Below are 72,089 nucleotides of genomic sequence, written 5' to 3' on the forward strand. Positions count from 1 at the left end.
ACTATCTTACATTTTGCTTTTTAATAAGAATGATCGCTATCTCAAATTGAGTCCCAGCAAATTTTAATAAAGGCCCAAGGTTGAGTGGCATTTTGCATGCTGATTTAGCTGTGATTGCTCGCTTTTGATGAGCACTAGCCTGGCATGTATAGCTCTCCTCAGAGCAGGTTTAAAGACCAGGAGTAAGGAAAAGGATAAAAATAAAAACTTCCAACTAAAATTCGAGGTCTTTTCTTTGTATGATTGATTACTGAATAAATACCAACATGTATCTTTGGATTCAGCCTAAGAGTGAAATTCCCTACAGCGAAACAGCTGTTTTTTAATGGCTTTTAATATACTAACCTGTCAAAATATGTTAACTTTGATGACTGCAATTATTATTTTAAAAGATGTTATCAATCTATTTATCTGTCTTCTCCCCCTGATATTTCTTCTCCAATCAAATGGAGAATCACAAACAAGTCACATTTTTGTTTCCTGATGAGTCAATTGTCAATAAAATAAATACCTCTTGGGGGGAAGCACTCTTCTTTGTTAAAATAGAAGACGTGTTAATTATTATGAACAACAAAACTGGATGTTCAGCCTTTGCCAATGGTTGATGAAACACATCTCCAAGAGGGCAAAGAGTATATGGAAACAGCAATTGTGGATGTTTGGGGGTATTTTCCATATCTTAAATAACAAATCAAATCAGTGGTCACAGTTCTGTGGGATGGTGTTTCTGCCATGTTGTTGGATGGCATTTACCTTCATTGCCATTGATTTTGTTATGAGGCAGATCTACATATGTAATTCCAGGCTGCCACGAAAGCCACCCCAAACAGTTAAGAGGACATTCTACTCAAGCTTGCCTGCCTCCCAAAGAAAGGTTTGATTGACCAACACACAGCAGATTTAAAAAAAAAAAAAAAGGCTAAAGAATGCAAATGGAATTCAGCTCATTAGCTAAAGATCAAATTTCACCAGCTAGGTAGAGATCCTGACCTAGAAAAATGTTGCAGGTAAATCACAGAAATAACTACATCTTGAAAATGCATAAAATGGGTTTCAACAGAATGTTGGAAGGAAGAAAGTCTCTTTCCAACAGGCAAGTACTTCTTGGATATAGCACACTCCCCCCACCCCCTCCAGGAAACTTAGTTTGGTCCTTGTTTTTAAGGGTACAATAGAAAAATGAGCCAATATAATGCTCATTAGAAAACAAAGTAATCCCATGAATTATTATATAATAACTTAGCTCGCCAATATTGCCAAGGAATTTTCTAGATAACGGAAGTCTACCCCTTTATATTATGTTTAACCATGTGCGGTAGAAATGTACTTATAACTTTTTTTATTTTTATACTTTCTTAAAAAAATTCTGTATAATTTAACCATTTTTGTTTCAGTTGCTCATAATGCACATTTTTTGTGATGTAACTATGAAAAGGATATTTGTAAATGAGGATAACATAAATATCATATGTGATTATTTACTTTTCCAGTAGGTATGGATTGAACTTCTATGATGAGCCCAACACATTGCCAAGTCCTGGGATACAGTGATAAATAAGACATAAGTCCTCTAAGGTAGCTTACCATCTACCACAAGAACAAGGAAGAGAGACATTTATCCCATAGGGTGATCTATCCAGTGACAAGGGAATATACTGGGTGTTAGGGAAACCCACTGATTGATGAGAAGAGAATGAGGATAAAGATCAACAGCTAAGTTAAAAGAGAGTGGAGATCGTGGAGTTGAGAAAGCAGAAATATCAATAAATCCTAATAGCGGCAAGTAGCAGGATATTCAAAGCATTTGACAAATATTCATGGGCATTCACTATATGCCAGCGACCTTTCCACATGCTGGAATGCAGTTAGGAAAGAGAGAGCCCGTCCTGGCTTTCACGAATGTTACATTTTAGTAAAGAGAGCCCCAAACAGTATTTTTCAAAAAGCAAACTTAAATCATTATATTGTACATCTGAAACTAATGTAACACTGTACATTAACTATACTTCCGCTAAAAAAAATTTTTAAAGCAAATAAATCTACAATTCCGCATAAAAACGAGTAAATACAACAAAGAAAATTAACTGCAAAGATGGGCTTGAGAGTGGGTTGGAGGGTTATCTCAGATCGGATGACCAGAAAAGATTTAAGGGATTTGATCCTAAGGGAAATTGGTAACAACTCGAGGATTTTTTTTAAAGTGATCAGGTTTCCATTTTAGAAATCCACCACAGCTGCTCTAAGAAGAATAACTTGGAAAAGAACAAGACTGAAATCTGGGAGACCCAGTAGAAAACTGGTGCTTTAATTTAGGAGAGAGAGGAACGTAATCCGCCTTACGGTAATGTATGCTTCTCCACTATGGTAGTGGTGCCATGGAGGGAACTGGACAGTTCCAGAACTATTGAGGGGGTGAGACTGACAGGTTCTTGAATGCAGTACTGTAGGCTGGGCAGGCAAGAGGGGCTGTTGGCTTAAGCAGTCCTTGGAGAGTGCTGTCACTGACATTGGAAATACACAAGTAGACTTGGGGAGATGATTATAGGTTTTCAGTTTTGATCATGCAGATATGAGTATGAGTGTAAGTCTAAATATGAGTGTCAATATAAGTATGATGTGGGACTTCCATGTGGATATGACAGATATGCTGTTGGATATATAGATCAGAAGTTCACTAGAAAGATCTGCCCCTATGCCAGATGGCTGTGAATCTCTTTCCTTCCTCTTGACTTCTCCTTCAAGATCAGCTGTTACCTATGTACACAATTTAGTCTATTTTCATTTCCCCATATACCTTACATATTCCCATATATTGCCTTTTATTTGTGCTCTTTCTTTTTATTACTTCTTCTTTCTTCACTATATTCACCAATCAAAATTCTAACCCCTCAAATAAAGAGTAAAATTTAAGAAACAAAAATATAAAAGAACGAGAATAAAGTAGGGGTATTATAGGGTTTTTCAAAGGGTATGTGTGGTGTGTTGTGGGGGGAATTAACAATAAAAAAGCAAAGAATATGAATACACGATTTAGAAAACAAAGATTTAGGGGCGCCTGGGTGGCTCAGTCGTTGAGCGTCTGCCTTTGGCTCGGGTCATGATCTCAGGGTCCTGGGATCGAGCCCCACACGGGGCTCCCTGCTTGGCAGGAGGCCTGCTTCTCCCTCTCCCACTCCCCCTGCTTGTGTTCCCTCTCTCGCTGTGTCTCTCTGTCAAATAAATAAATAAAATCTTTAAAAAAAAAAAAAGAAAGGAAACAAAGATTTAGTAGTCAGTGAGCATATAAAAGAAAGATCAACTTCACTAAAAACTGAACAAGGGCCAAAAAAACAGTGATGAGAAACTATTTTCACCCATTAGATTCCCCAAAAGTTAAAGGAGTAATTTTTTTAAATACTCTTATGTGGGCAAAGATGAAAAAAAGTAAGTATCTTCATATATTACTTGTAAAAATTGAAATTTATAGCATTTCTGGAGGGGAATTTGGCAACATATCTAGTCAGCCTTAAAGGATTTATACTCTTTCCTAGTAAAATCATTCTGAGAACTTGTCCAAAGGAAAGAATCAGTAATGTATATAAATCTTCATATGGATGTTCATTGCAGCTTAATTTATATTGGAAAAAATAGACTAAATATTCCATTAATGGACAATTAATTTAATTACAATAAATACAAAAGATGGTATCACATAATGCACAAAAGCATTACTTAAAGAATATATAATAACCCTAGAATGCTTGTGAGATCTTTTTACTTTTAACACAATGATATTTATTATGTTAAAAATGAAAATGGAAAAATGATTCAAAAAAAATCAGACAGGTAACCATTTTATATATTATTTTGTATCCTGTTTTTTTCACATACTGTTCTACTATGAATAGGGGCCACAAAGATACTTGGTTAAAATTAATATCTACTTTTGATTTTGTATATGAATAGAAGAAAATTTCTTTAACATACTAAATAGTGAAATATTCGAGGAAATGTCGTTGAATTGACTGTTGCTTAATATTTTTCTGAGAGTTTCAGACAAGTAAATAGGACAAGAAAATAAGACATTTATACATATTGAGGAAAAGATAAAATTACTATTTAGAGATGTATGTTTCCCTACCTAGAATCAACTTGAAAACTATTACACAAAATGAAAGTGCTTAGTAAGGTGAGTAATTAAAAGTATGTGTCACAGGACAAAATTGTGGAGACAATAAAGATCAGTGGTTGCCAGGCAGGGGGGTGAGATGGATGGAAGGGCAAAGCACAGAGGATTTTTAGGACAGTAAAACTGCTCCATATGATATTACAGTGATGACTATATGTCATTATATGTTTATCTAACCTCATTGAATGTACAACACCAAAAGTGAACCCTAAGGTAAACTATGGACTTTGAGTGATTATGATGTATAATGAAGGTTCATCCTTGGTTAAAAAAAGAAAAAAAAAAATATGTACCATTCTGTCAGGTGATATTGATAATGGAGAGGCTGGGGGTGGGGGAGGGGTAGATGGAAACTCTCTGTACTGCCATCCAATTTGTTGTAAACCTAAAACTGCTAAAAAAAAAAAAAATGCTTAAAAAAAACCCAAAGCCACAGCATCAATGTAGGCTATAGACACCAGTTAGAAAATATAAGTGGAAAGAATTTCTCATCCAAAATAGCAACCTGAAGATACAAAATAGTCATAAGTCAATTAATAAAATACCAACCCTCCAAGGGTAAAATGGACCTAGAGAATGAGCATCTGAAATAATAAAAACTGGATAGTTGTTAATGTTGAAAGATCATGAGGAAATTAACAATTCCATACAAAGTGATGGGGCTTATAAAATAATATAACCAGTTTAGAAAGTACTTTTGGCAATATGTTTCAAGTATACATTCTTTACAATAAATATAAATTTTAAAATCAGAAATCACCAAATATCACATGATTTCCCTGTCTTTCATGACATTTCCAAAAGAATGGGTTTTCTGGAAATCTCTCGTCCTTTTTTTTAAAAATTTTTTGCCATTTATATTTAGTCCTATTTCACATTTACATCTGGTCTTTCTGTGAGAACAGTGTTTTATTCAACTTTCTATGTTCTTTGTACACTGTAGGTACCTGTTAAATGTTTCTATAACTGAATTCCAAATTATAGAAAATTTCTATTTAGGAACAATCTGATATTCATAACCAAGAAACCAAAGCATGTTCTAATTGACCCAACATTTTGATTAACATTTTCCAAACAACTATAAACTCAACATTAATTATTCTTTCTAATATTTATGTTTAATAGATTTTAGCAACATAAAAAATACATGACATGACCCAAAAGTTAGCACATACCACACCCAAAAATTGTTGTTATAAAATATATGTGTGTATGTATATTTGTGTATCCATATATCCATCTGTATATATTCATATATGTTTATGTATCTGTATGTATCTATATTGGAATTAGAGTTAGTCCCATAGGTGACATTATATGGAGATGATATACTTTCAGGTGATAACCCAGCAGTTAATAAATAGTCTTGGTAATTAAAAATATTCACCCGCTCATTGTCATTGTTGCATCCGATGATGTTTGATGGGCTTTCAAGAGATTATGTTGCATAACCTCTTCCCTTCAGGCAAATATGATACTATTGGTCTCACTTCGTACATAATAAAACTGAGACCCAGAGTGGACTTGACTTTCCCAGGGTTACCCAATTAGTTGATAGGAGACTGAGAACTGAAATCAAGTTTTTCTAGCTCCAAACCAAATGTTCCCATTAAACCATGAAGAATTTGATGCACTCATTTGCCACATACAAAAAATAAAAATAGACTTCTTGCTGATTTCCTTCTCCAAATTCTGCCATTCAACAAAACATGTACACGTATGTGTGTGCATGTGTGAGTGAGAAATGCCAAAGATAACAATTAGACCAAAAAAGAGCATCATGAATGAGAATGGAAGGGAAATTTCACAAGGAATCCCAAGTTTCAAGTCGGGGTTGCTTGAGAATGATAGTTCTGCCACAATATCCAGGAAACCATGTGGAGAAACTAACAATGTGAAATGACAAGTCAGATGGAAAGAATTCTATAGGAAAAGAAGATAAAGAGGCAATAGGAGGATCCCAAAGATTGACTCTGAGGCCATCCCACCAACTGGGTAGGAGGGAATCGGAAAGTAAGAAGAAAACCTGTGGCTCACACTGTGCCTTGGACATCCCCTCCTCACTGCCTGCCCTCCAAAAAGAGAACAAAGTAAAGTCAGAGTGGAGTCAACCAGATTCTATTTCTCGAGGGTATGAATTGGGACCCATCAGTTGGTGGTGGGAACTGAGGCCCACAGTTATTATGGGAATTTTGTAACCAGCGAACATGAAGGAAAAAATCCTGGAAGGAGCCAGGAGGGAGAGCGGGAGGAGGTGACAACAGCTAAGAGATCCAATTAAATCCATGAGCAAAACAGAGATCATAGATATTTCAGTCCTTCTTGGTTTTCCAGTCAATGTATCTTAACAATATACACAGTCAAAATCAAGGCACATGGACTTGTGTAAAATTTAAGTCCGTCTCTGTTCTTTGAAAACAGAGTCAATATTGACTTGGAAAATAAACTATGAACAGAGAGATAAGTGATGAAACCAAGTGGCAGCAGTTCAAGAGAGAGCCCGAGTGCGGGATCCTAGGCAGTCTGTGTTTTCTTCATTATGTGCTCAGTATTTTCTGATTTGTAGAGTAAGCATGCATTATAATTTGGGGGATCAATCAATTTACTTCCAAGAAAAGAAGTGGTAAAGGGGACATGGAAACAAATGGAATAAACCAGAAATTTAGGTATGAATGTAAGAGAGAGGGATAGAGAAGAAATATGAGGAAGTAGGTACTAGGGACACCGTCGGCAAGAAGGATCTGTGGTGGGAACAGAAGAGGAGGAGTCAGTGGTAACCTGGTAACCAAATAAAGAGAAAAGAGATCCTTGCAAGGGACTAGCTTCCAAAGATGGGGGGAGGGGCTGGGTAAAAAGTGAGGCGCAGGATACAAGTCAGGACTGGCTAAAAAGCAATGAGCAGACACCTCCTCCTGGGGTAAGGTGAGAGGGATGAGGGAGGTAAGAGCTTGGGTATAAAGAAAGACTCGTAAGAATCAGACAAGGGGATAATTGACCTTACAAGGGGCTTTAATTTTATCTATAAGAGGAAGTGTAAATAGTCCGATGAGTTATGCTCTGTGAACACACAGACATACACACATGTGGGGAATGGGGAAATCTCAGATATCAACAGGGAGTACTAGGAGATAAACATCAGAAGATCACCTGGACACTCTCAAAGTCTATTTAAAGTCAATTCTCAATAGGATCCAATCTGCACCTTGCTGTGGCTTGACTCCAGGTCTGACTCATCCATCAGACTGAGTAGATACAGAACCTCCTGCCTCTAATACTTTCAGGGGTCCCTGAAAATGTTTTAATTTTTTTAAGATTAGAGGGGGAAAAATGAACATTTTAGGAAGAAGGGAATAGCCATCTTTATACCAAAGCAGTCATAAAATAAGAGTTTCAGTATTTTTTAATGAAGGAGAAGACCCACAAAGGCAAAGCACCTAGGGCCCAGGAAAGTTATGAGGATGTGTGCTCTCAGGGCAGCAAATGACAAAGCCAATGGTAGAGGTCATCAGGTGATAAAAACAGTGTCTGAGAGGCTAGAGGATGGAGCATTGGGTTTTAGTGAGGGTGTCACGTGTGTGGCTGATGGTATGGATTTTAAGGCAGATGAGCCTAGTCAAGAGAGAAGAATCAAAAGGAGACAAGACTGAGAAGAAGCAAAAGGGAAAGAAGTGGAAGAGAGGAGAAGCAAAGAGGGTGCAGTTGGAGATTGGGAGCACCAGGTGTGAGACTATAGCAACAGAGAAGTGCCTCGTGGTAATAAGGCTGAGGAAGCTGTGCTTGGTAGGGCACACAATTCAGGGGCTGAGGTTCAGCGACAAGGGAAGGGATCTGGGGGGGAGCAGTCAACGTTAGGTACACGGGGAATCCAGAGGGTCTCAGAATTTGGGGCCACCAGGTCAACCATTTCCCAATGAGCCTCTTGCACTGATATTGCACAACTGGGTCCTTGTGCAGTAGCTGGAAGAATACCAAAGTTGGATGGATGGGAAAACTTGGTTCCAGGTTGCTTTCTCACTAGCCAGGTATAAATGGGACAGATAAACTCTGATAAGTGTCATGTCTCCAAATGGTTCTATTAATACTATGTTTGCCTGAAAGCAGTATACTGGACATTTTCAATCCCTTGATGTGTCTCCAAGCTCTTATTTCTGTTGCTCCATAGTTCCATCCTGGGTGCAATACAGATTACATCATAGGAGTGGTTTGCATCATAGATGTGGGTCTGAAGGGTTAAGAGGTAGGCAAAACTTATAAACAGGTAGAAACACACAGGTACAAGAGAAATGGATATTTCCTCCTTTGTTCAAGAGGAGAAACCTTGTTGTTATCATCACATCACTTCTTCCTTCTCAGTAATAACCATGAAAGAATATGCCTCCACTTTTTCCATTTCTTGTCTTTTGAAGTTAATTCCAATCCTAACTGTAAATCAGAAATGGTACAATCTTTTGATATGTTACAGAGCAAAGAAAATTTAAATAGTATCTTCCTTTTTTTTTTTTAAGTGCCTTGTTCAATTGAAACAGAAGCCGCTGTGAATGATGGCTAAGTTAAGAATAAAAAGTAACATCAAAGGAATGTCTGTCATTATGATTTCAAATAGCATGTGCCACTTGGAAAGTTTCGGGTAAAATATGAAAGATGTGGTCGACTAACTGAAATAGAATACAGACATATAGAAAGGGAGATATCCTGTAAATTTCTGAATTATTCTGCCCATAAAATGCCTAAAGGACAATTTTGAAAATGGACAAGCCCATTGGACGTTAAATTCTAGTAAGACTATGTGTGTATGTGTGTGTTAGACTCGGGGCATCGCTGTTCCATTACAAATGCCTCGCGTGCGTTCTTGGCTTCAAAATTAAGTGTTTTTCGATACTGGAAGCACGGAGCTCAAGAAGGGCTCCTGCCTCCGTAGCCTCCAAGCACTACACTGGCATCGAGGTGGGAAGGTGGCTGAAGAGAAGGGAAGCCGGGGGGGCGGAGCCTGTCACAGGCCACGCCCTCATGCTATGCCAGGCGTCTCCAAGGATACTAAGCTGCTGCAGTGGATCTATAAATTCCCAAACATGATGTTAATTTGGAGAACAAGACAAGTCACTCCAGGAAGTAAGATATCTCTAGGAATAGCGGACTTTTACTATATGGTAAACGGGACTGTCTGAGCAACAGCCCTCAATGCCAAAAAGCTCGAAGTGTGCGTATTAGTAGACTTTTAAGGAGAAGAGGGGTCCAGTTTTCTGCCAGCAGAGTGATTTGTTTAATGTCAAAGGCCTTCCAGAGCGCATACAGTGAGATTCCGAACATTGCTGGCTTACGTGGTGAGCCGCGCCTACTTTGTCTCAGGGACCCCCAAAAATCTCAGAGGGAAAAAGGACAGCCACCTTCATCCCTGAGAGGAGGGAGGGAAGTCAGGCCCATCGGCGAACCCACTGGCAAACACAAGCTGGTGTCTGTGACACCTGAGGACCCTTTGTCAGACTAAAAACAGCACTTCGAGAACACCAGCCCCAGCTCCTGGATGATCCTTGACACTGCTGCTCCAAGCCCTGATAAGATGCTATCAGTAGGCCCCTCTAAGTGCTTAAAGGACTTTAAGCAGATCACTGGGGCAATTACCATAAAGAGGGAAAGATATGAGCCTTTATTGATGGGAGATTAATATTGACCAAAAGCTATTGATTTTTCTCTGCATCTTATTTCTGATGGTAAACCTGTTTTGCAGCCACCTGAGTTTGGTTGGTTGGTTGGATTGTCATATTGGAGAGTGAGTGAGAATATTTAGATAGAGTTATTGCAATGAATAGTCCTGCTTTTAAAATGTCTGCCTGGTTGCGTGTGTTTGGTTTTCTCATTGAAGTGCTAGCGAGTATAAGTGGTTATACAGAAAGATTCTTATATTCCATATAAATACCATTTATTAAGTGCCTACTATATTCCAGGCACTGTATTAGCTTTTACACATATCGTATAATTTAACTTTCACGAAATTATACCCAAGGCAAGTATGCTATCCTCACCCTAAAGATGAAGAAACTGACATCCAGAAAAAATTGAGAAACTTGCCCAAGCTTAGAGAATAAGTAACAAAGTAGGGATTGGAATCCAGTATATATCACTATAATTCTATATAATTCTAAAGGTAATCTTACATCTATTCCATTAATTATTTAACAATTATCCATTGCAAAGATATTAAAGAAGTAGAATTCAAGGTATGCAAAGGTTAATTGTATGTAGAGATTGTGAAAAAAAATTTTTAAAGGACAGAATGATGACTCTGAAGTATCTAGCCTGGATCACTAAAAGCACAATAGTGGATCTTTGTGAGAGTCAGGAAAAGAAAGAAAACAAACAAGGGATTAACAGGAGGTGTGAAATGACAAGTTTATTTTGGGACACTTTGTTTTGTTTTTGATTTTTAAAATACATGTTTAGGTCATTAAAGTAATGTAATAAAAGAAAGGAAAATTGAGAGATGTGAGGAAGAATAATAAATCATCCATAATGTCACCTATTCCAACAGAATTATCCCCAATTTTTTTTCTTCCAATTTTTTATTGTGCATCTTTTGCTTTTAATTGTAGTGGAAGTGCAGATTGCAGGATGCTTCTTTCTTCTCGGGATGCACTATTTCAAAGGCATTGCTACATAATCTTCACACTTATCATATTTCATGGATTCCATCTCATCCAGTGGATATACTATATAGCTGACTTCACAGTTTCTTTTATTGTTGCATTTTGCTTACTTGTGGCTTTTTGGTATTTTAAATCACCTTATGTTAAGGAAATGTATGTACTTTTCTTATGGTAAATTGTTCTGAAATAGGATGTTGGGTGGGTCCATTTCTATTTGTTTTTGAAGCTGGTGAATTCAAGTGAAATATTTATTAGACATGTGAATTGTGCATCTACCATTTGTGAGAAAGTCAAGGCCGGAGATACCAGTCTGGGAGGAAAGAAGCAGATAATGGCAGATGGGTGCAGTCACGGGCACCGTGGGAGTTTTCAAACATGATTCCTAATTCTTTGACACTTCTTCTATTGAGAGGTTAGATCTATGTCCACTACCCGTCTGGAAGGACTTGTAAATGCTTTGAAGGAAAGGCTTTAATGGCTAGAGGGAAGATGGGTGGTTCAAATGGCAGGGGGCAGACAATGCTATGTAATATCCAAGGCTAGACCATATAGATTACACAGCTTCTATCTGCTTCTTTTGGCATGCTCACTCATTGGATGTTCCCAGTTGTCATGCTGTGAGAAGCCCTAGCTACATACAGGTGCTCTGGTTGAAGGTCAGATGACACCAAGTCTTCAAGTCATCCTGGCTCGAGACCCAGAATTATAAATGAAGAAGCCTTCGCTTCCCCATCTCCCAAACTCTTCAAATGGTATCCCGTGCTCCTAATAAGAAAACATGGAATGGAAGCAAGCTGTCCTCACCATGCCCTGTTAAAATTCCTGACCCACAGAATAGATGAGCATGATGAAATGATTCAGCCTTCACAACTCCCAGTTTAGAGTAGTTTGGGAGATGGCAAGCACTGGAACAGCATTTGGTATCTAAAAGTGGGTTGTGCTCTAACAAAATCCACAATGTGCGGCCTTGGTTTTGGAGCCTAGTGATGGATAGACAGAAGCCTAATGGGCCCCGTGGAAGTTATCACGGAGGTTTTGAACACATGTGAAGACATAATGAATTCAACAATCAAGACAAGGTGAATTTTAGGAAGAGTGTAGAAGGTATCATCTTGCTTTTGACACCCCAAAATAAATTGAAAGAGTAAAAGAGGTAAACTAAAGAATTAATTACTCTGTTTTTTACTACAGTTTGGAGGAATATAACAGAAAGAAATGAACAGCTAACAAATTAGGAGGGGATACAACAGCTTACCAGCTAACCAAGTGTCCTCAAAATAAGAAATGGCCTCAGGGCAAAGATTAAATCCTAGGTAAGGAAGATATGGTGTCAGGGTGAAGACAATTTCAAACTTACAGAATCCATGAGAAGGTACAAGGGTGTTTGTGTTATCCCACTAAGTTTGGGGTGGTTTTTATGTAGCAAAAGATACCAGAAACATGCACAAATGAGATTGTCAGAATGGAAGCACCTTGGATGAAAAAGGAGAAACAATTTGAAGCCTGAGAAAATGAGAGGAAGCAAGATATTTCATTAGCAGGATGAGAAGAGATATTCCTTAAAGGAAGAGATTGCTCCTCAGTGCTACATGGAATGTAACTTCTTTCACTCAGCATGATTATTTTGAAATTCAGCCATGTTATTTCTTGTATTCCACTGTAGAGGTGTACCACAGGTTGGTTTTCCATCTGCCCTTTGACAGACACTTGAGGTGTTTCCAGATTTTGATTATAAATGATGCTGCTATACATATTCATGTGCAGGCCTTTGTGTGAATCTAAGTTTTCATTTCTCTAACATGAATTCCTAGAAGTGGGACCACTAAGTCATATGGGACATGTGGTTACTTTGTGAGGAAACTCTCAGTTTTCCAGAGAAGCTATACTATTTTCCATTCCTACCAGCAATGTAAGAGAGTTCCAGTTGCTCCATTATCCATCATTCCTTGGTATCATCCGTATTTTTTATGTTAGCAGTTCTAACAGGCATGTAATGGCATCTCATTGTGGTTTTAATTTATATGTTCCTAATGACTACTGATCTTTTCATTTGCTTATTTTCCTACCCTTTATCTTCTTGGTGAAGTCTATTCAAATCTTTTGCTCATTTTTCACCGGGTTGTTTGTTTACTTCCTGTTGCGTTTCAAGAGTTCTTTATTTTTGGATACAAGATCTTGGTAGGTATGTGATTTGCAAGTGTTTTCTCCCAATCTGTAGCTTGTCTTTTCAGTCTCTTCACTGTGTTCTTCAAAGAGCAAAAATGTTTAATTTCGATGAAATCCAACTTACTAATTTTTCCTTTACGGATAGTGTTTGCCAAACTCAGGGTGGGGAGGGCTTATCTACAAGGGCTCAGAATGAGGAAATTCCTTCAGGCTGTTGGATCATTCTGTATCCTGTTTGTAGTAGGGGTTACAAGGATCTATGCACATGTTAAGACACACAGAACTCTACATCAAAAAAATAAGAATGCAAAGTTTTTAAAAATCTGTCACCTCTAACTAATTTATCTGTGGGGAAATGAATGTAAAAGTGACATGAATCAGAGCTTTCCCATGCATACAGTCTTTTTATTAAAGCTATGAAACAATAAAAAAGCAGCCTTTAACCCTGACATGTATCTATAACATGAAAGTGGCCTAAATTTATACTCTGACACTCCTCCATTGTTTAACATAATTTATGTGTTAATTCTACGCTAATTTCAATTGTCCATCACTAGCAAAAGAATCAGTTCTTTCAGGAATTCTGCCCAGTAGAAAAGATGCTGATGTTTCATTTATATACAAGCAGGCTGGTACACAAGAAAAAGGAATCGGGAAGACTGGTTCAATTGCTGATTATATAACAACAAATGAGCTGATGGGAGGGGTCTAAGTGACTCAAAACATTTAGGACCTTTCAAAACTATTCAGGGTATTGACTCCACCTGCAGATAAACAAGATCAAACAATTTGGTCTTTTTTCTCTGCCTTTATAACCAATCAAAGCCTGAAGGTCTCAAAAGTACCTTCTAATTGGTTTCATTGTTTTGTTTATTGTGCTTATCACAGTGCAGTTAACATTTGCGTTTCTAATAGACCACCCTGACATTTCAGTTGGTTTTAAATGACCCTTAATGGTTTCAGCAGAACCAGTGAGTCCATTCAAGGAGTAACCGCTACTTAAAAGAAGGCTACTTTTTTTTTTCCCCCCTGATGGCCTTAGAAAGTATAAATATTGTGGTCTGGGTTCACACGCACATATTAGAAGGTAATGTTCGATCTCATCCTACCATCAGCAATGCAAACGTGACGACTGGGAGCTAACCAGGGTAGACTACTTGCATTTTCCTGTTTCTGCCCTGCATTTTCTCACTTCCATGGCTTTCCTCACGTGATTGCCTCCTCCCCACCACCCTTTCCCATCCATCTCCTTGCCTCCTTGAAGCCATGCTCAATCCCACAGGCTGGAACAGAGCCCCCTCCCCCTCTCCAATGCTCCCACATTGTTGGTTACCACCGGGATGTTAGTCATAAACAAATCCTTCTTCCTATGTAGCTTTTTACATATTGATCTCTATCTCTATTCCACTACAGCTTCTTGTGGGGAAAAAACCATGCTTTATTCAATTTTCTCTCTCTCTCAAAGTGCCTTGAACATTGAGTCCTTTGATAGGTGATTTGCAAATGTTTTCTCCCAATCCATGGTTTCTCTTTCCATTCTACACTGTGTTCTTCAAGGAGCAAACTTTTAAAATTGGATGAAGTCCAACTCACTAATTCTTTTTTTCTTTTAGAAATAATGTTTCTGGTGTCATATTTAAGAACTCTTTGCCAAATCTAGAGATTAAAGTGAGGGTGGAGAGGAATCTACAAAGGGTTATCATGATGGAATATTGAGGGAGTGTTAGAATTGTTCTGTGGAATCCTCTTTGTGGTAGTGGTTACAAGAATCTATGCATGTGTTAAAACTCAGAGAACTGTATAGCAAAATATTTATTTAGCACTTTCTAAAGTGCTAAAAGAATATTTGCTTGATTCATGTGTATCATTAAGGGAACCATTTTTGCTAACTTATCTTGGGAACTTAACTTCCCTAATCAAAAGTCACATTCTCATACCCCACAAGCCAAGGAAGCTAAGTAGTGTCTCCTAATCACTAATCTAGATTAAGCATTTGCCCTATGCAAAAGAGCAAATCTTTTTAGATTATCCCAAATGGCAAGCAGACATATCCCAAATGGCAAGCAGACATGTCCCCAGTGACCTGTGAGCCATAATAAGATAAAGATATTGTCCAGCTTTGGAGGCTCTCCATTTTCGCCCCTATTTGGAGTGATGGGAAAAGGGCCATCTATACTCTCTCTACATAGTGAGCCCTTTCTGGAAGGAAAACAGTGACATGAACACAGGAAGAAGAGCCAGAAAGAGAACTAACATCTCAGTATCTTCCTGCTCCCCTGGGATACTTGTCTCCAAGGTGGTGAGGTACAGGAATATTCTTCAGCTCTGAGCAATCTGCCATGGGCCCCACCATCTTGGGAACTGGTCTGACCTCCCTTGGACAGGCCTGATTATATCATGGCTTCCTGCACAACTTCATAGGATTACACCAGTGGGATGCAATCTCCATCCCACTGAAGATGACCGTTGGCATCCGCAGAGCTGGAAAGCCTGAAGGGCTCTCACACCTCATATATTAACAAGGAGCTTTATTGCTCCTGAACCCAAATCTTGATGGCTTTCCGCCAGAAAACCTTGTCCCTGATTCCTTGGCTCTGTGCCAACAAGGAAGTAGGCCAAGATTTATGAAAGTTGCCCAAAACTTGCCACACCCAAGCTAAGACAATTTTAAAACAGATGAAATTGTCTTGGGGGTACACGGATTCGCCCTATGATTCCATCACCTTTAAAGTCAAAGAGTATTTCTCGGGAAAGAATAAACAAACCCTTCCTCTGTCGCTTTGTGTGGATGGTCATTTGGGAAGACAAGCTGCTCAAAATGTTCTGTTGACTTAGATGTGCGACTGATGTAGGACCTGTACACATTCCTTAAGGTCGCCAGATCCCTGCACAGAACTAAACTTATAGCAATTAAACTAAATTCATTAATTAGTCAGATGAATTAGAGACTCAGTCCTCAACTAATCTAGAAGAGGATTAAAAAAGTCTATGCAGTTGGCACTTAGACTTTACCCCTAATAAATCGCATACCGTTCTTTGTAGCACTGTGGACTCCATCCTTTCCTAAGTGGCGTTCAGCAGTGGTCATATGGTTCTGTAATAATATAGAGCCAATTAGCTTTAGAGACAGCAGTAAATTGGAATTCCAATTGCAAATTCTGTGCCGCTTAGCAAAACACTCCAAGAAAGCACATGGAAACTCAGAATAGATTTAGGTTTCTCTTTGGCAGCCAGTTAACATGGCAGGGACTATCAGACCAATTTCCTTCTTTCCCTCTATCATGATTTTCTGTTTCTGAGAACTGGCAGGGAAAAAAGTACTGTTCAACTGCCAAATTGTTGCTTAAGGACAGTGTCCATGGAAAATAAAATTAAAAATAATTAAGGTCAGGCCCCCTTAGGATAACACTACATTATAAGGAGTTTAAAAAGATAAAAAATATAAACAAGTTAAACTTCCTTTTACAGAAGTTGCTGCTTTTGTTTTCATAAGAGCATCTGAAATAACAAAGTAAGTTATTTAATAATTTAATATCATTTACTTTAGCAACCTACAGTAAAAGAACATCCAGTCAAAATCTAACTGCAACATATAACATCTTCAGAGCTTCTATTACTAAAATAAAATAAAATAAAATAAAATTTAAATGAGAAATCCAGGATAAGCAACAATTGAAGTCAGTTGCTCAAAAAGGGCACAGACTATTAAGAGTCATTCATTCCATCTTTTACTGGATTGGTTGTATGAAGAAAGACGAAGTATAAGAGAGAAAGTATTTACAAGGTCAGATAGCATGAAAGGCAGAAAATGTACATTTTATTTTAGTATGCATTTATTCAAGAACTATATACAAGGTGTTTTTTTAATATGTAGGACCTTTTCAAAGCACAGAGATACAGTGGTGAACAAACACAAAAACCCCCTGCTCTCATGGAACTTACATTCTCACGAGCGACACAGACAACAAAGAGACAAGGATACAGAATGTCAAGTATAATGTCAAGTAATGAAAAGTGTGATGTAGGAAAAAAATAGGGCAAAAGGAGAGAGAGTGATCAGAGGCATTGTGGCAGAAGGGATGATCCAGAAGTAACCCCATCAGGAAGGAGATTTCTGAGCAAAATGAAGCTAGGAGGGAGTTCTATAAGAATAAAAAATTTATACAGAGATTATTCAACAAATCATTCTGGAAAGAAAAGCCTTCATTATTTAGGGGGAAATAGATGTTTCTATGACCTTTTAAAGCAAAATTAATTCCAGATGGCTTAAATTAGTTAAATGTGTAATAAAGACAATTATTTATTTATTTATTTATTTATTTATTTATTTTTAAATTTTTTATTTATTTATTTGACAGAGAGAGAGACAGTGAGAGAGGGAACACAAGCAGGGGGAGTGAGAGAGGGAGAAGCAGGCTTCCTGCTGAGCAGGGAGCCCGATGCGGGGATGCAGGGCTCGATCCCAGGACCCTGGGATCATGACCTGAGCTGAAGGCAGATGCTTAATGACTGAGCCACCCAGGCACCCCAAAGACAATTATTTTTTAAAACAAAGAAATATAGGTAAGTATCTGTGTAATCCTGGGATAGGGGAAGGATGCACTGAACATCTGAGCAAAAGAGAAACCTCTAGAGTAAAAGCTAAATTAGACAAAGATGCAGAATTCCTGCATGCCTGCAAGACCCCTAAACAAAATAAATGAAGAAATGGCAGAATGGTAAAATACTTGAATATATCGATTTAAAATGTCAACACATAAAGAATTTTCAAGTTAGAAACATACTTTCAGATAATAAGAGTATCTGAAATTTTAGATAATATTAAGAAGCAATTCACAAAAGAGATAAAAACTATCAATGAAGACAAAAAATGTTCAGCCTAACTGTGTTAAAGAAATGAAAATTAAAACAGTATGGCTATGCCATCCTTTTCCATTCAAGTCAACAAAGAGTGTTCAGAGGTAATACAGGGCAAAAAAATCGGCACTTCATTCACTGCTGTTGGGAATGGTACAGCCTGGTGGGCAAATCGACCACATGTATGCATGCATCCTAAGGAAATATTCATGTATGCAAACTAGGATTCACAAATGAGAATATTGATGCATTACTTACAGTTTCTTCAAAGTCACCTGGTTCAAGATGGAATATGAGAGGGGATGTGGGGAGAGAGAGCAGGAAAGTCTGTGTGAGATTTTAGTGCCAATCAGAGCAGATAAACTTGTGCTTGTTTAATATGTCAACATTCCAAGTAAGATTTGAATTGCAAAGAGGCTCAGCAGAAACGTTATATACATACATCTTGAACTATATGTATACAAATACATATATAGTGCAAATTTACATACAAATTAGAAATAATCCAAATTGTCAATATTAGGAAGCTGATTAAATAACCACATAACCATACTCTGAAGCTACTTGCAATTATATTGTCCATACTTAATGATTTAGAAAATGTCTATAATTAATTGCAAAAGATTTTTAATTACAAAATAGTACACACAATATAATCCCAATTATATTTAAGAAAAAAATCCGTAACTTATGTAAAGAAGAAGAATAATGTGTTTAGACAAAGACTAAGACTACATCAAGATATGTATCAAAATAATAACAACAGTTTTCACTGGGTAAAAGAATTATGGATGATAAAGTGAACATTTTAAAAAATGAGTAAATTTTAAGTCATGGAGGCCTTTCTATATAATGTTCCTAGAGGCTTAATATTATATTTAATTGATTAGTATAATATATCAATATGTCAATAAATTAAGTGTATTGTAACACTAATTAATTTTATACACTATATATCTTAATTAAAATTATATTATTAAATAATATAGATTAAATTTAAATTATGTGTTCACTAAATATTAATATATAATATACATGATATAACATCACATAAGAAATAAAACCCTTCCTCTTTGAATAGATTCGTGAACGATGGTCCCATTTAGCTCTGATTTTAACTAGATACTTAACTACTGTGCAAACCAGTAACAAAAATATATTTCTCTTGTTCCCTAATTTTCTCTATAGCCAGATGGTACTTCTCCATGTCTGGAATTCATTCTTATACATACTAAAACAAGCCAGAGGACAGAAAGAATAAAGAGGTAATTGAGAAATAGTAAGCATCACCAATATTTGTATAGTGCTTTGGAGTTCTTGACAGTTTCATGGCTATAATCACACTACATTCGATAGCAACTGTGTAATGTAGTTGGGGAGGGCAAATACAGGTCTCATTTTTATAGACAAAAGAATATGGAAGTAAAGAGCTTAAGCACCTGACCCAGGAAACGGTCTTTGATTCTCTGCCTCCCCCACGTAACACACTGAGTTGAAGCATGAGATGTTGGACCAATAATTGCCCAGCTTCTAATTACTAAGCCAAGCCCCAGAAAGGACTATCCTTTAAAATAGATGCCATAGAGGACTCTATTGTTAAATTCAAATGAACTAAAACTGACTTCATTTTGATACTTTTGAAAGCCCTAAAGATAGAAGGAAACACCCTCAGATATTCCAGAATGGGGGATAGGATTGCTGCTTTGAATGAGAAAATGCTTTTATGGCCAAAATTCTCTGGAATCTGCAGAGATGGCCGAAGAAAACACAGAGGCCAAAAGCAGTAACCAATAAATTCCAATCTTCTCCCTCCTTTCTATGTCAATAAAATGTTGGAATATTAAAATATACCCAAAGGTCTATATTCTGTTGCTGCCAATTTAACGTACAGAGATGTAAAATTAGTCTTTTTAGGACAGGCTGGACGACAGGAAAGGTTTACTCCGGAAAATATTCGGAAAAATCTCACTAAAATAAACTCCAGTTTCTCCAACGCCGCCATTAAATGCAAGGAATAGTGATGGCCCCCGTCCCACAGAAATTCTATCAAGTAACCTAACATGGAAAAAATTCATTCAGTTTGACATGTGTATTTCCCACAGTCATCTCAAACTAAAATTGCTCATTGTGATTTGGTTATTCATGATGAGGTTTTACCTAGTAAACTCAATCAAACCATGGGTGTCATCTTAAACTCTTATCTGTCGTTTAACCCCCTCTCTAAACTCAGCAATGTCCCATGTCCATCACCAGATTCTGTCACATTTGATTTGAACTCACAAATGTATACCAAAACCATTCCAGCCTATTCCTGCTCATCTTGTGGTCCCACGACCACGGCCTTCTCTCACCTCTACAATGGCCACCACTTCCTAAATGCCCTCCCTGCTTTCTTGTTGGTATCAATTCATTTCTAAACCCCCACCATCCTACCCATCTCACACCCAATTCCTGGTGCCATGTGCAAAAATTTTTAAATTCTTATTACAGAAGCCACATATATTCCCACTGTGGAAAATCCAAAAATTATACAGGGACATAAAGAAAGGTTTTAAGCCCCCAGTTATACCTCCCAAAGATAACCACTGAGTTTTTAAAATATGTCTTTCAGAGCAACATAATGAAGATGCCTAATAATGGCTGAGGAAGTGACTGAATGTCCTGCAGTGATTCTCTAACTTGGCTCATCTAATTTAGATAAAAATATAAGATTGGGATAGAGACTATTTCTTGCATATTCAGAGGATTTAATGTTATGATAAATTACACTCAGTTTTCTCATCATGTCAATTATGTCTCTATTCTAAATGTGGTCCTACTTGCTTGAAATAAGAATGATATTGCATTTGCTTTGTAGTTTAGGAATAGTTTTAATCTGGTGAGAAGAAGAAATTCAAGAAAATAATTTAATTAAAAGACACTAAAGAGAATAAATTTGAGATTGTGGAAAAGAAAAATTAAATCAAAAACGTATGCTATCATAAAAAATGACCCCCCAAATCTCAGTGGTTTACAACAACAAAGGTTTGCCTCTTACTGATGCTACATGCTTGTCATGGGTCAGTTACAGTTCTGCTCCACGTGATTTCTCTTCAGGAGCCAGACTAATGCAGTAGTCTCTGGAGTATTGATAAATGCTTAAGGAAGGGAAAAGAGAGCATAGTGAATCAAATCTGGCTTTTAGAACTGCTTTCCAATAATGTCTCACATACCATTGACCAGAATACTCATATAGCTAAGTCTGAAATCATTAGAGTGAAAAAGTACAATTCTGGCTAGGGAGAAGAAGCAAATATTTGTGAACATGCAGACTACCCCTCATGTCTAATGCTATTATGATCTAATCTTATGGAAGCTCTAGACAATGCAATAAGACAAGAAAAAATAAATAAGGAGCATAAATTTTAGAGAGCATATACAAGTATCACTGTAAACAGATAATTACTTTCTTAAAAAGCTAAGAGGTGCCTGAGTGGCTCAGTCGTTAAGCATCTGCCTTCAGCTCAGGTCATGATCCCAGGGTCCTGGGTTCGAACCCCAAATCTGGGTCCCTGCTCTGCGGGAAGCCTGTTTCTCCTTCTCCCACTCCCCCTGCTTGTGTTCCGTCTCTCACTGCGTCTCTCTCTGTCAAATAAATAAATAAAATCTTTTTAAAAAAAAAAGCTAAAAAGAACCAACTGAAAAATTATTAGAATTACTAAGAAATTGTATTAGGATGGCTAGCAATAAAATACACAAGAATCAATAGCTTTCCTACATGCTAGTAATAAGTTAAAAAAGGAAGATATTGGGCTTGATGTTCCAATTTGAAGTAAAGAATTCAAATTCAAACTACACAACTATATTCATATTTTTGATAATGCAAAGCATTTATTTTAAGCCTTCATACATATATTAGTTATTTAATTCTCACACCACTTTTTATCCTTATTTTATAAATGAAGAAAGTAAAACAAAAAGAGAGTAAGTAACTTGTCAAAGTTCACAGAGCTAGGAACTGGCAAAGACAGAATTCAAATCTATCTACTATAGCTCCAGGGCCTATGCTTTTTACACTATTCTTTTTCTCTTATCTACCTAAGAAAACATGTATAGACATGATACAAATATTTCACCAAGTTAGAGAGATTATTGTCTTTATAACACAAGAAAAATATGTTACAATAGGTTTGATTATTTATATCTCCAAACAAAATACTAAACCTGATTAGAATCATACTCTTTATTTTACTCATTAGGATAATGAGGCAAAAGCAAGTTATCACCTTAATACAGCAATAACGTAACTAAGAAGAGGCTACATTCCTAAATCTACTAAATTATTTGTATTGTTTATATCAAGAGAATTTTTGTGAAGAAAAAAACCCTTTTAATTTAACTGAAAGCTTAAAATGATAATAGTAACCAAGTTGCTTTTTTTTTTTTTAATTCCTCAAAGGACAGAATAAAATGTTCTAATAGTAAAATTGCAGAACGGGATGAACCCAGGATTGCTGCCAATTTTGTTATCGTTCCCATTAGGAACCTTGGCAAACTGAAAAGGAATCCATGAGGAAAGTGAAAAACGAATTGTGTATTGTGTCAGGCGAGTCCCTTCTGGGCTACCACCTGTGGGCTTGATGTGAGCTCATGCCATCACATGGCATGAGGTTTATTTGGAAAAGGAAAACCGGTGAGGCTGAGTCAGAAAGAGAAGAGAAGACACGAATCCTCGAACTGGATTATCATCCCACAGAGAGGGATGCATGGTCTAGACGGCTTCTGCTCCTGTTGTGTAAGTCTGTGTTCCACTAGAGGACTATCCTTCCCTGCCATTTACTGTTTTTACAGGACCAAAAAAAAAAAAAAAAACATGAGGAGGCAGCCTTGTCAGTGGGGCAATACATAGGCTACTGGGAAATCAGCAGCTTGGAGCTGGGGTACAGGTGTTTACTGGATTTGCCTGGTAATGCCAGTTGCCCAGCACTTGAAGTCTATGTGGCAAATAGGATTTTGTAGTACCTTACTTTGGGAGGCATCTCACATTTTGTGAGACTCTGAGCTTGGGTGCAGTCCCTCCTACTAGGAAAGGAGACATCTATGTCTCTCAGGCAACTTTCTGGCCAATCCAGAAAAAACTGCTAGAGTCATTTCAGATAATTTTTTATTGCATCATAGTTGGAAAGGGAGCTTGAAGTTCTGGGCCCAAAGATGTACAGGTCAGGTTAAAAGATTTTTTTCCAAGTAAATTTCAATCTAAAGGGAATCCCTAAAAACAAAAACAAAAACAAAAACAGCTAGACTTTACAAACAGTGTAGCGTTTCAAGCAATACATTAATTGCTTTACATCTGTTATTTTATGTGATCCTCCTGATAACAGCATGGCAGAGAGGTGACACTTTCCATTGTACAGATGACTAGACCTAGATTCAGGAAGACAGAACAACTGCTCCAGTGTCACACATCTGGTAAATGGCAAAGCAGAGATGTGAACTTACACTCTTAGCCACTACTCTGTTCTATCCATCTTAAATTATTGATTACCCTTGTGAAAGTGTTTATAAGCCGAAATTACTCTAAATTAGACCTGTTGGAGGAGAATATATTGAAAGATAAAGGAATTTGCAGTAAACTTTCTTATGATTATGAATTTTGGCAAAATACTAAGAAATTTGGAAGATATCAAATTCTTTTTATCTTCAAGAAAATGAAGTTGGAGGTCTACTACCTTAATAAAGCCAAGAGAACATATGTGCAAACCAGCTGAAGACATCCATAATTTCTTGAATTATCCATGCAAACAACAAAAAAGAAAGTCTTTGGCACTGAGTTTCTCTTGGTGAGAATTGACTGGAGGAACCAGGTATAAACTGAGATTGAAGGCTCTATTGATCTCTCAGGCAGATAAAAACAGAACATGAAATGCAGTGAGGTACTTGAGGACAAACATTGAATTCCAGTCCTTACTACCAAATGAAATTTTTCCTGAGTCACCCAAGGAAGTTGAACATTTGATGTTGGGTAGTCATGGCATTAAGTCTTAACTGCTTTATCTGTAAATCCTATAAGCCATCATAATAGGAGTAATGACCCTTTTCTACTTCACAAAGATGTTTTGTAGATTAACTAATTAATGATTATAAAGTGTTACATCTTATTAAGTTTATTATGATCATTAAGTTCTCATGATGAAGAGATAAATTTTGAAATTTGATGTTCAGTAGGTGGCGTTCTTCCCTCTGGATCTATAATGAATCCTAGATATGTTCTAGGGATAATCTGACACCTGTGGACTCTTAATTGTTAAAACAATACTATCCACTAGCACTTTCTCCAGGCGCATGGAAGAGTTAAGAAGGACACAGCTATATTTCATTATGATTTGAATATCATCTGTACAAGCTTTGATACTGGTTCCCTAAATAATACCTAGTATGTCATCAAGTATATATTTTCCAGGACATTTTTAAAAATATAATATAAAATCTAATTTAACATATAAAAACCAAATATGTAAAATAAATTTATAGTTATCCTTTAAAATAAATATATACAAATAAAATATATTTATGCAAATATGTAAATGTAATAAAACATAATCATAGCCAACACTCAAGGAGCATTTAATTAGGTACTATTTAATTGCCTTATATTATTTCATTAAATCCACTCAACAATCCTTGTTTTGTTTTGTTTTTACAGTGATAGAAGATTAATTCACTTGGTACTTTTTTCTATTCCATATCATCAGGTGGACGGAGTTCAACTTTTTGAGTTGAACTGTTTTGGCTTAGGCACATCTCTGACTGAAGGACTTCTTGAAATTTCAGATGAGAAAGTGTGGAGTAGAAATATTAAGTAATTTCCCCAAGGTCACACAGTTTGTAAACTGTGGAGCCACCTATATGAACCCAAGTTGTCTGAATCCATACTTCCACCTCTCAACCGCTAAGCCTTACTTAACCCTCCTGTACTGCCTATGCATCACCTAGTCACCATGAAAAAATGTTTACAATAATTTTATTATGAACACAGAACATAAAATTTGCATTCCCTTTATGAAAAAAATGGAAAATTTTTATTGAATTAAAATAGAAATTTGTTATGATGATAATATTTTGGAATTATTTTTTAGAAAGCTTGAGTTACATTGTATAATAAATTCTTTGTTTATGCACATTACATATATATTCTACTATTGCTAAACTTCTGAATGATGTTCTTGTTTTCTTTCCTTATTAATTCAGGGAGTGTCTGTGTGGGGAACAGTTTGGGGAGGGATGAACTGTGAGAGACGGCTTATCGGCTTTAGAACTTCTGGATGGAGTTTCCTGGAGTTAGTGACAACACCAAACCTCTGTACTTTTCCTCCACAGGTGGAGAGTTTGGCCCCAGGACATTGTTTAGGTGATGGAACTTACCGGCAAGTGAACAGAGAGAAATTTCAGAATGCCTGGTAAATACTACTACCACTATACTATCACCTTAAGAATTTTAATCCTTGATGTAACTAATGATCCTATTAATATAATTGATCAACAACCATGATACGTGATATGTATATCATTGAATTATTCTGTGGCCTCCTCCAATAAGACCAGAACACAAATATTGATTTAGATTTTTTTCCAATGTAGAATATGATCAATAACTGAGAAAAAAAATCCAAATAGATGGACTTTGAGCTGTTATTAAGAAATATAGGAATCACCATAAACTGTTTTTTAAAGATAATTTTTAGGGCGCCTGCGTGGCTCAATCAGTTAAGCGTCTGCTTTTGGCTCAGGTCATGATCCCAGGGTCCTGGGTCATGTCCCACAGTGGGCTTGCTGCTAAGCGGAGAGTCTTCTTCTTCCTCTCCCTCTGCCCCTCCCCCCTGCTCGTGCTCTGGCTCTCACTCTTTCTCAAATAAATAAATAAAATCTTAAAGAAATAAATTATGAAACATCTTCATTAAAAAAAATTCAAAATAAAGATAATTTTTAGTTATAACTGCAACCAAAACAAGAAAAGTCCATAAAGTGCTAGACTTCATGGAAAATGCACCAGAAAAAAATGCTTCTAGAACTTCTATAAAATTCAGTGCAGACTCAGCTTAAGAAAACTGAAAATATAGCACCAATTTTAAGAAAAGCAGCTGCTCCTTTGCTGGTGTTTCAACTGTGGTGAGTGGAGTTTTTGTCTTCTGGGACTGAAGAGGTCAGTGGAACTCTGACTAGAGCCAAGCTTGATACTCAACATTCCAAAGATGACCCTCAAGCCCAGTGTCTTTTCGTGGCCCCAATATGGCCGCCACATACTCCCTGAGTGATGCCGACAGGAAAGGGGCTCACTTTTATTCTGGAAATAAAAATAAATAGGACTCTATGCCAAAGGTGTAGAAGATAAGGAAAAAAAGAAAGATAAAATAGTAATATATTTTAAAATTTTGTAAACACAGTCTCTCAGGGAATGTCCCTTTGATGGTTGTAATCCAACATGGTGAGTCTTAACCATTTTTATGATTGGTGACCTGGTCTCTGGATGTGTTCCTTGTGGTGAGTAAAGAGAATACATGTGGCTGGGCTTTAAAATGGAAGGTCTAACATTATTTTTGAAAGTTCATAGTAACTCAGCTGTGACAATGAACTCTCCACAGGTGACACAGGTAAAATCAATCATAATTTTACATATTTTTTAAACATTTATTTATTTATGAGAGAGAGTATGCACGAGCGGGGGAGGGGCAGAGGGAGAGAGAGAGAACCCCAAACAGACTCCACACTGAGTGGGGAGCTGGATATGGGGCTTAATCCCACAGCCCTGAGATCACGACCTGAGCCAAAACCAAGAGTCAAACACTTAATCGACTGTGCCACCCAGTTGCCCCTAATTCTACATATTTTTAATGTCGTTTTTCTGAATGATCTATATGCTCTACCACTATAGGTTTATAACGATATTTTCTCAAACTTATGTCAATTCACCATAGACCATTTTCCCATATGAGCTTGATAAAGCATCCTAAAAATATTCTCAGGAGACAGTCTTTCAACAACCAAAACAACTCATAAGAGGCCTTTTGGCCTCAAAATTATAGAATCTCATGACAGAAGCTTAAATGGTTTGACCTCTATTTGTCACATACACAAATACTTCTCTACAAATCACTCACATAAAAGCATTTATGCATTCATCGATTGGGAGAAACATCATGAAATCTCTCAGTTTTCTCATCGGTAAAGTGGAGATAATACTACCAACTCTACCTAACTCATTTGGATTAGGAGAGCTGATTTGGAAATTAAAGCACCGGTGTGAGGGGGAAGGAAAAGCTGTTCAAACACAGTTGATTTAAATTTGTCTTTTTTTAATTCAATGAATGTATCATCCTCAAAGTAGGACACAGTTTCTGGGAGAAACTAGTCTAGAGAAGGAAGTGACATGTGCCCAGAATAGAGCAAAATCAACCAAATACATTCTGGGCATTAACATGGAGACAGATGCTAAAGTCAGATGCTCTCACAAGCACTTGCCTCCATCACCTTCACTTTGAAATGTGTCAAGGTATCATGCATACACAAAACTTAAAGTTTAATTTACAGAAGAGGGAATGTTTTATGCACCACCCACTGCAGATGGTCCTTCCTCTGTCCTGAAGTGCTCCAAGAGCCAGTAAATTTTCTGACATACTCTCATCAGTCCCTAATCCTTTATTTTAGTGTGTCAAGCCAACTCTTATCCCAGGACCTTTGTACTTGCTGTCATCTGGACAGCTATTCCCCAGCTTCCACTTTCACTCTCTCTGTTCCCTTCTTGTATGAAATTCCTTGTCCAGCACTCATTGCCCCTCTGGCTCTATGGAGACAGAGAAACCTGACTCCTTCAGTTGCTGTCAGTTTGTGTAATAGTTAGTAAGCACTCATCAAATGCTCCCTGTGTATCAGATCTGCTAAATAATTATATCTCTAAATCCTCACCACAACTCTAAAAGATCTGTAACATTACCTCCACATTACAGATAAGGAAACTAATCCTAAAGGCGTTAGGTAACTTGTCCCAAATCACAGAGCAAAACCTGGGAATCCATCATCAACCAGCAGTAATTAACTGAGCATCTACTATGTGGAAGGCTTTTGCTGGCTGAGGACATATAAATACATCATATTTCACCTCTGCTCTCAAGGAGCTCCCAATCTAGTTGAAAAGAAAAGCACAAACAAAGTTGTTTACATACGTGGTAAGGACACAAGGGAGGGAGGAATCAATGTGAAATGGAAGCAGGAAGATTTCACAGGCGTCATGGACTAAATGCCTGTATTCCCCCCAGATTCCAACATTGAAGTTCAAACCCCAACAGCGTGACGGAGTCAGTGGGTGGGGCCCTTGGGAGTTAATTAGATTTGGATGAGGTCGTGAGGGGAGGTCCTTAAGATGGAATTAGGGCCCTTCTAAGGAAAGCCCAGAGAGCTTGAGAACTCTCCCTCTCTCTGTGTGTCTTTCCAAGCCAGGCCGGAAGTGAGCCCTCACCAGGAACTGAGTTGGTCAACACCCGGATCTTGGACTTCCAGCCTCGAGACTGCAAGACATTGTCAGTCTCCCAGTCTATGGTATTTTGTCAGAGCTGCCCGAGCAGAGTTAAACAACAGACAAACTGGTTTGAACAAACCAGCAGGAGAAGTAGCATTTTAATAAACGAAGGGGAATTCCTGATGGGGGGAAGCTCCCTTTTGGCAATACATCAGCCCATAGGTAGATAGCATAGTAAATAAGATTTCTAATTGAACTTGAGAAAAACAGATATCTCTGTTGCTTCTTAAAGATATTCAGAATAAATCTAAAATGTGTAGATTGAAGGAGGTGGGAATGATGTGTCTGTGTGGGCTAGAAAAATGAATAATAAGAGAGTACTGCGTGCAGCCCTCTGTCTATAGTATCGGAATAGAATCTTTGCTAAATCCCAGATTTCCCTGTGGGAACCTGGAGTTGCAGGCCATGGTTTGCAGATGTGTACATTTCTTTTTGTCACAGTTTTAGAAAGAGTTCTCCCCCATAGAAGCACCTGTAAAATGACATTTATTGTCACAGTTATTTTAGTTGAAAATCGGTTCAGTTGTACAAGTTAAGACGTGAACTTCCCAACTGCCAACACGGCACAGTCAACCCAGGATCTGAGAATCCTCATGATGTTTTTCTGCCTCTGACATCATTATTATCAACAAGGACACCGCAATCCGAAGCTAGCTGACAATTGAGTTCATTATGCCTACAGCAAAAATATCAAACGCATTCTCCCACAGCTGGGCTAGTTCTGCCCTCCTAGACAGATGTAAAAACTTGTTTTAGACAGTGAAGTTGGAAAGTGTGCCTTAAGACAACCAGAGACTAGTTGGTGATTCTCAAATTTGGCTGCACAATAGCATCACCTGGGAACTTGTAAAAACTCCTCAGGCTCAGGATCTCTGGGGGTAGGACTCAGGCCTCTTTAAAGCTCCCAAGGTGAGTCCAAGGTGAAGTTAAAGGTTGAGAATCATTGCTTCCATTTGTCTGGTGGTTTCAACCCTACATCTACATTAGAGTTATCTGGGGAGTTTTACAAAACAATGATGTCCAGATACTACCCTTGGAGAGACTGAGTCCGTTGGTCTGGGGTCAGGAATATTAAAAAACTCGCAAGGCGACTCTAACAGTCACCCAGGGTTTAAGAATTATTGTTAGTACTAATTCCATACCCATCACTATACTCATGCAGTTCTTTTTTTAAAGATTTTATTTATTTATTTGAGAGAGAGACGGAGAGAAAGCATGAGCTGGGGTAGGGGCAGAGGGGGGAGCAGACTGCCCAGTGAGCAGGGAGCCTGAGGCGGAACTCCATCCCAGGACCCTGGGATCATGACCCTAACTGAAGGCAGATGCTTAACCGACTGAGCCACCCGGGCGCCCCCTGATGTAGTTCTTTATCAGGAACATGTTGATTGGAAAATTATAGCCAGGCTTTCAGTAATATGAAACCCCAAAATGGAAGGGCTACAGTTGCTCCCAAGATTGTAAAAGAGACGAGGAGTTTATCTTTTGGCTACAGCTTTCTGAGTCAAATGTGTTCTTAGACCAATTAGACAAATTATACGACACAAACTCTGACTGAGTACATATTAGGCATTTATTAAATTTGTTACTCAAAATTTTCAGGTGTGGAAATATCAAGCCTTCAAAAAAATCTTCCTTGAAATCTTGTTCAGACTCCAGGGAGACAGGATCCTTTGACTTGCCTTATACTTTTTGCTTCTTTTTCTCCTATGTCAATGGCTCCCAAGTACTGAACAGGCTGCTGATATTTACATTCTGATGGTCCATCAGCCCTAATATTTGGCATCTCCAAACTGAAATCATCCTCTGCTCACACTAAATCATTTCAACCTTCCAGCTCCACTGTGTTTGGGAGTGGTGCCGCCATTTCTTTCTGTGCCCAAGCTCAAAGCCTTTGTGTCGCTTTCTTTCTTTCCTGGATCAAGTTAGAAATCATGTGGTGGGGCGCCTGCGTGGCTCAGTTGTTAAGCCTCTGCCTTCAGCTCAGGTCAGGATCCCAGGGTCCTAAGATCCAGCCTTGCATCGGGCTCCTGCTCAGCGGGAAGCCTGCTTCTCCCTCTCCCACTCCCCCTGCTTGTGTTCCCTCTCTTGCTGTCTCTCTCTGACAAATAAATTAAAAAAAAAAAAAATCTTTAAAAAAAAGAAAAAAAATCATGTGGTGAAGTTCTCTCCCTCACAAGTACAACCACCCCTTCCTCTGCACCTTCAGGGACGATGCTCTACACTAGTCCTCCTCATCCACGAGACAAATTCTGGGACCCCTGGTGGATGCCTGAAACGCCACCCTATAGATACTACGTTTTTGTTTTTTTTCCTATCCATCCATCCATACATACCTCTGATAAAGTTTAACTTATAAATTAGGCATGGTAAGAAATGAACAACAACAATAATAAAATAGAACAATTGTAACAATATACTGTAATAAAAGTTGCATGAATGTGGTCTCCCTCTTCTCTCTCTCTCTCTCTCAAGATATCATATTGTACTGTACTCACTTTTCTTGTGATGAATGAGATGACAGAACACCTCTGTGATGAGATGAAGTAGATGAATTAGCTAGGCATTGTGACGTAGCGTGAGGCGACTAGTGACCTTCTGACCTTACCTCAGAAGGAGGGTCATCTGCTTCTGGACCACAGGTGACCATGGGGAGCAGAAACCAAGCAGGAAGGGAGCTACTGGACCCTCATTCTCTTCCCAATGTGAATTACTGACTATTATCACCCTTATTTTCACTTCCTGGTACATCACTGACAGACTAAATTCTCATGAGCATCATTTTCAGCCTGTCGCTTTCTAATTGATAAACCCCCCAGAGACCTCATTTTCTACCATTTCTGAACTAACATCTCCCTTTCTCAAGACACATCATCCATGGATTTTACCCTAGTCTTCTGATCTTAGATTCCCAAAGACGCCCATAAGCATGTCTGCCTTTATTTCCTCATTCCCTGAGTGTTTTCCTCTCTACTTACCCAAATCCCACCTATGCCGGAATGCCCAGCAGGGTAAGGACTAAAGCCACTGTCACAAAGTGCCCTTGTTTTCAAGGTCAGTGCAAGAATTAAGCTAGGCTAAAGTTAACGTTTAGATGACAAATTTCATCAAGTGAATTGTAAACTGCATTTTTTGTTCACGACAGAATAAAGAACACCCATGGAGGCAAACGGGAGTTGACACCAATTTCCACCAGAACCTTCTATGGATGTACAGTTCTGCTGACCCGGATTCGGTGACTCTTACTAACTTCAAAGACTGCTCATTCCAAGGAAATTCAGAGGGGCAGGAAACAGGAGAGAGCACTGCTCCAGCATAATTGAGCCTCAGAAAAGCAGTGCATCCTGAAAATACAGTCTAAAAAAAAAAAAATCCAAAAGACTAAAACTTAAAGAAAAGTGCATCTCCCTCACTTGAGTGGACCTACACAATGAAAGACCACGAGATCCACGAAGCACAGGTAAAATTAAGAAGCACACGACTTGAGCACTTTGTGATTTGAACATTTATAGGGACAACAGAAATTCTTAGTTTTTTGGAATTCATTTTTACAGACCACCACCGTTACACAGAATCATTCCGAACTGCTCCTCCTCGAGTGAAGAAGTTTCCGGAATAGCAGTTCCCACGGAGTTTCTGCCAGAGAATGAAGACTCCAGTGGAGGTGGTACATCGCATGGCAGGCGATGCCTAGCAATAGGAAATTACACCAAAGCCCCGAGCCTTAGCAAAGGGTCATGGATCGCTCCCCCATGGGCCGCGTGCTTGTGTTTTCATTTTCAGCATTGGGCCTGTCAGGGTGTGCAGGCCGGGACACATTATCATCACCTAGCGATGTCTGATCTTTGTAGGATTTTTGTTTCTTTTTGATATTGAACCACCCAGGGCCATTTCTATTAATAAAACGTGTTTTGCTGAGTTTGGGGATATATTCCTTTTCATTATTTCAAAAGGAACATTGAATTGCTTTTCTGGAGCACGGTTTTCAATCCCTTCTGCGTTTTTCTTGCATATACACTATTGTTATTGAGGATATGGAGCTTGGGAGAAAAAAGAAATTCAAGAATAGAAGTGGAAGTCATGTTATAAATAAAATTTATGTGGTGAGCTTTTATACCCACAGAAAACAGCTCTCCTGATACATCTCACCTTTAAGAGCGTGTCCTCTGAGCGCGGTCACACGTGCTTACTCCGACTGGGGCATCTGTTAGGCTGCGAGTTCATTTCTGTCCTTGCCTCCCGCCTTCCCACTAGACACACGGCTCCTTTAGGACAGGAATGGTGTTGTTCGTCTCTGCATTTTCATTGCCGAGGCAGGGCTCAATAAATGTCTGTGGAATGAACCAGAGATAGAATTCTGTGCTTTGAGACATATGGGTATTTGAACAGTATTTACATAAAGACTAAAGAAAAAAAGGAAATTATGGTAAAATGGGAAAAAAGATGCTAGAATAGGAACTAGTCTCTGAAGGGTAAAATATTAGAAATGGTTATAGGAAAATTTGAGACAATTATTCCTTTTTACCTCCCAGAGGCCTGGAGAAGTCCATGCAGGAAAAACTAACACAGATCTCTGTCTCTGAGGCCATCAGATCAGGGGCTTATGGACCTCTACGTATGCTTAGCGCCCTTCCTCTGCAGACACCTTGGGACAAAAGTAAAAGGACTTTACTCCTCAGTCATGGGAGAAGATTGTCCTAGGGAGTGAACCAATGAGAATAATTAAGAGAATTAAAAGTGGAGAGATTGGGATTTTTATTGGAGTATTGATATATGTACTAAATTTGTCCATACACTGGTTTTGGATTTTACTGAGATCCAACAAAACAGAATAAATCTAAGTAACTATTTGGCACCAGATGTAAATACTATGGTGGCATCTGAAAATAGATACGCTAGGACCTCCCCAAGTGGAAACAGAGAGGTTCTCTGCAAGAGCTATCTTGGAATGCCCCCTAAAAATACAGGATTTCAAGTACCCTAACAAGCAGTTTTACACAGTTTTTCATGGGTGCGGACTCTGGAATCAATCTACATTCACATCCCAGATCTGCTGCTTACCAGCTATGTTACTTCGCAAAAGCTCTTTAATCTGTCTGTACCTGGTTGATTCAGATGAAATATGTTCTCTCTCATTGATTTTTGTGAGGATTTCAGCAAGAGGACATGTAGTAAGCAGTCAACAAATACTGGTTCTTATTGTAATAATCATCATGTTTAGTGTAGTGGTAATTTGTGTTCTACAGAAGACCATTAGATCCTATTTATTGGTTCTATACGAGACAATTAAGGGAGCTGAGGTTACTGGTTTACTGATGTATCTATGACCTTTTAAGGCTGACACTGGACGTTCTCACGTGTCCAAAAGACCAGAAGTCTGAGGGAGCATGAATCTCATCAATCTGATGATGAATCGACATTCTTAACAACTCCTCTTGTTTTTATCCACAATGTAAGAATCTCAAAACAACAGAAGAAGGCAAAGAATTAAAAGGTAATAAACCAAATGAACTAATATTATTTCTGGGTGAAGAACTGATAGGTGAGGGGTACCTGGGTGGTTCGGTCATTGAGCATCTGCCTTCGGCTCAGATCATGATCCCAGGGTCTTGGGATCGAGCCCCGCACCGGGCTCCCTGCTCGGCGGGAAGCCTGCTTCTCCCTCTCCCCCTCCCCCTGCTTGTGTTCCCTCTCTTGCTGTGTCCCTCTCTGTCAAATAAATAAATAAAATCTTAAAAAAAAAGAACTGATATGTGACATTTTTCTTTCTTTTTTCTTTTTTTTTTTGATGGTTTATAAAAATTTATTGAAATTCAAAGTTTGCTCTTCTATCCCATGCACATCCATTCAGGTGCCTTTCAGCTGGTAAACTGTTCTCCTAACTGGATTGCTGCTTTCATAATATGCCCTCTAAATCTTGAGGTTGACAAGTCCACCTTGGCTTAAAACTCCTTGTTCCCAGCCTTGTAAGCCACCCCAACTCTTCACACCTCTTCAAAATCAGCACCCCAAGAAAGCCATTCATGAGAGTGGCCTGTCAACCCAAAATTGTCAAAGACTCAAGTCCGCCCCTTCTACTTCCAGCTAATTCTGTGTAGTGCCTGTTTGCCCGTGGCTAGGGTGTGAAACTTGAGCTTTAAGACCAAGGAAGAAACAACGTCTTGTAAACTTAGTGGCAATCTCTAAGTTCTTTAAGTTTAACACCATTCTGTGTGCTTTCTTCTTTACCCTTTTTACATATTCCACATTTTCTTGTCAAGATGAGATTTTGAGGGACAGGAAAATGAATTAATTTCAGATCATCTAGCTTATCTCAACAGAAGTTGGATTTTTTTTCTCTGTTTCCTGTTTTTTTGCATTACTTACTAGATTTTAAGACTGTTATCTCTATGAGTCCTCATATTTTATGTGTCAGACATCAAAATTCTTCAACGATAAAATTACCAATTTGATAACCAAGACCCACTTAGGGAATGTCCCCTCATGTGTTCATTGACTCTCCCGGAAAATCCATTTAAATCTCTATGCAAACTCAGAGCAAGTTGTGATCTTACTGCTGCTGTTTTTAGACATGATCCTATTTATATTTTATTGGTGCTTTGCAGGAAGAAGCCTATCTGTGATAGTCAATTAGAAAGAGACAAATTCAGATTGCATATATTAGACTCAAAAATGTCATTGAGAACTTTATTTTTTAGAATTTATTTTTTAGATTTTATTTATTTATTTGAGAGAGACAGAGAGCACAAACAGGGGGAGCAGCAGAGGGAGAAGGACAAGCAGACTCCCCACTGAACAGGGAGCCCGATGTGGGACTCGATCCCAGGACCCTGGAATCATAACCTGAGCTGAAGGCAGATGCTTAATCAGCTGAGCCACCCAGCTACCCCACTGAGAACTTTTAAAGACCTAGTAAAACCTGTCAAATCTTTTTATAAAGGTATGTATCAGGTAAGGCACACTTCCTGGCAGCATAATCTTAGGTTCCCATGATCCAGATATTAAAGACCACTTTGATAGTCCCCTTACCCAAGTAATTTGACCTGCATAAGTGACAGCCCTCCCTTGAAGGTTCTCGAGTGTTCCTTGATCTTATCTCTTATGAGATTTGTGTTATAAAACATGACTATATCATTTTACTGATAGGAATTAATAACATGCTTTTGTACTTAATAATAAATAAGGCATATCTCACTTGTACCTCGACTAGTCATCCAGGCTGTCCCCTAGAGTGGCTAAATTGAAGGACATACCTGCAGCACAGTTGTTAATACTACTCAATGCCTTGGAGCAAAGAGCATTAATAAAAGGTCATGTAGTTAGTTAATGGGAAAAAGTACAAAGGAAAGAAGTATTGGTTCGTGAATGGAATAAGTGCTACATGTTAATGAAATGACAGAAAATGCCAAAATGGAGGCAGCAGTCAAACGGAAGGACAGCAGGAAGGGTTGGGAATTCAGAGACTTCAGTGATATTAACATTTGTTTAAAGGAAGCGTGAAGATAAAGCCCACTGATACTGTGGCATGACTTCTAAATGATCAGAGAGACACCAGGGCCCTCTGTGTTTGAGGAAACAAGGGACTTGGACTTTAGCTTAGACCCAGCTAGTTCCTTAGCTGACTGTGTGTGTGTGTTTGTTTGTTTGTTACCCAAGTCACATAGCTCCCTGTTCCTCCAGAGTTACGTGATTTGTAGGTAGGGAAACCTGGAAGGTTTACGTTAAACGAGCCGACCAGTGTTTGAGAATTTAGCAATGAATGAATGAATGAATCCTCTGGAAATGAAGCCCCTCTGCAATGCATTTAGCCTCATAAAACAAAGCCTCATCAATCGTGCAATGCGCGAAGGGGTATGCACACATGCTACAGTTGGGGGAAATATTCCTCCTAAGATTTCTATATGCATGCACCTGGACAGCGACACGCTTCCACAGGTAGCTCCCATTTGAAAAATATAAGGAACTGACTCCAGCTCAAACTTTTAAGCTGTTTCTGGCCTTTCCCAGCTTCACTGTCATGGACACTTTCCTTTGCCCACCTCGGCTTAATTACCCCTCTAAGTCAACGCAGAAAAGAGATACCGAGTTACCAATTAGTCAAGCATATCATTTCACTCATTCATTCATTCATTCACTCACTCACTGGCTCATTGCACTTGAGCACGGGTGTGTGTCAAAGTAGTTTCCCAATCAGACATTTGCCTTTAGTTTCTAACTGTGGAATGAAAAGGTTTTATGCTCCGTGGAAGGTATTTCTGACAACAAGCAGACAGATGGACACCAGGAGCGGATCTAAGGAATTCCTAACACCATAGTAAGTGTGAGTCAAACTTTTACAGTGAACAGATTTACTTTCTGTTCGGGAGTATTGGGGAGATGGAGATCAGAAAGAATGGCCTAAAATCTCTTCTCTTTCCTCCTAATGAAGATACCCTGGCACCTGACTACCTCCAGTTGGCCTAATCCCAAAAGTCATTCCATGCAGAAAGTGCATGTATTGGCTTTACACCCTACCGGAGGCTGCCCAACACCCCTCAGGAAGAACCCTCTCAACTTTGTCCTTTTTTACCATTCGCTTTCTTGGCTTTATACTTTCTCTTTGTCATCAGCTTTCCAGAGATATATCCCATGTTTTCTAGCACCATTGGTATCTTCAGTTTGCATTAAATAGTAATTTTTTACCATAATCCCCTCCCCTTCCTGATACCCTATAACAACCCCTATGACATTTACATTTCTCCCACTTCTATAAAAAACACTTTCGGGTATCAGAGAAGTAGTAAAAATACATCTTCTCTATTATTGGAGGCATCTCATTTTTTTCAGTTCTTCTAAGTGTCCATTGAGAAACTTTTTGTCCTTGTTACCGTGAAAAGTACAAACAATTATGTCATCTATTTCTACCCTCAAGGAGCTGAAATACTAACCAACTAGGCCTTGGTATGAAGCAACACAAACATAAAAGCTATATATCACCATCCATCTTCTCTCCATAACTGAAACCTATGCTAATTAATTATTGACAAATAACAGATCTCAAACATAACTTACATCATGGCTTTAGGCCAACAACCCAGTGCAAAATAATACAATATTTTAAGAGGAAAGTTATGCAAATCACAAAGTGAAACCAGAAGATGTATCAAATGCATGCTTCCATGAGACTTATTCAGGACTTTATTCTCTCACTTTGTAACCCAAGCCATCCCACAAATTTTTCTGTTTCTATGTTTAGTATACACTAGTCCTCAAAGGTCTGGGGTAAGTTTGGGGTTCTTGTTTGTTTTTCTGAGAGGGTAAGAGTCTAGGAAAAGAGGCAGTAGTGGTTTTAAGGTAACTCTGGGAATTCTTCTTTAGGGTAAATATTGTTGATAAGGCAAGTGTTCTTGGTAAAGTATTAAAAAAATAAGGTCCAATGACTTGGACAGCTTTGGTGGCCGAGAGTTTTGTCCAGACATCAGAGCACTGTTGGGAATACTCAGGGTCCCTACAAGTCAGTCCAGATGTGGACCCACTAGGTATGAAGGTATGAAGGATCTTTTAATCTGCAAGCATTCGGTAAAATTTAAGGAATCTACAATAAAACCAAAGAAAACGGGATTGAAAGGGACCTCCAAAATGCATGCACGCTCTCCTCGTGCCCTGAGGAAGACTGCCCTTCGATTGTTCTGGAGCACTGGAACCTACAGGATGGATAAGTTTCAAAGATTTGAGGCAGCTGCATCCTCCCCACCCCATCCAATCAGCAACACAAGCCAGTAATTATTGCCACTTGCTTCATAACTAATTTTCATTCTCCTTTCCAGAATGTCAGCAAACTTCTTTACTTGTCTTCACTGGAGATAGTAATGAACTTGGGCCCAAAGTTCTCTATATTGCAACATGTTTGGGGCTCAGCAAACCTAAGTTACTTCTCAATAGCCTTCTTTGATGTAAATAATTCCCATTCATTTCACTTGTATTTAATAATCCACTTTCCAACGCTTGAAACTTTGTGGGCTTGGTGCTTTAGCATTTCTTTCTCCAACTTTGGCTTACTTTTAAGTTGAGGAGTCCAAAGTGTGACAGTTTCAGGAGAGCATCATTACAACCTCAGTTTTGATATGTACCGATTTCCACTGGCAGATTCTTGGGGGGGGGTCACATTGAAAGCTGCCAGTGAATATTTAGGTTCTGAATTGTTAACATGGTCAGATCTAACATTCTCAGAAAAGGAGGTTTAAATATTTCTTGCAATTTCTGTAGTCCACAATATTTAAGGTACCTAAAGGAACATAGAGTTTAAGACAAAGTCCATACCTTCATGAAACTGATAATGTATTACGAAAGGACTGGCAAATCACTGATATAAGAAAGGAGACCCTAAGTTCCATGGGAAGGAATTACCCAAGTTAATCAAGAGATTCAGAGAAGGAATAAGTTATTTTATAAAGAAAGAGATGACAGGAAAAGAGGGACGGAGTAACATTGCATCTCAGACATTGCTGGGTGTAGCTCAATTCCCTACTGCTTGGCAGGGTAGCCTGGGAGTGACCAAGACTCAAAATTGGACAGATCAGCTGGAGGGGAGCAGCTACCGGGAAAGCGGAGTCAGAATCAGGTGCTGGAAAAACATCTGGCCTAATAGGCAGAACATGATGTGTTTGAGAGAATTGGAAATAACCATAGATGGTAACCCAGACTGCCATGGTTGGGGGCATGGAAGTAAGGGGAAGAGGTGGGGTATTATGAGAGTGGGCATGGAGAAAAGGATTAACCTGAAGGAAAGGGGAAAACTGACATACAGATAGAGAACAGCTGCAGGATGGTAAGTGGAGGGACTAGTTTGAAAAGCCGTTGGAATTGGGAGCAAGGAGCCAAGCCACTGAGGTTCCCAGCTAGGATGTGAAATCTAAAGAGTAACCATCATAGCAAACATTTCTTGCGATACATAGTGGCATAAAGTGCGTCACCTGTATTATTTCACTTGACCTTTCCACCAATGTCTGTGAGTAGGTACTACTATTGCCATTTTGCAGTTGAGAAAGCCTGAGTTTCAGAGGGATTAAGTGAAATCCCAAGGTCAGAGGCAAAGCCAGGCTTTAAGCCCGGCATTCTGGCTCCAGGGTCATGCTCTCAACCACTACACTGCATTAGTCGGCTGAGGCTGAGTGCTGCCTGAATATTTGTAGACAATTTTCAAGAGAAATATTTTCCTGAGAGCTGATGTCTCCTCTGCAACCCTGTTCTCTCAGCCGGAAACAATCAGGTAGGTTTTCCCTTTCTAAGTGTGATTGAAAGACGTATCACACTTCCGAACTGCATTTTGTTTCCAGTATTTCAGGCATATATGGGAAAGATAGAAGCATAAGAAAAGGAAGGGGTTGGGAGAAACATCATCTTCCTTTCAAGATTTCCTCTATGAATAAGATAATTGTCTGAATAAATAAAAGAACGAAGACAGTGAACGCAACAGTGGCTGATATTGAAATGCCAGTTTCTCGAAGCCAAGCTAAAATGAAAATAAAGAAGCAAGTTAATCCCAGGAAAGAAAAAGCAGGGAGGAGCCCTGGAAACATAGTCCCTGTAAGTACCACCCACCATCGTAAGTAACAGCTTTTACCACTGCCAGAAAGGTCCCCTTTGCTAGGGGGAAAAAGAAGAGTGCCCATACCAGAAAGTCACAGAGAGAGCGAGGAAACAAACACGAAACTACTGACTTTGGGGACAAAAGGGGGGATGGGGAGGTGAGGGGCGAACTTTGGAGTGGGTCAGGTTAAAGTAGAAGACAGGACTGTGCTGACATCCAGGAAAATTAGAACAAGAAAAAGATGCTGAACTGATTGCATATATGTCAGATCTACACGACGCAGGACATCATTTTACTGTAGGAAAACCACAGTTTAGGTACAAATGTGTTGATACGAATTTGTTTTACCAGGTTGGGCAACAAGTAACTATTCTTTCTATGCCATGCATGTTTGCTGCCACCTTCTTCCTCCTCCTCCTCTTCTTCCTCTTCTTCTTCTTTTTTACAGGTGAAAGTTTCATTTCCTGTATAGAATTTGGGATTGACATCTATGGAATGACTTTCCAATTTTCTCAGCTGTTTACTGTTTATAAAGTTTATGTTTTTCAGTAAAAAATGTCCCAAGGGCTCATATGTATATGTATACGTACATCTATATCTATATGTTTGTAGTTCCAGAGACTTAAAACTATAATTGAATTTTGGGAAATGACCGGGACCATGTCCCAGCTGGGCCAGCCATTGCCGCCATTTTAGGGAGCCATGCAGTTGGATCAAGTCTACAGTGGTAATCAGTGTCAATCATCGAGGTAAACAAGTGATCATATCAGTTGTGTAGAAATCTGCAATGGAAATAAAAGATATTGACAGGTTATAACCCAAAGAACCACATATTGGCTCAGTTATAATTTCAACATATGAAGCATGACAATAAGCATGGAGTTCAAAGAATATGAAAAGTACCATCCTGCATCAGCCTCAGGATCCATCCAACCCAAGATTTAGTGTTTGTTCATGTTCTACAACAAGTCGGGGGAAGGGGATGCACTCTCTCTCCAAACCCCATTCATCACTAGCTGCACACCACTACCACCCCTGCCCAAATTAAGAACAGAGCTTGTCCCCAAACCTCAGCCCTACAATCCCAGACTTGTCTGTCCACATGACAAATGACCAAAATACCCCACAGCTATAATGTTGGCTTTCGCACTTCAAGAGGGTAAATCCTTTGCCTGGGACTAGAACTGTTACCCTTACGAAGGACTATTATGAGCACACGTGCTGAGCTGGAAAGCTAAGTCGACGCTGTACCCCGAGTCCTTAGGGCGCTTTTTTGTGGACAATTGTGTTCATCTCGTGCATTCCAAGCTTCACTTTCCCACCCCTCCCCCACTATGCCCATGAATCCTCCACATTCACACCAGATGACCTGAAATCTAAATCTATCAGCTCACTACTCTGCAGAAACGAGTCTGCTGGCTTTCGCTGCCTATGAAAAAATGGGCTTGACAGAGTTCACAGTCTATCCGCATCTCCCCCCACCCCCTCCAACTCTATGTCATGATTTTCTTTTAACATCCATCCCTATGGACCAGCAAAGAAACACCTCCTTCCACCTCCGCAATGTTTCAAATCTAACTCATCAGCTATCTTTCCTGTGAAGCCTTTACGGTACTTTCCAGACAAAAATAATCATATGGTCCTTCATGTTCTCATAGTTGGCCATTCATTTATTCATGTACTTAACAATTTTTCACTGAACATCTACCATGGGCTACATGCTATTCTAAGCACCAAGCATTCAAAAAAGCTGACAAAGTCCCTGCCTGTAAGGAGTTTACATTTGAGTGGAGGGAAGCAAGCGATAAGGAGATCTGTAAGAAAATATATCAGAGGACAGTAAGCACCGTAGAGAAAAGTTGAATAGTGTGAGGGAGATAAGGAGAGCCAAGGGGTAAAATGGGGGCACTGCAATTTCAATTAGGTTGATGAGGAGACCCTTCTTTAAGAGGTGAGATTGACCAGAGACTTGAAAGAAGCAAGAGGGAATCATGTACAACTTCGGATGGAGAGCATTCCAGACAGTGGAAAACAATGCATAGACCAGAGGTGAGAACCTACTGGCTGTGGGGAGCACCCTCGTGGAGGGCAGGGGGCAGGAGATGAGGTTAGGAAGGAAATGAGCAGATACGATAGAGGTTTGCGGAACAAGGCAAAAGACTTGGGCTTTTTCCTGGCGTGAGATGAAAGCCTTTGGAGCACACTGAGCAGAAGAGCGACACGCTGAGATTGACACAGAAGAACTGCTCCACAAAGAGCTCGTGGAAGAGAGGAAGACAGTGGGTGCAGAGATGCCAGTTAAGAAGGAGGATGTTCCAATTATACAGGAAAGAATTGGGGGTGGCTGAAATATGTAAGGGTGAAAATGACAAAAAGTTTCAGAATAGAGATATACTTTGAAGATAGCGCTGAGAGGTTTTGCTAATATATCCAATGTACATGAATGAAAAAGAGGAGCAAAAGGTGACTTGGAGAGTCTTTGCTCCATTAACATGGAGAACGAAGGAATTATTTACTGAGATGAAGAAGGCTGGGAGGAGGAAGGGAGAACCAGTTCCTTTTTTTTTGGTGACATATTTGTTGATACCTACTAGACATCCTAGTGGACATAAGGACTAGGCAGATGGATATTCAGGTTTGGAGTTTAGGAGAGAAGTCTAGTTGAGAGATATAAGTGTGGGGGGCTTGTCAGGTTATATACATATTTAAAGCCATAAGATAAAGTGAAATCACTGGCCATGGGGTGGGGAGTATATATAGAGGGAGATCAAAAGAGTGAGCTTTGGGACTCTGCACTATTCGAAAGTTGGGTTAGTAAAGAGGAACTGATGGTGGTGTCCTAGAGCACAGGAAGCAAGAAGATCAGCTGTGTAAAATGGGCCAAGGGCTTTGAAATATGGAGAGAACTAAGAATTAACCACTGGATGTAGTAATATGAAGACCACTGATAACCTTGAGAAAAAAATTAATCGAGTGGTGGAGGCAAATCCTGATTGGCATTGATTTAAGAAAGAATAAGATGGTAAGAAGCGAAGGTGGTGATTTGTAAAAGAGTTTTCGCATGCTTTCGAAGAGTTTTGCTATAAAGGAATGCAGGGAAATGGAATGGGGCCAATGGAGGGAATTTTTTCAACTAGATAGTTCAGCAAGTTTGATGATAATGGGACAGACCCACTAGAAGAGAGAAAAAACTGATAATGCAGGAAAAAGATGCTAAGGATCGTTCTCGAGTAGGTCAAAGGGAGTGGGATCTAGTGTATAAAAGAGAGATTGACCTTATTTTGAAAAAAGAACATTTTTGTCCAGACAGAAGGTGCTTGCGATAGGGTAGTAGTTGTGCTGGTGGGGACACTAGGAAGTTCTTTTATGATTGTTCTTATTGTCTTAATGATTGAGGAAGCAGGATCTTTAGCCAGGGTGTTGGGAAAGAGAGGGTGTGCAAGGGTCTAAGAGAGAGTGGGGCAGTGGATGGAGAAAAGAAATGGACTAGGGTTCCCTTGAGCGCCCCCTGGAGGTTGTGAACTTAAAAAGACCATTGAGCTAGATTCTTGCTATCTCCGAACCCCCACCCTCACACACACACACACACACACACACACACACACACACACACACACACACACTGTGTTTAGGTTAGGTGTTCATCTTATTTCCCTCACCAAATCTTTTTTTTCCTTTTAAATTTTTTTACTATTTTTCCGAAGCTCTTAAAAAATAGATATCTTTTAATCATTTTTGAATTTTCCTCAGCACCTGGTAAAAATGTCTGAGAAATATTGGTTGAATCATGATTACACGAAAGACTGAACACACATACACAAGACCTATTCCTGCCCCTCCGTCTCAGGGCTACATAAATCAGGCTCATAAGCATCTCCAAGTGATGGCATAATTGTATATAGCATCGTACCTCTTGGCACACTGAGCAAAGAAGCTTCTACTTAGTGGCGATAAATAGATATTTGGTTAATAAGTAAGCGAGGGAAGCTTTTTAGGCTCTGTTATGGATTCTTGTGTATTTAGGGACTCAAGTTCACAAAATTTTCCCAGACTTGTCAGGAAAACAGCCTGTCCTTATTCTTCATAATAACAATAGATTTTTTGCATTTTGAGACTGGCAAGCACACCAAGATAAGCCTAAACAAAGAAGGGGTTCCCACAACCTATGATTATCCCCCAGCCCAGTTTGCGGAAAGGTAACCTGACGCACACAAAGGTCATACAAATCTAAAGGTCACAGATCTGAGCTCCTGTTCAGAAGCTGTCCAAATCTAATCTGTGATGCACTGGCCATTAGTTAGTATTTGAACAAAAAATAAGGAAAGTCAGGATATAAAACACAAGTTATTGCTCTAACTGGACCTCCCTAAAGAGAAATAATACTTTCCCCCAAATTGCTATGCAAATAGTATATTGACTTATTTATACTTCGCCTCATTCCACAAAGTATTTGAGGAGGCGTATTGTTTGTTTTTTTCCACAGACAGAACAAAAAAGAAAGAAAGAGTAAAATCTCGCAAGCCCTGAAAATCTTCCCCAGGGTCCTGATGTGATGGGTATTTGCTCACCTTGCTATGTTCAACCCATATAACCCTGTTGGTAATCATAAAAACCTCCCTTTTTACCTTTTCTCTGCAGAATTTAAATTTCCACCCTAATTCTCCCCAAACAGGTGAAAAAAGGGTCGGGGAATTTCAACAGCCACACCATGAGACATAATCAGAGCCAGATGTCAAACTTTTGGAATCAAGTGGACTCATATACCATAAAAATGAGTGATGTATTTATTATAGGCCTCTAATTAACAAAATATGGTTTTAACATTCAGCCAACAGAGTGTATCCCACTGTGTGTCCATAAAATACGGCTGGCAAATTGGAAGTAACATAATGGCTAAATCACTGCAATTTTCACCACATTAAGAAGACCCAAGTTGAGCTTTGCATTACATCTACCTCACATCAGCCATGCAAGGAGCAAAAGTCAAATCTTTATTTCAATATTTAGTACCCAATTCACTTAATAAAAACTTTCGAGTGTGTACTGTAAGCAAAACTAAAATACACAGATCACTGGAAATAAAAACTGGACTCTGTCTACAACCCAAATCGTAGACATGCTTTTAAGTCACAACCACTTTGTTTAAAAATTTTATTAAGTGACCATGTTGTAAATTAATTTATTAAAATGACTGTTTAGAGGGCAGAGGGTAGACAGGATCATCTGAGGCCACCTTATTCTTCCGTTGTCCCTTTCGAGAGTCTCTTTAATTATAACAAAATAAGGTGGTTGAAATGTGGCTTCGGTGCTCATCAACTCTTTCTTAATACTGTTGCATTACATTAATACTTAGGGATGACGATAACTGTAAGGAAGAGCATCATACATGGTAAAGTACTTCTTTGTCAGGTACTCTGACAATTTCTTGACTGAGGCACATCCAGGCTCTTCAGTTTTTCACAACTGGCAGGGGTATCTTTCAGAAAACCTCAGGCCCACAGAAAAGAGGATGGTCTTAGCTGGCCGCCGTGGTTCACAACCTCTCCTGTAAGCAACATTAGAAGGATGGCTCCCGGACTGGGTGATCTCTCTTGCCCTGTTTCTTAGGGGGGCAGCAGCTGTACCATCTACAAGCATGATGACAAACAGCTGCCCGCATCTGCCCACCAATGCTACCCAGTGCTACGGAAAAATCAGAAATCACTGCTAGTCAGCAGGCTGAGCAGAGCGCTGACTCTCTCCATTAAAAGTGCCCACAGCCCAGGGTGGGGGGTGCCTGGGGACATTGAGGCAGGTCAAATAAAATCGTGCTTCTAAGGTCACACTTGGTTTCGAAAGCTGAAGGTGTCCTGACTGTATCTTGTTAACCCCATGGAGGGCTGCTATATTTCCTCTGCTACGAAAACGCGGGTGTTAGTTACCACACCAAGAAGTCGGTTGCATTGGGAAGTCGCTCTCTAAAGCCTTACTTCTAGGACAAAGGGCTCTGTGCTCCTATCATCCCCTCGCACAGTCTCTCAAGCCCCATACAGAGGATGGAACTGAATAAGCCAGACTTGATTTAGAGAAGCCCAGAGCCTCCTATGCATCCTCATTCTTGGAGACTGATGAGCATCTTTCCTGAAATGGGCACCGAGAATGCCCTAAAACATCCAACATACTTGAAAGCAGAGCACAGCATCTGGGGGGAGCTTGCTAGTGCTAGAGGCAACAAGAAGAGGATTTCTATTAATTTGCAAAGACGCAGTCATTCAAATGAGAGAAGTCGATGCATAAAAGATCTCATCGGGGTATGTTAATGCCACGATCCTATTCATTTAGGCACTGCCTTGTAGGTCCCAACCAACAATAAGGTATCAACACTAAGTATCAATCCATAATCAAATGATCAACAAGTATCACTTGATAAATACCTACTACATATCTAGTCTGTGCCCAGAATATGACTTGGTGCTAGAAAGGGATGCGACAGAAATATGAGACATTTTTCCTACTCGTTCTATATTTAAAAAGTACATAATTCACTTAATAAAAACTTTTGAGTATATACTGTAAGGCAAAACTAACATACACAAAAATCACTGGAAATGAAAGGTGGACCCTCTCTCTAGGCCAAATTTCAGACATGCTTTTAAATCATCACTTAAATCTCTAAACAAACTTAATCCTTTTTTCCATACGAAGCACAGTCAAATATTTTAAAAAGTAATATCGGCATGTCTTCTTTTTTTCCAGGAGATTTCTTTAACCACTTCTCATATGACTAGATCTTAAAAATCATTCCCCATCTTAATTGCCTCTTTCTAAATGCCATCCCGCTTTAAGCATCTCACTTAATGTGACGCAAGTCTACGCGAATTTGCTCTATGAGACTCCATCTTCTTACCAGGGAGAATGCCAGAGTTAGGCGGGATCAATGTGATTGTATATCCTACCATCACTAAAAGCACTGATTTGAACAGACTTGCCCTGCAACCGCCATATGCATCTAGACCTCCAGGGAACATCCACTGTCTTCAGATCCAACTTGTTGAAATGAGACCAGGATGGGGTGGTGGCCACCACAAAGGATGTGGTCTCCATAGAATTGGTCAGCCACCGAGGTCTTAGGCTGTGTAGTGTGACGGTGGACTGACTCATTTGCAGGACACCCTAGTGCACAATCCGCAAAGGCTTCTTGGAGCTCCGCTGGTGGAACCACTCTCTTCACTGAGTAGAAAACAGAGACCCACATGCCAAGCCCCTTGTTCAGAGGCAACCTTATGACCAGCGGAGTGTATTTTCCACCAACGTTGGCAGCAGTATAACGGGTTCCACCAGGTCTTTTCAGAACCTTGCCACACCTCCCGCAGGAAGTGGGGTGTATGTCCCCTCCCCCAGGGGCAGCTTCAAGGAAGAAGGTGGAGCTAGGTGATGCCATGTGACTTCCGGGGCTAGATCGCCCTCGGCCATGTGGATTTGCGTGCTTCCCTCTCCCTCTCCATCTCTGTCTATCTCTTTGCGCATCTTTGGAGCCCTGAAGCACCACGAAATAATTCTGATTTTCCAGGAGCCAACGACCTGGAGACCAAGGAGAGGCATGAGGGAGGCCCTGTGCTCTTGGAGCTTCCCCCTGACCCTCCTCGCATGAGAACTACCGCACCGAGCCCGGAACCATAAGAGAGAACAATACGATATAGTTATTTTAGGCCGTTAGGTTTGGAGATGGTTTCCCCCTAGCAATTAGATAACTGGAACACCCACCGTGTTCTCAGAGGGGAGGGGAAGCAAGACCTCTTTCTTGAAAGTCTCCCCGTTCCCTGGTATTCTTTCATTTTCTTTCCCTAGAACTGCTTTGATGTGTGCTGACAACAGAATCTGGTCAGGTGGCAACCCCAAATGAGAAACTCACTTTGGGAAGTGGTCAGGTCAAATCCAAAGTCCCGGCCCTCCTCCACCTCCTCCTACATTCCCCTTCTTCCGGTTTGTACACAGTGTTCTGCCTTAGCCGACCTTAGAAATCAGTGCCCCGCACTACAAAGGAAGGCACACAGCATTGGGTGCACTTTGTCCTTCGAGGGAGGTGCAGTGATGCCCCTCAAGAATCAGTGCGCTGTGGAACAGAGCTCACACATTCGGGTGTAAGTGAACCTGCCCTAAGTGCACCGTCTCCAGCAGTCGCTTAAACCTTGAGAGTCTCAGTCTTTTTACCTGTAGATGGGAATCATGCTTATCTCTCACACTATAAAAATGTGTACAGGGCGCCTGGTGGCTCAGTCAGTTGAGCGTCTGCCTTTGGCTCAGGTCATGATCCTGGGGTCCTGGGATCGAGAGTCCTCCGTTGGGCTCCCTGCTCTGCAGGGAGACTGCTTCTCCCTCTGCCCCTCCTCCCACTCATTCTCCTCTCTCTCTCTCAAATAAATAAATAAAATCTTTAAAAATGTGTACAAATGATAATATAAAAGCTTGCCACACAGCAGGTGCTCAACAAATGTACTTGCCTATATTATTGCTGTAGCTGATTTGTATTATTGTGATGCTTTAACTCATTTCCAATAATAAGAGTATTATAAAAATTACAACTGGACATAATCCCTACACATTGAACTCATAATTTCAGTGGGAAGGGCGGGTAGAGTATGATTAGGTGTTTATAGGGAAAAAAACCTTATACTCTAAAGAAATTATTCTATGCAGTTCTTTAAAATAAAATTAAATCCAGACTTGGTGCTAGAAGGGGGGGGGGAAACAAATATGCAAGACTGCAGAACTAGAAATTTTACAGATTTGATTTTACAGATGTGCTAACCTATTACTTACTCAAATATAGGTGAAACCAAGCAAAATATCTGAAGGAACGTGAGTAAAAATAATGTTCTGAGGTTTTTGTTTTCTGGGTTTTTTTAAAGATTTTTCTGGGATTTTGTTGTTGCTGTTGTTATTTGTGGGGAAAGCGAGACACAAGCATCAGTTGCAGGTAGAGTATTCTCTTAACAACCCAGGTAGATTTTGGTAGTCACACACAGGATTCTAAGAGCAGAGGAAGTGGTAGAAAATGAGAATACCATCCCCAGAGAAAACTATTACGGCCCTGATAACTCTCAGTGGATGAATGCCGAGGGGAAAAAGGGTAAAAAATAATTCTGGGAAAATACGAGCCTAACAATGGGGCTTATTAAAAGTTCTTTTTTACCTGATTGCTATTCAATTCTATACTGGAAAATTGGGGGAGGCAATTTCTGACTTCATAAGATGAATGGACATCCTTGCCCCCAAAATCTGACATTAAGAAGACACCATTCTGGTGAGTAGAGGTGCTTCTGGGACCAGAAAAGAGAGTCCCTCAAAAGCAGCCCTAGGCTTTAAGACCACATGTTCCCTCTCTTGAAAGATGACTGGCAGTTTTTAGATGTAACTTTGCCGAGGGAAGTGAGTAGCAGGGACTTACCAGTGGAATTATTCCCTGCCTACCAAACACACCAGCCTTCCGTTTCTCATTGAGAAAAAGACTAAGAGTCTAGGAAGGAAAAAAAAGAAAAAAAAGTGTCAGGGGACCTAGTTCTAGTCCATGCCCTGAGGGTAACTAGCTGTGTGACTCCGAGCTAGGTTTTCTGATTCTTCATCCGAAAATGTCCTCATGGGGCTCAAAGACTTCTCCAGTCATGTCCAGTCATGTCCAGTCACGTCCAGCTCTGGGACGGCTGCTTCCATGACACATGTTCAGATGTCTTTCCCTGTTCTTTCTGCAGTAGCTTTCCCCCAATGTAAAATTAGATGAGGAGGGCCCAAACCTCTAAATGGAATCTCTCTTTTAAATCTAAAATAAGTACCTGCTGGCTGCTTCTATTCTGAGAAACCACTCCCCCCACAACCACCCCGGCAGTGCAGGGGTCTCTTTCCATATATGATCTGCAAGTGCAATGGGGGACCCCCAGCATGTGCCAGGACCATGAAGGATGCCACCATCTTGGCCACATGGCTGCCCCTCTGTGCGCTTGAATCCACCAGCTACATAGCCTGCTGGATCCTAGCCTCACAGTGGGCCAGGCAGGATGGCCAGCAAGGGTCTGATCTGGCACTGGGCTGCGCTCGGACGCCAGGGAGTTAACCATCTCAGGCAGAGGAGACCCCCCCCACGACATGAAACCATACCCAATTCCCCAGAGTTGTCACAACTCTGAGCTCCAGGACAGAGGAGGAGGAGCTCTTGGAAGCTGAAGACAGTGCCAGAGGTTGTCACAGTGAGAGCAGAGGGTCATGGGAGTGTTTTTAGAAAGATGCAAAGATCTGATTGTGGTGGGGGTGGGTGGGAAGGAGGCCTGCAGAAAAGGCAAGGTCAGGGAGCGACAATGAGGCAGAAAATCGTGACCTTGATCAGGGAAGTGAAACCAAAATTAAAAGAAGAAATAAATATGATGGGGCAAGGAGACAGAAAGAGAAGAGGGAGGGAAGGAGAGGCAGATGGACAGACATACACAGAGAGAGAATCTAGGCTATTTGACCAAACAGCTGTGTCCATATTTCTAATAAGTTGATGCATGAAATTACCCATCAAATGTGCTATGTGTGAAAATGCCTGACCCAGAGCAGGGATCCCAGAGAGCTCTCACCCCCGGGCTCCTCATGTTTTCTCTCTCTCTCTCTCTCTCTCTCTCTCTCTCTCTCCTCTCTCTCAGATGTAATTTAAATCAGTAGACTTTGAGTACAGCAGATTATCCTCCCAAATGTGGGAGGGGCTCATCCAATCACTCAAAAGCCTTAAGAACAAAGACTGTTTCCCCCTGAAAAGAAGGAATTCTGTCCCAAAATTGCAACATAAAAACTCTGCTTTGTTTCCATTCCAGCCCGCTATCCCAGCAATTTTCAGACTCGCGAGCCCCTACAATCGCATGAGCCAATTCCTGAAAACGAATCTTTCTCTGTACACATATACCTCCTATTGGTTCTATTTCTCGAGAGAATCCTGACGAATCCAGTATATAAACCACTGTTCACAACTGCCCAGCAAAGAAGGTATGGATGACCCTGTCTTACAGGTAAGGAAGCTTCAGAGAGTTGGCCTCCACCAGCCATCCCTTGGTGACTCCCTCATTGACTCCCACCACCACCTTTCATCTGGAATACACCTGACATTGACTCAAACCTACGTCTTTCTTGCCTCCAAATCCACTGTGTCCTAAGCCTGGCAGGGGCTTCTGCAAGCCATTTAGTCCCATTTGAGGCGCATCGGAAATATTTTAGGAATATCATTTGGCAACACTTGACCAGAGGGGCAAACAGAATTCCCTTTCACAGTTCTGTGTCTCTGGCAGTTCCGTGGTCCTGGTTCTAAAGAGGCCTAGCCCACAGAGTTTAGGAAGGAATGGTGGACATGAAGGATCTCCATGACCTCACGAATGCCAAGACCTAGAAAAATTACCATCTCAGGTGATGACTTACTCACACTCAGGCAATGCCACAGCTCAAAGTCTGAGCCCATCCCCGCCTCAGCTTCATTTATTGGTCCCTACTTCGATTGGTATGAATTTCTATGTTTGGTCCCTCTTTGGCATTTCTCTTTCAAGGGCAAGCCTTATTCACATGTGCAGATGAGTTCTAAATTATACAAGAGTGTAAAACCATCTTATCATGAATTTTGCTTTTCCCTCAGCTCACCAGCTTACCCCACAGAATATCTACCATGCACAGAATTAATGAGCTTGGACATATTTGTAGTTCATGGTCCCTGTCAGGTGTCTCACAGGAACCTGAAGGCAAGAGGGGGTTAACCACCAACGGAAGGTCAACTTCAACAGCCTTTATTAACCCTGCAAGTGATTCTAACCACCATGTTCAGGATACAGCAATGGGACCTGGTTTCCTTACCTCTCGAGTACCGCAGAGCTGATATTTAGGAAGGAAAAACTGTTAGTACACCTGTATATGTTTCATGTGGCTTTTGCTACTTACCAATGTAATCAATGTAATCACTTTTTTTGTTTTTTGGTTTTTTGTTTTTTTTTTCCTGCCAGAGGTAAGTGATTTCTCTTGCTCAGAGCTTTTCTTATGCTTCTAAGAGTCCTTTTAACTGTCAAATTAACAACCCGCATTTTTCTTAGGCCTCCAGAATGAAGAATGTAGAAGGGTGATGAGGTGAACCAGCCTGGTACCCTAGAAAGGTCATGGCCTGGGAATCAGGATATGAAATGTAATAACTCTGTCGTTTAACCTCTTGGGATTCCATTCAGTTCGGTCAGTGTTTACCAACTCTTCGGTATGTCCTGGGCGTGGCAGTGGGTGCAAGAGACGTAAAGACAAACGAGTCATCACCTTGCCTGCAAAGAACCTAAGGTCTACTGAGGGAGACATTTATGTACAAAAACAGCTGCAATACTGGATGACCATACCTCAGCAGCAAGAGGACCGGATGCACAGAAAGTCCTGGACAGAATGCCTCATTCCATCCAGGATAAGTTTTAGGGCATGTTTCTCCAGGAAGGTGAAAGCGCAGCGGAACCTCATGTGAGGAACACGAAGGCTGAGGTAAAAGATTTCCATGTGTCTCTTAGCCTTCTCATCGTTCTGAAATTCAATAATTTTGAGGATAAATCCAATAAATCCTAAAAACCAGGAACCTTCAGATTCAGGGGTTTTCTGAGGGGCCTGGGGATTTGTGGCATTGGGAAGTGACACAATCTAATGCTCGTTCAGGGCCCTGCAGAGGTAACAAGGAGGAAGAACATTCTACTCAGAACAAGCAATGGGAGCAAAGGTGGGAGGATAAAGGCATTTTAGGAAATCGCAAGCAAACTTGGACGGGAACTATGGAATATAATACCAACCGTTACTAATATTTTTATAAATGTCACTTATTGATGCCTACCCAGTGTGCCAAGAGTTCCAAACGTCCTATTTCACCCTTTACCACCAGTTGAGGTATGGGTATCATATGGGTATGGACTCAACTGGCCCAGCTGGGATGATGACATAAGTCTTTCTGATTTCAGAGTCCACATTTTTCACAACCATGCTTGTCTAGGACGCAGTATTTGATGCTCTGCTAGGGAGTATATGCTTAGCCCAAGCAGCAGTGGAAATAGTGTTGTTTTGAAAGAGGAAACTGATATAACAGAGCAGATAAATTTGGCAGCAGTACAGAAAATGATCTGGAGCTGGGAAAATCTGGAGATGAGGAGATCTGTGACCTGAACGCTATTGTAATGATAGATAGGCAGGAGTAATAAGAGGCTCAGAACTGAAGCAATCGGCAGTTGACAGAGAAAGGGGAAAAAAGACAAGTAGGAGAAAACTTTGTACAGATAAAGTCACTGGGACCTGGATAGTCACTGGATACAGAGAAAGAGGCAAGAATGAGGAGAAAGTGTATTTGGTCCCCCACAGTCAGATACGTTGCCTCCACGCAGCCCCCCAGGTCCAGAAGCATCAAAGAGTGAGTCTCCTGAATGTTTTTCTTTGCCCTAAACTATGAATCCCACAAATTCAGATGTCCCTGGGACCCCAGGGTATGGACAGCAATTAATGACTATTTCTGTAATGTTCAAGAAATGTAGCCTAAGAAAGCTTATTCTACAGAATGTGGATTGACAAATTTTCCTTTAGAGAAAGTCTGCCCCAATCCCCAATTCCTAGAGAACATTGCATAGAAGAGGTGCTTAACTGATATGTCTCAAATGAATAAAGAAATAAGCCCCTAGTACTTTCCACCTCTTTCTCCTCGAGATGATTTTCTCTATACCTTTCTTTCCAACCAGAACTACAGAATGAGGAGTTAAGGGGAAAAAAAAAAAAAGAAGAAGAACATAAGGATGCAGAAGTAGAAGTAGAATGTAAGCACGTGGGAAATATGGTCAGAGACTTGGGAAGAAAGGTCTTAGCTGGGTCTGTCTTCAGGTATTTGGTATGGCTCAGAACACATGGCAAGACCTCAATAAATATTTGTTTAATGACTAATAAATGAATAAATGGATCAGATCATCTGAATTGGAAGATCCTCGTAGCACCTATTAGAAGAAGGGAGTTTGTGTAGCCACTGGTCCCATTAACGTAACATGCCATTGTGATTAATGTTGCTTTTTCCAGAAGTCGTGGCCCGAAAAACTCAACACTGAACACCTGAAGAAAAAAAAAATTCCCATTAGCAAAGCTTGCTTTTCACAGTGGGAGACTCCCAGCAACGTTGCCAATATCCCTGGGGCCCCATACCTTTCTGACTTTGCAATAACTCCCAAGTTAAACAAATTGCCAAAGAGTTATAAGCTTCTTATTAGCTGGCTAGAGTCCTCCAACTGCTCTCCTGGCTTCACTTTCCCTGCACACATGTTGGTGAGTTCCATTGATAATTCGTGTGCCTGCAAGTTTGCTCTGCAAGTGGGGAACACAGGCATTTCTGGGTTAGCATCTGCTCTGTGATCTATGATCTACGATCTCCACTCCCTCTTGCCTTCACTTTGAACTGAAGTGCTGTGTTAAGCAACCCCACTACCCACCACCTAACAAGCTGAGACGTGAGTCTTCATTAGTGTTACAACACTTGCAGTTTATCCCAGGCCAACCAGTAACACCAGTATTCAAACTGCAGCGTGATGATACCCACAACGACCCGGACAAACCATTGCCATGATGTCAAGGAACACATAAGGCGCTAGAGATGGAGAACACCATGAAAAGCTCCCACAGAGAAGTAGCGTTCGACTGTGGCCCTTGATTGACGCAGCGGTAATGGAATGGAGAACTGGAAGACATAGAGTACGTTCCACCCAAGTCAAGATCAATCTGATCCACAGGGATAAAAATCCACTTTAGAAATTAAATTGTCCATTTCAGTTAACAGCCCTCATTCATTTGTCACTGTCCTTATTTCATTTTGAGTTGAGCAAAATTTAGCTACCATCCCAGCTTTTGTTTCTGCTCGGATTCCTATATAACACGAGATCTGTGTAATGATTTCATTACACATGAAATGAGAACATTCTGTCGACATTTATTCCCCAACGAAAGCTCCTGGAGAGGAATTATAAGCTAAGCCTTCCGTTCTGTTTTGTTTCTTTGAAAAGTGCAAATGTCTACAGTATGCTGGTTCCACTCTTCTCTTGGGCTAAGACGAGGCTTATGACAAAGGAGCATACGGTTGGTTTCTGTACACTATTTCTATTGATTTAAGCCTCCTCCCTGGGATTAGAAGAAACAAGCATTTTATTAACTACAGTCAAAGGGTTATGGAGAAAATCTGAATCTACCGGATAACCATAATTCCATCTTCCCTCCTTAGCAGGGTTATCTTATTTCATCTAGGGATTTTCCTAGATGCACAAACAAGATCTTTCAGAGGATGGGGCTGAGGAGTGGGAAGACGGAAGTGGAGGAGAGGGGCCGGTGTACCTGCACGAGGTGTGCCTAAGCAAGCAAATTCCACACGAGGGTCCGATACTCAGGACCTCAATCTGAAATAGAGAGTGGACGGGGATTGGAAATGAACATGGCTGGGACCTGAATGCTTCCTGTGAACCATGCTCTCTTTGTCCTAAAATGCACTATAATTTGGTGCAAGAGGACAACAGTTCCTTGATAACTGCCCTCTCTTGTCTGTACCCTTATCTCTGCAACTTCAGGGAGACAAAGAGAAACAGTGACCTCCTTGGAGTCTATCCATGGCAGAGAGGCCTTCCCAGGTCAGTCTTTTCTAGTTCTTTGTAATCACTTTATTTTGTTAGCAAAATAAATCTGCCACTCAGGGTTCTCTAGAGGCTTCATTATTTATACTCCCACATCCAGAAATAGATCTTGATAAAGCAATGTTATTTATAACTACCGTGCACCAGACATCAGCCAAACTTTACCCACCTCTCCTGGCTTCTTTCTCTAACACGTCTTTTGAATCATTTTATGGACAGGAGCTCTATTAATTCCATCCAATCATTTATTCCTCTTAGCTATGTATGCTTGATGCAAAGAAGGAAACCAGAAATAAAATGGCTGGGGTCACGCTGAAGGAAATTGCTAAGATTTTTGGATGGTAGAGATGGTCTAATCCATGAATATGACCCCAGATCTAAAGCGGCAGGATCAACTGAGGTCTGGTCTAACCCTGCCCACCCTTCATTAAGAGAGCCATATCGCTCTTGTACATCACATTTTACCCACCTGAGAATAAGGTTTTTTTTAAAAGATTTATGTATTCATTTTGGAGAGAGAGAGAGAGAGCAGCAGCAGGACAGGGAGAGAGAGAATCCCAAGCAGACTCTACTCTAAGAGCAGAGCCCTATGCAGGGCTCGATCTCACAACCCTGACACCATGACCTGAGCCGAAACCAAGAGTCGGACACTCGACCGAGCCATGCAGGCACCCCCTGAGAATGAGTTTAAATACAAAATTTTGCTCTTAGAATGAAGAACAGGACAAACTCCAGTTGGATACTGTTAAACAATTGACAAAATATCAAAGTATCCTATTTATCCTAATCATTACTTGTATTAGTAGGCAATTCTGTGCTTTCCTTCTAAGTGGAAAGGAAAATGAGCTCTTAAAATGAGGTGGGGGGGTTTCAAAGTAATAGAAGATGTTAACCTTAGGGGGGGAACTGGGTGAGGGGTAGACCAGAACCCTGCATTATCCTTTCAACTTCTTTCTAAACCTAAGGTGTTTTCATAATAAAGAAGTTCATTTAAAAGAAATCAGGTGGGGCTGGGAGGTGGGAAGAATAAACTCGGGGCCACAAGAGCATTGAAGGGTTGGTTCAAAACTCCAGGCTTACATGGCAGACAATAACCAGAGGGAGCACCACCTGAGGTGGGCAGAGAAGCCATCCCTTTGGTAACAGATGAACAATGATTGCTCTTATCTCTGGAGAACAGAGTCACCAACACCTCTGCTGAGGAAGGAAGACTTCAATCTCTTCGCACCTGGCAGCACGTCTCTCCAACCTCTGCAAGGAGTCCTCAGGGAGGGTCATTTCATTGAAACATCAGGTATTTTCCCAAGCACGCACGCTCTCTTTCTCTCTCTCTCTCTCTCTCTCTCCATTTAAACACGGTGCTTTGGTAAGCCATTCTCTTCCTTCGACAGATACATCCTGGGTGTGGAATTCAGTCCTGGAAGTTACAGTAAGCAAAGATACATGGTATCTATCAATCTCTTCTGTATGTGTGCCTGCGTGTGTGTTTTAATCTGTGATTTAAATTGTAAGGCTTAGTAGGAAGACAAAAAAGAGAATAGGAGGGCTGAAGGCAGTTATATCAGTTCTGTGCAAACAAAGTTAATGTGGCTTGGTGCAAGCCAAGATTAAATGTGATTGAATGCTTCTGTATGAGGGGAAAAAAAAACCCAGACCGAAAAATAGAAAACCGCCAGAGTCCTTTGCCAACCTTCTTAAAATAACTACCATTGTGTCGGATTAAAAAGCATTTGCTGAAGATTTTGAGAAGAATTAAGCTTATTTGTTATTCTTTTAAAACAGAAAGGAGAAGACAAAAGCTGTTAGTCAACATTGTCTTAGAAGATAAAGCTTTCAAGATAGCAGAGTATCTGGGTCAGTGGGAAGTTTCAGCGAATCTGCTTTTGATTGGCATCTCTTCAGATATTCAGCTGCAAACTTAACACTTCCTCCTCTACCTCCAACTCAGGGCTCATCAGACTTGATCCCTGAGAAGTGGTCTGTTCCAGTGTTTCCGTGGCTGAGAGGTATCATACCCCCAAGAGTTAAACAGTCACCTGCCACTGTAGGACTTGAGGACCAGAGACAAAAAGAGGAAAAGTAGAAATTGGCAGAGAGGAAGAAACTCCCAAATATGGCAAGTGCTCTTCATTGCTTTGATGGTCTATCTGTTGTTCTTCTTCCAAAGCTCCATGAAAAAAAATAATAATAATAATAATAAAACAAAATGATCTTTCCCATACAAGAGCCTCTGGGCCAAAAACCCAGTGTCAGCTATGGAGAAAGTAGCCTGCTCTCACGGAAGCCAGAGTTCCTGCAGCAAGAAAGGTTCTTCGGAAAGGTTCTGCCTGTTCTGTGCTGAGCACCGACGGGCAAGACTTGGAGATCTCAATAGTTTCTCCTTGAGGAAGATAGAAGGGACGAGGGCCGGGAACACTCAATTACACTTTTATCCACCGCCGTTAATTCTGCCCCATGATTAAGATTCACATGGCCTGGGATTGCTTCCTTCAAAGGCCAAAAAGATCTCATTCAGACAGCATGAGTCTCTGTGCTTTCGGTTGGCTCTTTACATCCAAATGATTCCAGTGTAGACATTGTTCTTGAACAGTGATTCTCAAGCAGGGTGATTGTGCCCCCCAGGGGATTTCTGGCAGTGTCTGGATATATTTCTGGCTGTCACAAATGCTGTTGGCATCTAGTGGCTAGAGCCCAGGGATAAATTCCTACAGTGCACAGACTGCCCTCCACAACCATGGATGATCTGGCCCACAAGGCAACGTTGCCAAGGTTGAGAAGCTTTGCCCTAGAGGATGGAATGAAAATTAAAGTCTCTACTTTTTCCTAGAAAAGATCTTTCAAAAATTTTTAAACCTCCATGAGAGAATGTCCCAGTGTTAAAAGTCCTCTTTCTGTCATCCTATATCCTATACACCAGGCTCTTCACAAGCTGCTCAAATAAGGGGCCTAGCAAGTAATCACCAAGGGCAGAAAGCAGATATTGTGAATATATACCACAACTTCTTTCTCTGGAAACTATTGTCAATGAACCCACCAATAAACATGGTGGGTGCCCACCACATGGCCAGCCTCGTGCTTGCTGCAGTAGAGAATACAAAGAGATATAGCACATAGCTAGAATGAAAATTTTAAAAGGAACATACTGATGGGAAATTAAAACACAATATAGAAAACAATAAGAAAATCTAATAAAGCATACACTTAGCTAAATATTAAAATTAACAAGTATATATGTTATATATAATCATTTTAAGGAACTTAAAAGTTTAATGACAAGTAACAAGTTCAGTAACTACCCTCTCATATGTTTTGGAGGGTGGGTATCAAACCAGTGGATGTCCATTAGCATGATTTTTACCTTTCAAATTTATTCAATGGGATTCTTTCTTCAAAGCCACTAGAAGGCCACTGAGAAATTAAATTGGCTGGGGTTTACCTAAAACCAAAGTGATAGTTCCAGGACAATTATCAGAAGGGAACTATTCAGAAAAAGAGTTTATCAAACTTAGGATAAACCAACATAAGGCATTCTTCACAAAATCAAAGATTTGTAATTATTCTAGAGAATAGCACAGAACTAGGTGGCAAAGGGAAAGTCTTTTCAATAGAGATACACAAGCCCTCTTTGTAGCTTAATTTTGCTCAAAAAATGAAAAAGAAACATTGAATCGCCTGAATTTAAAGAGAGTGAAAGAACTCAAAAATAAAAATTAGATAAGTAGGAGAAACTCCATTTGCGGGAAAAAAGAACTTCCCATGGCCTACCAAATGAATTGAACATACTTAACACTGAGCTAGAGCAGCAGCTAGAAACTTGCATCTGACCGTCCTTCCTTGCGATACTAAACTAGACCTTATAATTGCTCGACACAGTCAGAGGCAAGAATTTTACAGCAAACGGGGTCTTTAGTCAGGTGAAATGAAGCCGTTTATTTCCCTTGGAAAAGCCTCTGACCCTGCAAAGCCAAGCCAGGCTGTCCATCCTCAGGCTCCTGGGATGTAACATAGCAGGACTGGAGGAGGAAATGGTTTGTGGGAGTTAAGTGACAGATTATAATGCAACAGTGTTGGACTAATGAAGGTTTTTGTTTGTTTGTTTGTTTGTTTTTGGCTGCCATTCAATGTTTCCCCATCTATCAAGCAGGGGAGGAATAAAAACTTGAAAGAGCAGAACTGTGGGGAGATAGCCCTTTACCTACGTGAGCACCCATCCTTTTGCCTCTTTGCAGCTGGCTCAATGTGAGAAGGTCAGCTCTTCATATTGCATCTCTGTCAAAGGGGCATCCCCTAGGTGCCTCTCAACATCTCAGTGCTGCCTGGCACTAAGTTACTTCTTATTTGCCACTTATACTCTTGAAAATAAGAATAATACCTGGCATGACATCAAACACTTTGAGCAACAAAACTCAGAAACTGCCATCTTTCTGGGATGCTTGAAAACAGTAGACCCGCAAAAGAAGATGGACATCTGGTCTACCATGAGTCTGCCTAGAACTACCCCAGACAGCAGCCATGCAAAGAAAACTGCCGTCACAAGGGATTAGGACCTCAGGAGCTTGTCAGCTTTAACAGACCACATCTCATAGGAGTGAGCAAACGCAAATAAGAGGATTAGAGGTCTGGTTAAAAAAATTACATAGAGAGAGGGACAAAAGGCATTTACTTTGACTTTAAAACAAAACAAATTTTAAAAATATATACGTACAAACAGATATATAAAATCTTTTCGAGAATTTGATGATTACAAAAATAACTGCAAAAAAATTACTTTTTTTAAATTAAAATTTTTTTAAAGGTATTTACATCTAGCTCACGTCTAAGACTGCAAGAGTTTAATAGCAATAAAATAAATACTTCATGACCAAATGAGTTTCCTAGACTGCCTGGAACCCAGAGAAGATTGCAGGCATGGCCTCAGAAGAGTTCCTGGAAAAAGCTCAAGTTGAGCTAGGTTTGAAAACTTGACAACCCAAAATACACCTTTCATTGTATTTTTTTTAACTGGGGTCCCCTCAAAAACCACCAGCATTTCTAGTCAGAGAGTCTGGCAAAGTGGCCTCACATTTCCCATTTATGTTGTGTCACCCTTAACCCAACATCTCCTACTGCTACACCATTCTCGGTGGCCTGCCTGCCTGGATTTGTCTTTTTGGCTCTCGGGATGCATTTGCATTGTTGATGCTCCTATCTGGTCAATTCTGATGCCAACAGCAGCCTGCTTTGGCAAAAGCACCCAGTAGGTGGAAGGGGAACAGGCAATGGCCTTCACAATAATACCTTTAACTCCTATAACTTTCCACTTACCAAAATTTTATATACTATAGACCCATTAGAGAAAAGGGAGATACCTTGACCCACATAGAGAATCAGATAGGTAAACCTTGATCTGCAGTTGAACCTCTAACCCCCAAAACCAACCAGCTACAACCTCCAGACAACTATTACCCCTTGTTTAAGACTGATAAGCATCATAATATTCTCCGTAACATATCAAAATGTGCTGACTAGAAAGTGCGTTGCATTTTGCCCTTGAAGGGCACTGGAGTCGTGGTCCTACAGTCAACATGGTTTCTCAATCACAGAAACAAACCAAGACACATAAAGTCTGCGGAAGGGAATCTACTTGAGAGGCCACTGAGTACCACCCTCATGGAACATATGAATTCTTTGCACAACATCCCAAATCAGTGGCCTGACAGTCTGCTCGAACACTCACACCGATGAGGAACTCACACCCAAGTCCGGCCTCGTCTGTATGCAGATGGCACTAACATTTATAAGTTATTTCCATTATCAAGCTAAAAGGGGCCTCCCTGATAGTTCTTATTAATCACAGTTTTAGCCTCTGGAAACACTCAGGATTCTGGGCTCCAGGTGGAAATTGTGTACCGCTACACCTGCCATCAATACATGTCCACTGGGAACAAGAAGTTTCTTTGGATCCCAGTCCTACCAGGAACAAACTCTTGTTAAAACCTGTAAATAATTACTGTTCAAAGCAAATCAGAGTCACTTGCAACTTATAAGCGATAGTTTGTTTAGAGATAAGAACAAAGTTGAGAGCAGGCACAGTGTTAAAAAAAAAAGCAGAGAAAATAGACTGATTACATATAATCACATATGTTGAACTATTTCTAGCCTAGATATAATCTTAATATAATGAGTATTGTCACAAGAGATAAAGATAACAATAATAACAATAATTTTATTTATAAACCATTTTCCAGCCAATGTGCTTGGGGCATTGCATGATCATATACAATGATTAAAACACTATTAAAAACATCAAACGAATTAAACACAAGCTACTCCTCAGATATAAAATGAAGTAATGCTAAGGAAAAAGGGGCTAATATTAGAAGTATAGAAAAATGACACCAGGTAACAGGAAAATCACAGAATGATTCACGCTTGTTCCACACTAGTTATTCTGAAAAATAATCTTTTACATTCTCCTTACCATGTCTTCTAATGTATTTGTATCCTAAGTGTCTACTTCCTCTTTAATTCCTTCTTTCTATATTAAATTTTCTCTCCTTCCTTAGATCAAGATCTAATTTTGTGTCCCTTCAATCATTTCTGCATGACAAATGGATTTGTCTAAAAAACCAACCAAATTAAAAAAAAAAAACAAAAAACAGAAGATCATTAAAAGCCATTTCTCGGAATGACTGGTGTTTTCTTGTGCTCATGATGCATTTTGGCTATAGAACCAATGGCACTGAAAAAAAGAAAATATGGTCAATGCCCAAGAAAAAGGCCATACAACTGCAATTTCCAATCTTTTAGCCGTCATGACATATTCTCATTCTGAGTTCTGCAATAACCACTAACTCCCTCCTCCCTTCAAAAAAAGATGAGGATGGTGTGAAAAACACTGTTGGTTACCTACACCACAACCATTTCCTTCCCCTCCCCGCCTTTCTTCCTTGCTAGCAGAACACTATTTTTGTTCAAAGTATCAGGGGTCATATGCTTGTGGAAAATGGGCCCCTCTCCAACTCCAGGAAGAAAATGTTGCCATCAATAAACATTCACTGGGAACATCAGTGTCAAATCTACTCCCCTTTGCCAGCAACAGGCTTGGTGTCAGATATGTAATGAAACTCTGGCCAAGAGACACAGCACAGAGTCTGACAGGAGCTTTCCAGGAGAGGTCTTCTTCCCCGACGTGCCTCAGGCTATGTGTAGATGCGATCTTTAGAACCACAGCAGCTATCTTGGGACCATGAGATGCAGAACCCAAAGACCAAGTCATCATATTGGGTTCAGTGGAGTGAAAACATGAAAAGGTACTGGCTCCCTGAGGAACTTATCAAGTAAACCCTTACCATCACTCTAAATGGTATCTCTTGTTATGTAAGATAATTTCTCCTCCTCGTTTAAGTCTATTTAACTGAGTGTTCTTGCACTTGTAGTTAAAAGTATTCTAATCAACTGAGAAGGCATTTCTTTTCATGGAATTGAAATGAATTACATATCTTTGGGATTTCTATTTTTAGGAAACACTTTCATACAACTGAGAACACTTTGGAATCTTTTAAACTGATTTAAATATCACTTAGGTAACATTTGAGTACCTAATATCTTCCAAACTTACTAATACATACATCACCTTTTTTAAAAATTGTATTTATTTATTTGTTAGAGAGAGAGAGCACAAGCAGGGAGAGTGGCCGGCAGAGGGAGAAGGAGACTCCCTCCTGAGCAAGGAGCCCGATGTGGGACTCGATCCCAGGACCTGGGATCATGACCTGAGCTGAAGGCGGACTCTTAACTGACTGAGCCACCCCAGGCATCCCACTATCATTCTTTCTTATAGATAAGGAGAGGCAGAGAGGTCAAGAAATTTGCTCAAGATCACATAGTTTGCAAGTGTTAGAGCCAGGATTTGAAGTCATATTTCTGAGTCAAAGGAGCAGGGTCCTTTAAGCATCCCTATCCCAAATCATGGCAACTCCATTCTTGTTCAGGCCAAAACCCTGGGAGGCATCCTTGATACCTCTCCTTCTCCCACCCACCTTGTGTAATCAGGCAAGAAACTGTCACTCTCCTTCCTCAGTAAGCCCAGAATGCAATCTTTCCTCATCACCTCCACAGCGGCTACCCAGTGCAAACAACTGTCACCGCCAACCCAGATTATGGCAGACAGCTAGGGTGGGGATGAGGAAGGTCTGTGCATGGACTAGAAAGTTCTCGGAGGCACCCAGCCTCAGGGTCACTGAAACAGCCCTCGGTGAGTCCTTAAATACTTAAATTAAGGTAAGCCACCTTGGGGCTTAGCCATGGCGTATCGTTGCAAGAACTTCAGAGCTCTTTCCTACACCAGTCCTTGCCCCTCAGTGGTCTATTCTCAAGGCAGCAGCTAGAAAGATCCTTATTAAGTGTGAAGCAAATCATACTGAACTCTCCAGCCCGCTGGCCTTTTTGCAGATTCCAGAACACAACACAAACACAGTCCTACATTAGGACCTCTACTCTAAATACTGTCCCTTCCAGAACACTCTTCTCCCAAATACCTGCTTTCGCTACTTCCCTCAACTATTTCAACTCTGCTCCATTTTCACCTTTGACCTGTAGCCTACCAGACCACTTCTGCAGTCTTCCCTTGGCCCCTGGTCCCCTCCCGCCACCCAACTTGTTCTTTTTCCCAAAGCACTTGTCACTTCCTAGCTTAACTGTTTGTGTGTATGTATACCTTAGTGTCCACCTCCTCTTGCCGAATGTAAACTCTGAGAGCTCAGGAATTTTTTTGTGCTTTGTTTTCTGATCCATCCCGAATGCTGGAAGAGCTCTAAGCACATAGAAAGTATTCCAATAAATATTTGTTGAATGAGCTAATTAATGCAGCAGGCTAAGAAGTGGCCAGTGCTAGGAAATGAGGGTGAAGAGGTGACTGAATCACTGTAGCTATTCACAGGCCATTGTATGCGTTTGGAGATGTATTCTAAGCACACAGTCGTTGTGCTTAGTATCATGGGTGGGTTTCAGACAGAGGGATGATGGAATCTGATTTATGTTTTAGAGTCATTTCCCTGTTGTTGTGGGAATGGATGAGAGTGAAAAATGGAGGAAATCTGGGGATATGAGTGCCTTAGTCAGGCAACATCTGATATACTTGCATTGGAGTGATAGCAGAAGAAGTGGAAGAAATAGATGGATATTTAAAAAGTTGAGCCAAGAGAATTAGAGGCAGACATTGCCTTAAAGGACAAGAATGCTGATATGGTAAAAAAAAAAAAAAAAAAAAATGGTAGAAGGTTCACTCCGGGCAGGGGTAGACAAGTTTTCAAGGAAGGTGGAATCAAGAAGATCTATTTCTTAAGTGCTAATTTTGAGATGCCTATTAGATACCCAAGTACATCAGAAACTGGTTAAAGAAGCCTGACGGATGGGGGAGAAGCCAAGGCAGGGCTGGTGATGAAGTGTTGCCAAGTCATCAACGTCTGGAAGCAGTGGGCCTGGTTGAGATCACCTAGGAAAGCCTATGCACAGAGAGGAGAGCACAGGAGTGAAGGTACAGAGTGGAAATGACATCTGGAAGCCTTTCCTCATGGAGGCTTTCCACTCCTTGAAATCCTTGGATTTCACCTGCTTTCAGATGTCCACATTTCTAGAGCCTCTTTCTGCATATTGGCTGCCATTCTTCATTTCCTTCCTCCAACGCATTTGCTAATCCTCACACTTGGCTTTCTAGACCTAAAACCATCTTCAAAAGTCTTTCTCCTCAGTCAACGTGTCAGTTAATTCAGGATGACATCTACGTTAAAACAATTACATAAATTAATCAAGATTTTTTTTCCTAAACTCAAAGTTGTTTTTTTTAATCTCCTCTTCTCTCTGCCTGAAGACAATGGTGTTTGTGCAAGTGAGAGACCAGGAAAATCATCAGCAATTAACACTTCTCAAAAATACTCAGGGTGCCTGACATGTCACTGGCTCACACCGTATTTTAGCCTCACATCACCGAGGTGGCCCCAAGTCCTCTTCCTAGAACAACATAGAGGACTTTGATGACCTTCGAGTAGTTTGTGTCAAACCAAGGGAAGGAAGATGGAGGTGGAGGAGAAGCTCAGTCATTCCAAGGGGTAGATGGAATTGTTGCCTGGCTATCCGTGGAGGCTCTTTCTAACACCATGACCTAACTATTTGCCTGAGCTCACTGATCCTCGACTGAACATGGAAATTATAGTTTGAAGCAGAATCATAGGGTAAGAAATTACATTTCACTTTATTTATCCATTGAACCTATCACACAATGCACATTATCACGAGGGTTAGCCTAGAACTCTGCGCAGAACAAAGTTCTAAACCCTGAGCTCCCTTCTCGTGACAAACCTACGGTGGATGTCCCTGGACTCCTGGAATCTTTTCTAGTAGCATGGCTCTTGTAGCTAATAAATACCAGGTCGTCTGTTTCTAAAAGGCCTTCCCACTGTTTGTTTTCTCTTGCTCTTGTCACAAAGGTGGATGGTATTAGATATGTTTCTTTTTAGCTAGTATGAGGTAAGCAGAGGTCAACCCAGTGTCAAACAAAGATGTAGAAAAGCAGATATAGTTACAGTGCAAACCTGTCAGCCTAAAGTAAAAACAACAAAAAATTCTTTCAGTGACACTTCGACACCACTGGAAACCATAGTGGTGATTTGGGGGACACTTTCTAGAGAGACGTCAAGCCAAAAACCTTCTCGCTTAAGGGCTCTTCTCTACTGAGCTGACAGAGGTAAACAGATGTCTCAGGAGAGCATTTCACTTTCCCCTGGTCTCAAACCCAGTTATGGCTGCCACTCTCATCCTTTCCTCAGAAGGCAAGTAAAGGTGAAAGAGATTGGAAACCTGGGATGTCCAGCCCTTAGTCCTTCAGTGCTGAATCTATTCTAATACCGAAGGTGGGAGAAAGCCCTCACACATCCTCCACCTCCTGTTTCCGCAGGGCAGAGGAGGGACGCAAGAACGCAGGTCTGTTACTGTAAATTGATCTCAACTGTGAGCTCCAAGGGGACAACTTCCTCACCTTCTTGACACCATCATTCAGTTTCCAGGCTTTGCACATAGTAAGAACTCAATAGGTATTTCGAGAATAAAATTCTCTGTCTTTTAAATCTCAGTATCTCAACGTCCTTGTGTTTTCAAACTACATTTATCGCCTAGACCCAAAAGAATCTCTCATTTTGTTTGCCTTCTATTTTCCATGCTATTTAATTTGGGATAAAGCTAGTGTCACTAGTCCTCCTCCTTTTTCTGTTCCCCCACCTTTTTCCCGTCAGTCCCAAGTCCTTTTAATTATCCTTTTCCCTGCTCAGGCCCCCACCCTGCTCTTTTCCTCCCCCTGCCCACCCACTGTCTTTTCGCCTGGTGATTCTTCTTCCTCTGTCCTATATTTTATTTTGCTATCACCCTCGCTGCCTGTCGTGATGCCCCTGATTCTTTGTCTTACCAAGGTGACCCAGGAAGAAATCAAATCATCCATCAACCTTTGAGTCATAACATGATAAAAAAAAAAAAAAGTGTTATATTAGGTACTCTGAGAAACAATGTAACCCAACTATTGCTCAGGGGCTGTTTCCAGTCTATCTCAAGTTTGTACTGGTCTACAACGTTTTACCACCAAAAGCACTCACCTCCTAGGCTCTAAGAATTTAATGACTCACTATTGACAGATTGAATTACAGCCTCACTGGGTACAATCAATATTTGTTTTTTACTTCACCATTACAATACATGAATGGAAATATGTAAACAAAAATTATTGTAAACTGAATTATTTAATAAATACATCTTATAAACCTCTAGAAATTTTGGATAGCTTACCATTTGAGTTGATAAGTACCCATCCAACAGATGGAGCATTAACCAGCTGTGCAATTTTGGGCACATCATTTAATGTCCCAGGTTCGAGACAGTAGATGCAAAAATTGCCATGATAACAATATTTTCACCTGAGACTCCTATTTGTCTTTCTAATTTGTTCTTAAGTGAAATCATTTTTAGACAAAAGCCCCAGTTGGAGAAGTTACTTGCAGATCCAGCCGATTGTATGGCACATAAAAGACAGCCGATAAATGTTGGATAAATGAATCCCAACATCTCATTATTTTTGTGAAGATTTATGCACTGAGAAATGTAGGAACACTTTGCAAACTATAAAACAATATGCTAATGGATGATTATTAGGACACCCTAAGTATTCCTTCAGCATGCTGACTAATCACATCAAGAACTAAAATTCAAATCAAAAGTACTAGAGAAGTTCAGTAGAGGCAAACATTAACCAAAATGAAGACTTGAACATGGATTAGTTCATTAAAAAGGCTACTATGCTATAACAAAGCTTTCCAGACGATCATTATCTGTTATACCGCCACCAGATTCAATGACACATATTTTAGGTTTTGGTTACCATAACATTCCACTTCAGGGACTAATTTTTATACAGATAAAACAAAAGGCTTAGCTACTCTGAAAAAACAAAATTCAATAATGCTGTGGTTCAAATAACAGAGAGGCTGATATCTCCCTCATGTGAGAGCCCAGAGCCCAGGTAGGTGAACTGCTCTCCTGCACATGGTCACTCATGAACCCAAGTTCCTTCTACATTTTTTCTCTGCAATGCTGGAGGGTACTGTCATATTTAAATGGTCAAAGCTGGTCATCAGCTGATCAGGGCTTTAGTTCAAAGGAAAAAGAGTAGGAAGAGCACATGTGAGGTATTTTAAGGCTCAAGCCTGAGAGTGGGGCACTTCACTTCCAATTGTATCTCACGGGGCAGAACTTCGTCAGATGACCTTCAATGGCACCTGTGCCGTGCAGTTTCTTATCAGGCAGCCACACTCCCAGACACAACCCGACAGCTCAACAGATGTGGGTGGAATATTGGCCCCCAAACTAGAAGGCTTTGTAAAGAATACAGGACTTGAAGATAGCATTGAGGGTTATCTAAGATAATAGCAGAAAGTCCACAGAGAGCCGTAATTACAAACTGTAAGTTCCTACATCCCTTCTTTGCTGTCAGCCCGGATCCTATTTGTTAGCTTAATCCAGGCATTCTTTGTAAACAAATTCTGGAGAAAGAATAATAGAACATTGTTCCCCAAAAAACATATGGTAGACCTTTCAAATAATGTTTAAAACCTTTATAATAATGTTTAAAATAATAATGTGCACAGCACCACAACTTTCCCTCAAAATAATCAAGGATAGGAGAATGTGTATGTGAACACAATTTACCAAAATTTAGAGTGTTTATAGAGATAAACATTAATTTATAGAAATGAATCAGCAATAGTTTTTCCTTGCAGCCATTTCTAAGCAAGTCTCTCTACATACAGTTTAGATGACAAAATCACGACAGTAAAAAAAAAAAAAAAATCAACAAAGTGAATTTAAAACATGCTCTAAGTTACACCCAGTGCTGGGAGTGATGCAGTGACACCACTAAATATTCTGTGATGAGAGAAGTTACCACAAGAGAATGTGATGAACTAGCTATGAAGGATAGCTTGGCAATTTCCAGATGAATAAGAGGAGAAAGGTCTTCTAAAGAGAAAGAAAAGAAGAATCTCTGTGCACCAATGACTGTTTTTACTATTCTAAGTCTGGATTCCAGTCAAGTTACTGGTGTAGATAATTTGCACAGGCATCTACAAAGAATCGGTCACAGAGCCTGGACTCCAACTCAATTCTTCAGACCATCTCTCCAATCCTCTGTCACTGGGTTACCCACACTCTATCATGGCACCACCCTCATTCGCTGCTGAAAAAGAAGCTTGGAAGATGTCCTACCACAGCCTCCCATGTGGTCTTCCTTCTCCCATTCTTGCTCATCTCCAGTTAATTCTCCACACGACAGTCACGGAGTCCTTTTAAATTATTTTAATATGAATTAGATGAGGTTGATCACCAATGCAAAGCCGTCCGTGACTTCTCATCGCACTTAGAATAAAATTCGCACTCACTCACCTGGCCCATGAGGCCCCTCTTGGAGGCCCCTCTTTGCTTCTCCAGCCTCATCTTGCATTCTCTGACCACCCCCCTTCACCCTTATTTTCTATGATCCAGCCACCCTTGCTCTCTGGTCCCCAAAGGCCCCAGACTCTTTCCTATCTCTGTCCTTCCTACACACTCGTCCTGACGCCAGCAATGCCCCCTTCTCTCCTTGCTCTGTCCTCCCTCATTCTTGAGACTTCAGCTGAAACGTCACTTGCTTAGCGATTTCAGAATATCTAAACCTGAAGTACGTCCCTGGCCCTCCATCCTATTATTTTCTTCCATGGTGCGTTCTTGTGTTCTTTTCCTTCAAAGGGCTTTCCAAATTTTTAATTACATATTGAAGATATAATGTAATGCCAGTTTCTGCCACACCAACAGAGCCAATATGAAGGGCAGGGGACTCATCTGTTTGGTTCTCCCCAGTACACCCACTACACACCACAGAACGCAGCACAGAGTACATGCTCCGAGAAAGCCGGAGTAAGGCTAAAAGTAATTCAAAATAAAAATGAATTTTAAATTAGAGTAGTTAAATGTTTAAATCGTACGGAGTCTAGATGGGCTGTTATAACACCAAAGGAATGAGTTATCTAAAATTTTATCGTCCCTTCGTTTATACAAAAAATGTTACCTGAGCACCTATTATGGGATATAACTCCCTCACTCCAAAAGCTTTAGTCTACCATTGGGATCAGAGCCTCTTTCAATACACGTATGTATCTTGAGTACACGGTCCATGGTCTCATTGCTCACTTAGGAGATTTTTGTTTTCTTTCTTCGTGTCGTTCATACTATAGGAGTCACGTGCGTCATTTCCTAAATCAAAGGGGAATTTCAAGACAGATATGGAGTTAAATTCTACCCCTCCACTGAAATTCTACTTCCTCACTGGTGATTCATTGGAGAAGAACTAGAATCATAACAAGGGAATCTTGCAGTACAGAAGAAACCGTCTGAGCTCAATCATGATAAAACTCACTGGATACACGAACAGGGATCAAAGAAAAGCCAGACCAGAACCTAGGAAGAGTCATGCCAGAAAGCCTCAAAGACATAAGGCATGTCCCCACTTGCGTCTCTTCTGTTCCATTCTGCCCTGTGCTTTACAAGCCTTATTGTGAAAATGGGCCAGGTGAGTAGGAGATCATTGATTTCCCCGGGTTGGTCAGAGGTTAAAGGACCACACTCAATGGTGTGAATATAGTAGAAGGGGGTCAAATGCTGAAACAAGGAGAATCGGGGCACAATCAACACTTCTGGACCACTGTTTGCAGGACTGATCCCACTCCTCCGTCATTCATTCGTCCCTCTTACTCATTAATTCCTTCATTCATGTATTCATCCAATAGTTATCCAATAATTATTTTGTTTTATTCTGTACTCAAAAACTTTCTGGAGGGATATGACAAAAATGAATGCATTTTTCTAATGAGAATAACTTCCTTACAATCTTGGAAAGCATGGCTTTAAAAACAAGTTGGCCGTGACAGATGTTCACTAGACTTTTGGGGTGATCCTTTTGCCATATATACAAATACCGAATCATGATGTTGTACCCCTGAAACCAATACAAGGTTATATGTATGTATCTCAATTTAAAAAAAAAAAAGTTGGGTAAATCCTCAAGCAAATGTCCATGTACCTCTGGCATAGGTGAGTCTCAGCCTCTAGAACCATCTCTCATGGGTTGTGCCCAGATTTTAGGCTGGGGGAGTGAAATATTTAGCTCAATTATCACTGTTAGAGCCGAGATAAGAAATACCCCTTCTTGCATTAGGAGACAAACACCCACAGGCACTCACTTCATAGGGGCTTTTCCCATAGAATGCACCAGCACCCACCAACAATGGCTCCAGAAGGCCTGTTTTGTCTTCAGGATTCGGTTCGTATACTGGGCCTCCCTTGAAGGAACAGTTGGTCTTCATTTACATGAGCCTTTGCCTGGCATTTATTTGCCGGACTGCAGGACAAACAAAACATCACACAGGGAAAGAGGGGGGAGGAATAAAGCTCATTGTATTATCTCCCAAGATTTGGCCCCATTTTTGACACAGGATTGCACCTCCCACCTTGTCTCCTGTGGCCGGAGGCAAACACACGCCCTGTTCTAACACCGGGATCAGGGGTTAGATCTCGGTTTTAGAGGGAAGATCTGAACTGATAGCTATTGGGGGCGCCTGGCTGGCTCAGTCAAGGAGCACGCGACTCTGGATCTTGGGGTAGTGTGTTCGAGCCCCACGTTGGACATACAGCTTACCTAAAAAAAAAAAAGAAAGAAAGAAAGAAAAAACAACTGATAGCATTTGGCTGTGTCTGCCTTTAGGGCAGCTTAGGAAAAGTACCTGGTGGGTTGTTAAATAGTTGACATTTTTACTACTAACTGTGCTATTGACTAAACAGGGAGTAATTACTATAGCTTCTTCTAACATAAATTGTGAAAAATCACCCAGTTGGTTAGTTGCCGCTGTCATGGTTAGGGGTGGGGCTCTGAGCTCCAAATGAA

The 72,089-nt window shown here is 40.3% G+C and overlaps 1 long non-coding RNA gene across 1 annotated transcript; it reads left to right on the plus strand.

Moving 5' to 3' along the window:
* Positions 1-19,019: 19,019 nt before the first annotated feature.
* On the plus strand, positions 19,020-32,030 carry LOC141370488 (uncharacterized). The gene is made up of 4 exons (XR_012374545.1): positions 19,020-19,097; positions 25,189-25,268; positions 31,524-31,838; positions 31,933-32,030. It is a non-coding gene; the product is annotated as an uncharacterized lncRNA (long non-coding RNA).
* The last annotated feature ends 40,059 nt before the right edge of the window (positions 32,031-72,089 follow it).

The sequence above is a fragment of the Callorhinus ursinus genome, unplaced genomic scaffold (assembly GCF_003265705.2).
Source record: "Callorhinus ursinus isolate GAN/ISIS: 27379988/994484 unplaced genomic scaffold, GSC_fseal_2.0 scaffold36, whole genome shotgun sequence".
In the NCBI taxonomy this organism is placed as follows: domain Eukaryota; kingdom Metazoa; phylum Chordata; class Mammalia; order Carnivora; family Otariidae; genus Callorhinus; species Callorhinus ursinus.